Source organism: Oncorhynchus masou, chromosome 27 (assembly GCF_036934945.1).
Source record: "Oncorhynchus masou masou isolate Uvic2021 chromosome 27, UVic_Omas_1.1, whole genome shotgun sequence".
Taxonomy (NCBI): Eukaryota; Metazoa; Chordata; class Actinopteri; order Salmoniformes; family Salmonidae; genus Oncorhynchus; species Oncorhynchus masou.
The window spans coordinates 43,105,462-43,168,730 of NC_088238.1; the positions used below are offsets into that span (position 1 = coordinate 43,105,462).

General features: G+C 43.6%; 1 protein-coding gene across 2 annotated transcripts; it reads left to right on the forward strand.

Annotated features, from left to right (window-relative positions):
- The first annotated feature begins 26,591 nt into the window (after window positions 1-26,591).
- slc7a8a (solute carrier family 7 member 8a) lies at window positions 26,592-58,950 on the forward strand. 2 transcript variants are annotated; one of them, XM_064940355.1, is made up of 12 exons: window positions 26,592-27,463; window positions 27,554-27,907; window positions 41,927-42,131; window positions 44,445-44,596; window positions 49,195-49,320; window positions 50,755-50,908; window positions 51,164-51,287; window positions 51,646-51,749; window positions 52,912-53,008; window positions 54,603-54,752; window positions 56,792-56,969; window positions 57,761-58,950. In XM_064940355.1, exons 2-12 carry the CDS (start codon window positions 27,766-27,768, stop codon window positions 57,913-57,915), a joined length of 1,587 nt encoding a protein of 528 aa, XP_064796427.1. In that variant the 5' UTR covers window positions 26,592-27,463; window positions 27,554-27,765; the 3' UTR covers window positions 57,916-58,950. The 2 variants fall into 2 exon arrangements, with proteins under 2 accessions (XP_064796427.1, XP_064796428.1); XM_064940356.1 differs by having other exon boundaries at window positions 26,592-27,907.
- Window positions 58,951-63,269: the final 4,319 nt, after the last annotated feature.

Genomic DNA, 63,269 nt, shown 5'->3' on the forward strand with positions numbered 1-63,269 from the left:
TCCCCGGGAAAGCACCGAACAACAGACAGGGACGTTGGACCATCGAAGAGGTGCAAATATGATGAGAACTACATTGATTTGGGGTTCACCTATTGGGAGTAGTGCCTTTCCTCAGCCACTGTATGTTATATGTGCAAAAGTACTATCTCACAACTCAATGAAACCTTCACTTTTGAGCAGACATTTCGAAACGAAGCATGCCAATTTGAAAAATAAGCCACAGAGTTTTTTGAGTGAGAATTAAGACGACTTTCGAGTAGCAATAAAAGCAACCGATACCATTAATAAGAAGGGGCTAGAAGCATCTTATATGGTGACCTACTGAGTGGCGAGGACAGGCAAGCCCCATACTATTGTGGAGGAATTCATTCTTCGTTCTGCTGGGGATATGGCTGGGACAACAAGTATACAGACAATGTCTTCATCAAACAACACTATTTCACGACGCATCAGTGACATGGCAGGAGATGTTTTGAAAAAATGACTGCTTCGCATACAAGCCAGTGAATTCAGCTGGATGAGTCAACAGACGTGGCGGGCCTGGCACAGCTCCTGATAGATGTCTGTTAAGTTTATCAAATCAAATCAAATCACATTTTATTTGTCACATACACATGGTTAGCAGATGTTAATGCGAGTGTAGCAAAATGCTTGTGCTTCTAGTTCTGACAATGCAGTAATAACCAACAAGTAATCTAACTAACAATTCCAAAACTACTGTCTTATACACACAAGTGTAAGGGGATAAAGAATATGTACATAAAGATATATGAATGAGTGATGGTACAGAGCAGCATAGGCAAGATACAGTAGATGGTATCGAGTACAGTATATACATATGAGATGAGTATGTAAACAAAGTGGCATAGTTAAAGTGGCTAGTGATACATGTATTACATAAAGATGCAGTAGACGATATAGAGTACAGTATATACGTATACATATGAGATTAATAATGTAGGGTATGTAAACATTATATTAGGTAGCATTGTTTAAAGTGGCTAGTGATATATTTTGGCTAGTGACATCATTTCCCATCAATTCCCATTATTAAAGTGGCTGGAGTTGAGTCAGTGTGTTGGCAGCAGCCACTCAATGTTAGTGGTTGCTGTTTAATGACTGTTAAACAGACTGTTGAGATAGAAGCTGTTTTTAAGTCTCTCGGTCCCAGCTTTGATGCACCTGTACTGACCTCGCCTTCTGGATGATAGCGGAGTGAATAGGCAGTGGCTCGGGTGGTTGTTGTCCTTAATGATCTTTATGGCCTTCCTGTAACATCGGGTGGTGTAGGTGTCCTGGAGGGCAGGTAGTTTGCCCCCGGTGATGCGTTGTGCGGACCTCACTACCCTCACTACCCTCTGGAGAGCCTTACAGTTGTGGGCGGAGCAGTTGCCGTACCAGGCGGTGATACAGCCCGCCAGGATGCTCTCGATTGTGCATCTGTAGAAGTTTGTGAGTGCTTTTGGTGACAAGCCGAATTTCTTCAGCCTCCTGAGGTTGAAGAGGAGTTGCTGCGCCTTCTTCACGATGCTGTCTGTGTGGGTGGACCAATTCAGTTTGTCTGTGATGTGTATGCCGAGGAACTTAAAACTTACTACCCTCTCCACTACTGTTCCATCGATGTGGATAGGGGGGAGTTCCCTCTGCTGTTTCCTGAAGTCCACAATCATCTCCTTAGTTTTGTTGACGTTGAGTGTGAGGTTATTTTCCTGACACCACACTCCGAGGGCCCTCACCTCCTCCCTGTAGGCCGTCTCGTCGTTGTTGGTAATCAAGCCTACCACTGTTGTGTCGTCCGCAAACTTGATGATTGAGTTGGAGGCGTGCGTGGCCACGCAGTCGTGGGTGAACAGGGAGTACAGGAGAGGGCTCAGAACGCACCCTTGTGGGGCCCCAGTGTTGAGGATCAGCGGGGTGGAGATGTTGTTACCTACCCTCACCACCTGGGGCGGCCCGTCAGGAAGTCCAGTACCCAGTTGCACAGGGCGGGGTCGAGACCCAGGGTCTCGAGCTTGATGACGAGCTTGGAGGGTAATATGGTGTTAAATGCCGAGCTGTAGTCGATGAACAGCATTCTCACATAGGTATTCCTCTTGTCCAGATGGGTTAGGGCAGTGTGCAGTGTGGTTGAGATTGCATCGTCTGTGGACCTATTTGGGTGGTAAGCAAATTGGAGTGGGTCTAGGGTGTCAGGTAGGGTGGAGGTGATATGGTCCTTGACTAGTCTCTCAAAGCACTTCATGATGACGGAAGTGAGTGCTACGAGGCGGTAGTCGTTTAGCTCAGTTACCTTAGCTTTCTTGGGAACAGGAACAATGGTGGCCCTCTTGAAGCATGTGGGAACAGCAGACTGAGATAGGGATTGATTGAATATGTCCATAAACACACCAGCCAGCTGGTCTGCGCATGCTCTGAGGGCGCGGCTGGGGATGCCGTCTGGGCCTGCAGCCTTGCGAGGGTTAACACGTTTAAATGTTTTACTCACCTCGGCTGCAGTGAAGGAGAGTCCGCATGTTTTCGTTGCAGGCCGTGTCAGTGCACTGTATTGTCCTCAAAGCGGGCAAAAAAGTTATTTAGTCTGCCTGGGAGCAAGACATCCTGGTCCGTCATTGACTGTAGACCCTGCCACATACCTCTTGTGGCTGAGCCGTTGAATTGAGATTCTACTTTGTCTCTATACTGATGCTTAGCTTGTTTGATTGCCTTGCGGAGGGAATAGCTGCACTGTTTGTATTCGGTCATGTTTCCAGTCACCTTGCCCTGATTAAAAGCAGTGGTTCGCGCTTTCAGTTTCACGCGAATGCTGCCATCAATCCACGGTTTCTGGTTTGGGAATGTTTTAATCGTTGCTATGGGAACGACATCTTCAACGCACTAATCAGCGTATTCGTCAATGCTGTTGTCTGACGCAATACGAAACATATCCCAGTCCACATGATGGAAGCAGTCTTGGATTGTGGAATCAGCTTGGTCGGACCAGCGTTGGACAGACCTCAGCGTGGGAGCTTCTTGTTTTAGTTTCTGTCTGTAGGCAGGGATCAACAAAATGGAGTCGTGGTCAGCTTTTCCCGAAAGGAGGGCGGGGCAGGGCCTTATATGCGTCGCGGAAGTTAGAATAACAATGATCCAAGGTTTTGCCAGCCCTGGTTGCGCAATCGATATGCTGATACAATTTAGGGAGTCTTGTTTTCAGATTAGCCTTGTTAAAATCCCCAGCTACAATGAATGCAGCCTCAGGATGTATGGATTCCAGTTTGCAAAGAGTCAAATAAAGTTTGTTCAGAGCCATCGATGTGTCTGCTTGGGGGGGAATACAGTGCCTTGCGAAAGTATTCGGCCCCCTTGAACTTTGCGACCTTTTGCCACATTTCAGGCTTCAAACATAAAGATATAAAACTGTATTTTTTTGTGAAGAATCAACAACAAGTGGGACACAATCATTTGTTAAAAAAGTTTGAAATATCCAATAAATGTTGTTCCACTTCATGATTGTGTCTGACTTGTTGTTGATTCTTCACAAAAAATACAGTTTTATATCTTTATGTTATAAGCCTGAAATGTGGCAAAAGGTCGCAAAGTTCAAGGGGGCCGAATACTTTCGCAAGGCACTGTATATACGGCTGTGATTATAATCGAAGAGAATTCTCTTGGTAGATAATGCGGTCGACATTTGATTGTGAGGAATTCTAAATCAGGTGAACAGAAGGATTTGAGTTTCTCTATGTTTCTGTGATCACACCACGTCTCGTTAGCCATAAGGCATACGCCCCCGCCCCTCTTCTTACCAGAAAGATGTTTGTTTCTGTCGGCGCGATGCGTGGAGAAACCAGCTGGCTGCACCGACTCCAATAGCGTCTCTCCAGTGAGCCATGTTTCCGTGAAGCAAAGAACGTTACAGTCTCTGATGTCCCTCTGGAATGCTACCCTTGCTCGGATTTCATCAACCTTGTTGTCAAGAGACTGGACATTGGCGAGAAGAATGCTAGGGAGTGGTGCACAATGTGCCCGTGTCCGGAGTCTGACCAGAAGACCGCCTCGTTTCCCTCTTTTACGGAGTCATTTTTTGGGGTCGCCGGCTGGGATCCATTCCGTTGTCCTGGGTGAAAGGTAGAACACAGGATCCGCTTCGCGAAAGTCATATTCTTGGTCTTACTGATGGTGAGTTGACGCTGCTCTTATATTCAGTAGTTCTTCTCGACTGTATGTAATGAAACCTAAGATGACATGGGGTACTAATGTAAGAAATAACACATAAAAAAAAACAAAAAACTGCATAGTTTCCTAGGAAAGCGAAGGGAGGCGGCCATCTCTGTCGGCGCCGGAAGAATACGGGGGTCAATAAAGGAAGACATCCTCTTCTGCACACCACTGGAAACCAGAACAACATGAGAGTATATTTTTAAAGTACTGGACAGCTTTGTGACATCAAATGGACTTTGGTGGTCAAGATGTGTTGGTATCTGTACTGGGGCGCAAAAGCCATGATAGGGAGTCATAGTGGAGTGGTATCGTGCGTGCAAGCAGCTGCTCCCAACGCTACTTGGGTACACTGCAGCATCCCCCGAGAGGCCCTTCCTGCCAAGGGAATGCCTGAAATCTTGAAAGACGTTTTGGACACTACAGTGAAAATGGTTAACTTTGTTAAAGCAAGGCCCCTGAACTCTTGTGTATTTTCTGCATTATGAAATGATATGTGCAGCGACCATCTAATGCTTTTACAATGTACAGAAGTGTGCTGGTTATCAAGGGGCAAAGTATTGATACGTTTCTTTGAATTGAGAGACGAGCTTAAAGATATCTTTACTGACCATCATTTTCACTTCTCTGTCCGCTTGCAAGATGACGAGTTTCTCACACGACTGGCCTTTCTGATTTATGTTTTCTCGCCTGAATGACCTGAATCTAGGATTACAGGGAACTATATTCAATGTGTGGGACAAAATTGAGCCTATGATTAAGAAGGTGGAGCTCTTCTCTGTCTGCATTAACAAGGACAACACACAGGTCTTTCCATCATTGTATGATTTTTGTGTGCAAATACACTCAAGCGTATGGACAAAGTCAAATGTGATATAGAGAGGCAGCTAAGTGAGTTTGGTGTGCAATTACTCAGGTACTTTCCCGAAACGGGTGACACAAACAACTGGATTTGTTATCCCTTTCATGCCCTGCCTCCAGTCCACTTACCGATATCTGAACAAGAGAGCCTCATCGAAATTGCAACAAGCGGTTCTGTGAAAATTGAATTTAATCAGAAGCCACTGCCAGATTTCTGGATTGGGCCACGCTCAGAGTATCCTGCCTTGGCAAATCACGCTGTCTTTGCAACCACGTACCTATGTGAAAGTGGATTCTCGGCTCTCACTAGCATGAAACCTCCAATACAACCCAACATTGCAGAGGTATGTGCGTCCTTTCAAGCACACTCTTCTCATTAAACTGTGGTGTGTTATTCGCAATTTTCAATGAACAGATAAGGTTTTATATGTAAGATGGACGGGACTATAAAACGTTTGAGAACCCCTGTTAGAGCATAGTAACTGAGTGCAGACCTGCCCGAGAAGCAGCAACGAGCGAACCGAAAGCACTCTAAATGGAGGCTACTCAATTTGTATTTTTTATAGATTCTTCTTCTTGTCTAAAACATGCATTTTCCCCCAGTCTGGGTACTCAGACAAGGCTTTATATATGTCATACAGTCTTTCAATGAGACCTTTCAAATACTCCAAGCTCTCAATGAAACCTATGTAATGGAATTAGAAGGGCTAGGTATGCCTCTGAAAGTAGTCATGTCATAAACTATTGAACGCACAAGAGAGAATGGGAGTGGAACTCACGGTGAGTGTGATGCGCACAGGCATGCCTGTCGAATCACACACTCTATGTCCACTAGGTGGCATAGTAGTAATAACTGTCGAAAAAAATCAAATGGGTTACAAACAGAGCAGCATATAGTAGGTGACATAGTGTCCTTTTGAGAGAAAAGCTCATTGTATCTGCCTTAAAGCTAGAGTCCAGCTGCGAGATAACAACCTGAGTGATGGGCCTGGAGAAATGTAACCCCTCTCAAATTCATACATACAGGGCCGGATTACCGAATGGGAGCCCCCACCCCCACTCCATAATAACTAATAGATGTTGTTTGGGGAGTGGGGTTGCAAAATGTGTAGAATTGCAAATGTGTAGATAGCAAAATGTGTAGAATTGCAGGAAATTGGCGATGAAACTGCAACATTTTCTCTTAGCCTCATGAAAATGTGTATAAACAGCACCATGGCAAAATGTGTTGAAACGCAGTAAGTTAGCTAATAAGTAAGAGGCCCCAAATGCAGTAGTCCAGCCGTGCATAGACAGAGCTATGGATGCGATATCAATGATATCAAATAAAAAATGAAATATTACATTTACATAAGTATTCAGACCCTTTACTCAGTACTTTGTTGAAGCACCTTTGGCAGCAATTACATCATCAAGTCTTCTTGGGCATGACACTACAAGCTTGGTACACATGTATTTGGGGAGTTTCTACCATTCTTCTCTGTAGATCCTGTCAAGCTCTGTCAGGTTGCTGCAGGTTGCTGCACAGCTATTTTCTGGTCTCTCCAGAGATGTTTGATCGGGTTCAAGTCCGGGCTCTGGCTGGGCTGCTCAAGGACATTCAGAGACTTGTCCCGAAGCCACTCCTGTCTTGTCTTGGCTGTGGGCTTAGGGTTGTTGTCCTGTTGGAAGGTGAACCTTCGCCCCAGTCTGAGGCCCTGAGAGCTCTGGAGCAGTTTTTCATCAAGGATTTCTCTCAGATCATCTTTCCCTCGATCCTGACTAGGTTCCCAGTCATTGTCGCTGAAAAACAACCCTACAGTATGCCAGGTTTCCTCCAGACTTGACGCTTGACATTCAGGCCAAAGAGTTCAATCTTGGTTTCATCAGACCAGAGAATCGTGTTTCTCATGTTCTGAGTCCTTGTGCCTTTTACTGAGGAGTGGCTTCTGTCTGGCCACTCTACCATAAAGGCCTAATTGGTGGATTGCTACAGAGATGGTTGTCCTTCTGGAAGGTTCTGCCATCAACACAGAGGAACTCTGGAGCTCTGTCAGAGTGAACATCAGGTTCTTGGTCACCTCCCTGACCAATGCCCTTCTTTCCAGATTGTTCTGTTTGGCTGGGCGGCCAGCTCCAGGAAGAGTCTTGGTTGTTCAAAACTTCTTCCATTTAAGAAAGATGGAAGCCACTGTGTTCTTGGGGACCTTCAATGCTGCAGACATTTTTTGGTACCCTTCCCCAGATCTGTGCCTCGACACAATCCTGCCTCGGACCTCTACGGACAATTCCTTCGACCTCATGGCTTGGTTTTTGCTCCGACATGCACTGTCAACTGTGGGACCTTATATAGACAGGTGTGTGCCTTTCCAAATCATGTCCAATCAATTGAATTTACCACAGGTGGACTCCAATCAAGTTGTAGAAACATCTCAAGGATGATCAATGGAAACAGGATGCACCTGAGCTCAATTTCAAGCATCATTGCGAAGGGTCTGAATACTTACGTAAATAAGGTATTTCTGTTTTTTATTTGTAATTGTTAAGGGATTTTTATGAATAATGACTAAATTATGTATACATTTCAATCAGAACTATGACTAAACAGAATACTACTATGTTACTGTATGAATGTATGTATCTTATTATAATCATAATACTGAATGTAATGTGTGTAGTTTTCGTCCAGAATTAGAAGGACTGTCTGTTCCTTGTTAGAAACTAATGGAGCTATCGTCAGACTGTTCCTTACAGAACGCCCTGTCTCTACACAGGGAGAGGAGAGACCTTGGGCTAGTAGTAGATTATTTAACAGGTGATGGACAATGTGGGAAGGCTTGTGAACTATACTGGCATTGTATCAGAGTGGAGGAAGGACAGAATAAAACCTATGATGTCATTTTTAGTGTATAACCTGTAGTAAATTGTACCATGATCAGTACTCTCGAGAATAAACGCTATTTTTTTTTCTTGTTTAGTTTTTTAAAATATGACCCCATTTTTCTCCCCAATTTTGTGGTATCCAATCGTTTTAGTAGCTACTATCTTGTCTCATTGCTACAACTCCCATACGGGCTCGGGAGAGACGAAGGTTGAATGCGTCCTCCGATACACAACCCAACCAATCCGCACTACTTCTTAACACAGCGTGCATCCAACCCGGAAGCCAGCCACACCAATGTGTCAGAGGAAACACCGTGCACCTGGCAACCTTGGTTAGCGTGCACTGCGCCCGGCCCACCACAGGAGTCGCTGGTGCGCGATGAGACAAGGATATCCCTACCGGCCAACCCCTCCCCAACCCGAACGAAGGGCCAAGTTTCTTATGAATCACAGTTTCTTATGAATCACAGGAATTTCTATGTTTGTGTGTGTGTGCGAGTGCGTGTGCGCATGTGTGTGTGTGTGTCAAGGGAAGTAAGATTAGATGAGTAAGGTGCAGTGAGGGGAATGATGCCAGAGAGCGATTTCACCTTTAACTCTGCTTACTGAATCACAGACACACACACTCTCTATTCAGCTGCTGGGAAAGCACACGACATCACGTTCTGTTCACCTGACTGGGGCTTTGATTAGAATTTACCGTTTCACTTTCGTAATGATTGCTATGCAATTGCTAATCTTAAAGTTTAAAGATGGGGTGGCAGGTAGCCTAGTGGTTAAATTGTTGGCCTAGGAACCGAAAGGTAGCAAGATCAAATCCCCGAGCTAAAAATCTGTCATTCTGCCCCTGAACAAGGCAGTTAACCTTCTGTTCCCAGGCCGTCATTGAAAATAAGAATTTGTTCTTAACTGACTTGCTTAGGTAAATAAATAACAAAAACAGGGCCTACAAAACTGTTTTGAAGAGTTCTCCTTGTTTCTTCCTCAACTTGCTTTGATTCAAATATAATAATAATAAAATATAATAGAAATATGGAAACCACATGTTTGACGCCGTTACATTAATTCAATTTCAGCAATTACAATGAGCCCTTCCTCCTATAGCTCCTCCCATCAGCCTCCAGTGAGTCACACGTAATGCATATTTCATGAGGCCAGCTGCACCATGAGCAAGTTGTCTGTAACATGATGTCATTTCCATATATGTCGTTTCTAGACTGCTTTCATCCGTGCATACAAGCAGCACATGTGCAAACACACACACACACACACTCATTCAATAACCCACAGGTGAACGCATGGAGAGCTGTATTGTGGGAAACGTCCACACAAACGCATAGTGTAACATTCCACAGATAAATGACATCTCTACAGTGCCACTACACAGACACGTACACACGTACACACTCATTCATTGTGAAACATCAAAACATTCACATTCACCTGACATTATAGCACAGAAGGTTGGCGGCACCTTAATTGGGGAGGATGGGCTCGTGGCTGTAATGGCTCGAGCGGAACCAGTGAAACGGCATCAGATACATTACACCCACACTTCATCAATTCCATTTACTCAGTTCCAGCCATTATTAAGATACATCCTCCCCTCAGCAGCTTCCACTGCATTATAGGTAGCCTACACACACACACGCACGCACGCACACACACGCACGCACACACACACACACACGCACACACGCACACACACACTTCACCACATTCTACAGCTTAACTCTCCAATTTCCGCTCTTTCTCGCTCATGTAGAGCAATTTGTCAGTTTGCTGACTAAAGAAATCCTCACGCAAGTGCTAAAGTCACATGGTGTCAGGAGGGAGAGAGAGAGAGAAGTGAAGGAAGAGAAAGAGGACAGAGACATGGGAAGGATGAGAGCGAAGGTTGAGGAAGAGAAAGAGGACAGAGACATGGGAAGGATGACAGAGACATGGGAAGGATTGAGGAAGGTTAAGAAAGAGGACAGAGACATGGGAAGGATGAGAGCGAAGGTTGAGGAAGAGAAGGTTGAGGAAGAGAAAGAGGACAGAGACATGGGAAGGATGAGAGCGAAGGTTAAGGAAGAGAAAGAGGACAGAGACATGGGAAGGATGAGAGCGAAGGTTGAGGAAGAGAAAGAGGACAGAGACATGGGAAGGATGAGAGCAAAGGTTGAGGAAGAGAAAGAGGACAGAGACATGGGAAGGATGAGAGCGAAGGTTGAGGAAGAGAAAGAGGACAGAGACATGGGAAGGATGAGAGCGAAGGATGAGGAAGAGAAAGGGAGTTACAAAGGAGAAATAGCGAGTGTGAGAGAGAGGGGGGGGGCAGGCGAAGAGACGAAGGGACCCTGGCAGAAGGAAGTGGGAACTGGATTGAGCCAGACCTCCATGAATACACTCCTATCAACCCATACATGCAGAGGAGGGGGTGGAGAGGTGGCAGGGCATCTGGGGTGAATATGAGACACACACACACACACACACACACACACACACACACACACACACACACACACACACACACACACACACACACACACACACACACACACACACACACACACACAGCACACACACACACACACACACACACACACACACACACACACACACACACACACACACACACACACACACACACACACACACACACACACACACACACACACACACACAGCAACACACACACATACTCAGCCTGGTACTGTATGAGGTGCATTATACCTCTCCATAGGTGAAAGAGAAACAAGTGGGTTTAGTTTAATCAGCTATAGTTAGTTGCTTGACAAAAAGCATCAGACCTACACTGCCTCTTGTCATATGCTCAGAGTTCAGCTGGCTCAGTTGGTTGGAGGCATGGTGCTTAAAAACAAAACAGTTGTGGGTTGGATAATATGTACTGTACAGGTGTAGGATCTTAATTTGACCAATATGAAATGCAGTTTCAACGTTGCTTGATCAGTGTTATGGCTTTTATCTAGCCAGAATTAAGCTAGATGAAAAGTGAAATACTTTTAAAATAACACTGTCAAGATATAAACATGTGCAAGATATAAACATGTGCAAACACTGCCAATGGTACCACCCACTAACCAGAAATACACACACACACAAACAGGTGCTAATGGTGCCTGACATACAAACAAACAAAAGCATTGGCAGACGAACACATTTTCACTTCGTGCAGAGGCACAATACTAACTATACACACACCTCACCCCTCACTCACTTAATCAACCTCTCACCAAAACAAACTGAGATGCAGTACACTCTTAGAAAAAAAGTGCTATCTAGAACCTAAAAGGGATCTTTGGATATCCCCATTGGAAGAAGAACCCTTTTTGGTTCCAGGTAAAATCCTTTTGAGTTCCATGTAGAACCCTCCACAGAAGGTTCTACCTGGAACCAAAAAGGGTTCTCCTACTGGGACAGCCGAAGAACCCTTTTGGAACCTTTTTTTCAACGAAAACAGAGCAGATGAACAGATAGTGGAAGATGGCGATGTGATCCATACGTTTGTTTGAGGAAGGATTTGAACATATTGTTCCTGGACCTTGGCGTGCCTCAGCAGCATGGTAAACACATGGCTCGAATTACGCTCCTCCACTCCTCCACTACACGCCTCTTACGCTCCCTCTCCCCTTCATGGAGGAAGGAGAGAGAGAGTGTGTAAGAGGCCTGTAAAGGAGACAGGGAGTGTAAGAGGTGTGGAGTGTAGGAGCGTAATTCGAGCCATGTGTTTACCAAGACGCTTGTTTACCAAGACGCTCTATCTCTGACGACACAACGGTGGTAGTCCTGATCACTGACAACAATGAGAGAGACCTGGCAGTGTGGTGCCAGGACAACAACCTCTCCCTCAATGTGAGGAGGACAAAGGAGCTGATCGTGGACTACAGGAAAAGGAGGGCCGAACAAGCCCCCATTAACATCAACGGGGCTGTAGTGGATCGGATCGAGAGTTTCAAGGGCAGACTGAAAATATTTGGCATGGTTCCCCAAATCCTCAATAAGTTCTACAGCTTTACCATCGAGAGCATCCTGACCGGTTGCGTCACCGCCTGGTATGTCAACTGCTCGGCATCTGACCGTAAGGCGCTACAGAGAGTAGTGCGTATGGCCCAGTACATCAAGGGGGCCAAGCATCCTGCAATCCAGGACCTATATAATAGGCGGTTTCAGAGAAAATCCCATAAAATTGCCAGAGACTCTAGTCACCCAAGTCATAGGCTGTTCTCTCTGCTACCGCACAGCAATCGGTACCGGAGGGCCGAGTCTAGGACCAAAAAGGCTCCTTAACAGCTTCTACCCCCAAGCTATAAGACTGCTGAATAATTCATCAAATGGCCACTGGACTATCTACTATTTACATAGCCCCCCCCCCCCCCATTTGTTTTGTACACTGCTGCTACTCGCTGTTTATTATCTATGCATAGTCCCTTCACCCCTACATACATGTACAAATTAAATCTAACCTGTACCCAACGAAAACTGACTCGGTACTGGTACCCCCTGTATATAGTCTCGTTATTGTTATGTTATTGTGTTACTTTTTATTATTTTTTACTTTAATTTATTTGGTCAATATTTTCTTAACTCTTCTTGAACTGCACTATTGGTTAAGGGCTTGAGCGTGAGCATTTCACGGTAAGGTCTACAGTTGTATTCGGCGCATGTGACAAATAAAGTTTGATTTGATTTGATTGAAACTCCGTGTGGCCGTGGTAGATCCCTTTTGTGTTTCAGCAAGTAAAATATTTATACCACCAGGTGATTAATCATTATTTGGCACTAGTCATGCTGTGGATAGCCCACTTGCTGTATCCTCGCCATGTCTTAAAAGGTAGACAGGGTTCTGGGAACACACCCACCCTTCCATGGAAGCAGCTGTATTTTATTTATACTGAGTCATCACTTGACTTCTTCAGGGCCCATATTCATACATATTCAAATCCCATATTCATACATATTCAAAGTATGAGTGCTGTTCCAGACACAGTGTTGCCTTCAGATCATAATGAACAACATATCATGGGCAGAAAAGGACCTGATCTGAGATCAGCACCCTTACTCTGAAACACTTTATGAACACGGGCCCTGATGGTTTGATTTTCATTTAAATCACAGAACATGCTGAGAACATACACTACAAGACCAAAAGTATGTGGACACTTACTCGTCGAACATCTCATTCCGAAATCATAGGTATTAATATTGAGTTGGTCCGCCCTTTGCTCCTATAACAGCCTCCACTCTTCTGGGAAGTCTTTCCAATAGATGTTGGAACATTGCTGCGGGGACTTGCTTCCATTCAGCCACAAGAGCATAAATGAGGTCGGGCACTGATGTTGTGCAATTAGGCCTGGCTCGCAGTTGGCGTTCTAATTCATCCAAAGTTGTTCGATGGGGTTGAGGTCAGGGCTCTGTGCAGGTCAGTCAAGTTCTTCCACACCGATCTCGATAAACCATTTCTGTATGGCCCTTGCTTTGTGCACGGGGGCGTTGTCATGCTGAAACAGGAAAGGGCCTTCCCCAAACTGTTGCCACAATGTTGGAAGCACTGAATGGTCTAGAATGTCATTGTATGCTGTAGTGTTAAGATTTACCTTCACTGGAACTAAGGAGCCTGAACCATGAAAAACAGCCCCAGACCATTATTCCTCCTCCACCAAACTTTACAGTTGACACTATGCATTGGGGCAGGTAGCATTCTCATGGCATCCACCAAACCCAGATTCGTCCGTCGGACTGCCAGATCTTAAAGCGTGATTTATCACTCCAGAGAATGATTTTCCAATGCGAGTCCAATGCTCTGGGGCTTTACACCAGTACAGCCGACACTTGGCATTGTGCGTGGTGATCTTAGGCTTGTGTGTAGCTGCTCAATGGAAACCCATTTCATGAAGCTCTCAACAACAGTTATTGTGCTGATGTTGCTTCCAGGGGCAGTTTAGAACTCGGTAGTGAGTGTTGCAACCAAGGACAGATGATTTTTGGACTCTGCGGTCCCATTCTGTGAGCTTGCGTGGTCTACCACTTCGCGGCTGAGCCGTTGCTGGTTCTAAACATTTCCACTTCACAATATCAGCACTTACAGTTGACTGGGACAGAAATTAGACAAACTGACTTGTTAAAAAGGTGGCATCCTAAGACGATGCAACATTCTACTGCAAATGTTTGTCTATCGAGATTGCATGACTGTGTGCTTGAATTTATACACCTGTCAGCAACGATTGTGGCTGAAATAGCTGAATCAACTCATTTGGTGTCCACGTACTTTTGTATATATAGTGTAACTGTGTGTGATAACAAGGGCCAGGAGATTATCCCTGCTAGGTCACATGATGAGGAAACACTCCTGGCCCATGTGATGATTACTTCCACAGCAGTACTTATGCTAAACACAGTGAGTGTGACTCTCCCACCCACCCATTCCTCCTCCTCACCCCAGCCCCAGCACTCTGCCTATTGCATCATAGCAGTTCCAGGTGGAAATACCAAGTGGAACAACTATCATTCACTTTTACAATGGGCCCATCCATTTCATCACCTCAATCAGCCCACAGATTGACCAGATGATGTACATTCCAATCATAATGGATGGTGGATGTTACTGCAAGTAGTAAAACACACTTGTCTTAACAATAAACAGCTTTCTTTTCTTCTTTCCTTTTTATTGTAGGTAGGTACAGGGAATGGCTTCAAATGCGATAAGATGAGATGGACAAAATCGTCTTGCTCCTTTTCCACAAATATAACCCTGATATACAGCCATTGGAGCTTTACGGCTGGGTTTGGTAGGAACGGTTGTGATTGTTGTAGAACTAACTAATCTAATGGCCTGTTAGGTGAGGTTCGGTTGACTACTTGGCATTCTCTCGGGTCTCAGTGGCACCACAGCCATTACCTTTGTGTTTGCATGTTATTGTTCCAATTTTCCAGCCACTGAGCAGCAAACGAACTGAAAAGCCACGGTTACACATTAACCCTCCATATCTGGAGAATATCCCCGCCTTTTACATGGTGTTTCCTCACCCATAGAGGCGTGTGTGTGTGTGTGTGTGTGTGTGTGTGTGTGTGTGTGTGTGTGTGTGTGTGTGTGTGTGTGTGTGTGTGTGTGTGTGTGTGTGTGTGTGTGTGTGTGTGTGTGTGTGTGTGTGTGTGTGTGTGTGCGTTTGCGTGTGCGTGCGTGCGTGTGTGCGTGTGCGCGCGTGCGTGCGAAGCATACTGTTTTATGTTATCACTGTGATAAAAGCAGAGGAACCGCTGAGTCAGGACAGGCCTTTGGAGTTCACACTCAGGACACAGAGCACAGCACTGCCGCTCACAGTAAAAAGAGAAGCACAGCCACACAAATGTAGATGTTTCAACTAATTACTAAGTGGTTCCACAGCCTTATTTTAATTCAACTTTTCAGTCCAAGTGTTAACTGAACCACAAAAACAATGTGGCTCCAAACATAGCTCCAACTTGAGAAAACTTTGGCAAGAATGCAGTCAGTTTAACACACAGTGCTTTCAAAACTTCTTGAGGCTAGGGGGCAGTATTTTGATGTTTGGATGAAAAATGTGCCCAAAGTAAACTGCCTATTTCTCAGAGCCAGAAGCTAGAATATGGCAGATTAGGATAGAAAACACTCTAAAATTTCTAAAACTGTCAAAATATTGTCTGTGAGTGTGAGGAAAATCCATCCAGGAAGTGCTGTTTTTCTGAAACCTCTCTTTTCCATTGCAAGCCTATCCTCCATTTAAAGGGATATCAACCAGATTCCTTTCCCTGTGGCTTCCACAAGGTGTGAACAGTCTTAAGACATAGTTTCAGGTTGTTATTCTTAAAAATGAGCGAGAATGATCACATCGCGTCAGTGGATAGCCAGATGTCCTCAGATTTGTGCATGCGTGCGCCACTGGAGCGAGACCTTTTCTTTCTCTCTTCTATTGAAAAGGCTACCGTCCGGTTGAAATATAATCGATTATTTATTGTAAAAACAACCTGAGGATTGATTATAAAAAACATTTGACATGTTTCTATGAACTTTATGGATACTATTTGGAATTTTCGTCTGCCCGTCGTGACCACACGAGCCTTTGGATTACTAAACAAAACGCACCAACCAAATGGAGGTTTTTGGATATAAAGAGAATCTTTATTGAACAAAACAAACATTTATTGTGTAACTGGGAGTCTTGTGAGTGCAAACATCCAAAGATCATCAAAGGTAAGCGATTAATTTTATTGCTTTTCTGACTTTCGTGACCAATCTACTTTGCTGCTAGCTGTTTGTAATGTTTTGTCTGCTGAGAGCTGTCCTCACATAATCGCATGGTTTGCTTTCACCGTAAAGCCTTTTTTAAATCTGACACGCCAGTTGGATTAACAACAAGCTACGCTGTGTTTTGGTATATTGCACTTGTGACTTCATGAAAATTAAATATTTTTAGTGATTTAATTTGAATTTGGCGTTCTGCAATTCACCGGATGTTGACGAAAATGATCCCGCTAAAGGGATCTGTGCTGATCTTCCTGCTATGCCACCATGTCTGTGTCAATTAAAATTTAATTTGACTATTCTTTCATCATTTATTTGATTTACTTATTTAGCCAATTTGAGGTTTTTATGTATAGTCGTCTAATGTTGGTGGGGCAAATGTCTCTGTTTTAATGTTACTCCTTAATCACTATGATCAATTAAATAGTTTTTCTTGAGTGTACTTTTAATAGAGCTGAGATTTACTTTGAATTGCAAAGTGTATCAAAACAAGTGAAATCAGTAATTGGTGGCAAAGCAGAAAGATTGGCATGCTGTGATCCAAGAGTTCAAATCCCAGGTGAGGACATGTTGAATAATAATTACTGTACACTCTTAGAAAAAAAGGTTCTGAGGCTGTCCCCATAGGAGAACCATTTTTGGTTCCAGGTAGAAGGGTTCTACCTGGAACCAAAAGGGATTTGTCAAATGGTTATTCTATGGGTGTAACGAATGTCGTCGGGAGAAGGAGAAGAGGACCATGGTGCAGCGTGGTAAGTATTGCGTTTAATAATGCGTTTAATAAATATGAACACTTGAACAAAAAAACAAACAGTTCTGCAAGGTGCAATACACAAAACAGAAAACAACTACCCACAAACACAGGTGGGAACAGGCTACCTATGTATGGTTCTCAATCAGAGACAACGATTGACAGCTGCCTCTGATTGGGAACCATACGCGTAGGCCAAACGCGTAGAAATACAACACACAGAACAAAACATAGAAATTAAAAACATAGAATGCCCACCCCAACTCACGCCTTGACCAAACCAAAATAGAGACATAAAAAAGGAACTAAGGTCAGGACGTGACAATGGGGTCGGCCTAAGAATCCTTTTTGGTTCTAGATAGCTCTTTTTTTCCTAAGAGTGTATAAATGAATATGCACAATGTAACGTGTTTGTCAAATATGTAAGTCGGGAAAAAAATATGTTAAAACACTGTGTGTAACTAGTTCCACAGCCTTTTTTTAGATAAGATGCCCAAATAATCATTTCTAGTTGAATTAACATATGACACAATTTGAGCGAACACATCCTTTTAGGCTGACAGTGTTTTCTCATGTTAGAGCTAAGTTTGGGACAACTAAAAACATTAAGTTCAGGTAACACTTTGACAGAAAAGTTGAGTATTAAAAGCCCGTGGAGCCAGTTACTTAATAATATTTATATAATATTTAGATTTGTTTTACAGTTTTTTTGTTTTACTTTATCCTTACTCTACATTAATATTTTTCTGCTTCATCTGCTTCTTCTTCTTATTATTTTACATTCCTTTCTGCTTCCTCTTCTTCTTCTTCTTCTTCTGCCTTTTCTTCTTCTTCTATACTCCTTTTTGCTTCTAGCCTCATTTCTTCCCCTCTACACTTCTTTATGGTTCTCCTTCTACACTCTTTCTTCACCTCTAGCTCCCTCCGTGTAATCTTTTTGTCTTAGATATTTTGTGGTTTTCATTTCTCATTTTTGCACGGATCCCCCTTCCCGCCTATCATTCTTCTCTCTATGCATTTCTCATCTGCCAATTATTTCGACCCTCTGTCTCTCCCTCTCTCTCTCACCTCCGTCTCCTGTGTGATAGCAGGCATTGTCTTTCCTTATCTCGTTGCCCTAATGGTCCAGTGGAAAGATCATCAAGCCGTACACACACACACACACACACACACACACACACACATGTGCGCACACACTCACGTACAACACACACAAACACACACACACCTGTGCGCACACACTCACACACAACACACACACACACATACACACACACATATATACACACATACTGTAGGAGCCTGTCTCTACCTGTTATGTGAGCCAACAACCAACTGTGCAAACAGAAAGATCCTTCTTAACCTATTCACTGCTCTGTCTCAATGATCAAAACAGGAAACACTTTGACAACTCTTCAGTCTACACTAGGGTACATTAGTACACAAACATATGATACTTAAGACTACTAGATTAGATCAGCACAGTACACTTGTAAACTTGTAAACAGAACCCAAACATGGGATTATTGAAAAACACTTTGTGACAACTGCTGATGTGACCTGCTAACCATACTTAGGTATCCTGGTTTCACTTTTGAGTTGTGGGTGATTATTTTCCTGTGTCTGTGTTTGTACCATATGGGACTGTTTCGTTTGTTTCGTTCTTTCACTTGTTATTTTGTATTTTGTAGTGTTCAGTTTAATAAACTAAAATGGACACTTACCATGTTGCACATTGGTCCGATCTCTCATACTCCTCCTTCTCAGAAGAAGAGGACGAGCGTTACAGAATCACCCACCACCAAAGGACCAAGCAGCATGGTAACGGGCAGCAGCAGCGATATCAGGACTACTGGACATGGGAGGAGATTCTGGACGGCAAGGGACCATGGGCACAGGCTGGAGAGTATCGCCGCCCCAAGGCAGAACTGAAGGCAGCAAAAGCCGAGAAGCGGTGGTATGAGGAGGCAGCATGGCAGCGCGGTTGGAAGCCCGAGGCAGCCCCAAAATATTATTGGGGGGGGCACACGGGGAGTGTGGCGAAGTCAGGTAGGAGACCTGCGCCAATTCCCCGTGCTTACCGTGGAGAGAGAGGGACCGGGCAGGCACCATGTTATGCCGCGAGGCGCACGGTGTGTCCCCGGTGCGCAGGTATAGCCCGGTGCGGTGCATAGCAGAGCCTCGTATCGGCCGGGCTAGAGTGGGCATCGAGCCAGGTGCCATGAAGCCGGCTCAGCGCATCTGGTCTCCAGTGCGTCTTCTCGGGCCGGGGTACATGGCACCAGCCCTACGCATGGTGTCCCCAGTTCGCCAGCACAGCCCAGTGCGGGCTATTCCACCTCGCCAGCACAGCCCAGTGTGGGCTATTCCACCTCGCCACACTGGCCTGGCTACGGGGAGCATTCAGCCAGGTAGGGTTGGGCAGGCTCGGTGCTTGAGACCTCCAGTGCGCATTCACGGTCCGGTCTATCCGGTGCCATCTCCACGCACCAGCCCTCCGGTGGCAGCCCCTTGCACCATGCTGTTTCTCCGTCTCCTCCCTACAGGTGCTCCCACCTGTCCAGTGCTGCCAGAGTCTTCCTCCTGCCCAGCACTGTCAGAGTCTCCCGTCTGTCCTGAGCTGCCAGAGTCTCCCATCTGTCCTGAGCTGCCAGAGTCGCCCGTCTGTCCTGAGCTGCCAGAGTCGCCCGTCACTCCGGAGCTGCCAGAGTCGCCCGTCTGTCCTGAGCTGCCAGAGTCGCCCGTCTGTCCTGAGCTGCCAGAGTCGCCCGTCTGTCCTGAGCTGCCAGAGTCGCCCGTCCTGAGTCACCCGTCTGTCCTGAGCTGCCCGTCAGCTGTCAGTCAGGAGCTGCCAGAGCCACCCGTCTGTCCTGAGCTGCCAGAGTCTTCCTCCTGCCCAGCACTGTCAGAGTCGCCCGTCTGTCCTGAGCTGCCAGAGCCACCCGTCTGTCCTGAGCTGCCAGAGCCGCCCGTCAGTCAGGAGCTGCCAGAGCTGCCCGTCAGTCAGGAGCTGCCAGAGCCGTCCGTCAGCAAGGAGCTGCCAGAGCCGTTTGTCAGCCAGGAGCTGCCAGAATCGCCCGTCACTCTGGAGCTGCCGGAATCGCCCTTCACTCCGGAGCTGCTGGAGTCTCCCGCCTGTCCGATGTTGCCTTTGGGGGGGGGATACTGTCACGTTCTGACCTTAGTTATTTTGTTATTTTGTTATGTCTTTGTTTAGTATGGTCAGGGCGTGAGTTAGGTGGGTTGTCTATGTTCCATTTTCTATGATTTGGGATTTCTGTGTTTGGCCTGGTATGATTCTCAATCAGAGGCAGCTGTCAATCGTTGTCCCTGATTGAGAACCATACTTAGGTAGCCTGTTTGCACCATACGGGACTGTTCCGTTTGTTTCATTCTTTCACTTTGTTATTTTGTATTTTGTAGTGTTCAGTTTAATAAACTAAAATGGACACTTAGCACGCTGCGCATTGGTCCAATCTCTCGTACTCCTCCTCGTCAGAAGAAGAGGACGAGCGTTACAGATTCTGGTAATTTCTTATGAATGTTGAAAATTCTTGAAGAAAGAAAATCTTAAGCATATTGTACAGAGCGCCGGCTCATTCCATCCCCTGGATTCTGCTACTGTCTGGAAGGTAAGCGCGTACTTGGCAGCGGTCTGGTCATCCTGCCATAGTTGGAATAGGTGCTCACCGCCCTCTCTGCCCTCCAGTGGCTGATCGAAGATACCTCTGAACAGAGCCATGAACCCCTAATCCGAATCCAGCTCCTCCTCTCCTCTTTCCCAGACAGCCGTAGCCCACTCCAACACTCGCCTAGTCAGCAGAGAAATAACCGTGGCAACCTTGGACCTCTTGGTGGTGGGAGCTCCCATCTGTTGCGCAAATTTGAGGGAGCACTAGAGTAGGAAGCCACGGCATTTAGATGGAATTCCCTCATATTTGTCTGGTAGAGACAAACAGACATCACTGACATGGGCAGACGGCTGAATAGACTGGTGTGCTAGCTCGCTGGGTCGAATGGTGGTAGAGTATCTTCCGCTAGTTGAAAGGCAACGCCTCTCGGTATGTTCGAGACGTTGAAGAATGCAAAGGACCTCCGCCATAGCCGTCCCCAGTTGCGCCAGCTGGTCATGGTGCTGACGATGTAGGTATCCCTGCTCGTTGACCATCTGGGAGATGTTCTGATTCAATGCTGCTTCCATTTGGTGAGGCAGTATTCTGTAACGGAGTCGCTGGGAGTCAAGAAGCAGGTGCAGGGGGTGAGTGTTAATAATACAAGAAACATGGAACGATACAAATCAAGAGTAGTGTTTGGACAGGAAACACATAACCAATACTGCCTGGGGAATGAACATAGTGACAGACATAGGGGAGGTAATCAGTGAAGTGATGGAGTTCAGGTGAGTCACATGAGGTGCAGGTGCGCGTAATGATGGTGCTAGGTGTGCGTAATGATGGTCGATGTTGAGCGCCGGAGAGGGGGAGTAGACGTGACAGTATACCAGGACTCATTTGTTGAAGATGTTAAAAAATGTATGTTGGTCTGATTTGTATTAATTGAGAAATGTGACTAAACTGAAATGATATTACCAAAACAAGATAAATGACATATAAAAAAAACTTTGGAACACCTTAAATGATATTATGGGATGAAAACCCAATTCATCTCCGTCGTTTAATGAAGTTGATGAGTCATTCATAACGAAACCATTCGATATAGACAATCATTTCTATGACTATTTCACCCGGTAAAGTGGGCAAACCGAGAAGTGAAATGACATCATATGTGTGTAATGAAGATCTAATAATGAAAGTTTGTGTGGAAGAGGTGGAAAAACAGTTGTTATACATCAATAATGATAAGCCACCAGGTATAGACAACCTAGATGGGAAACGGTATTGCCACCCGCATTTGCCATGTCTTTAACCAAAGCCTGTGTGTCCACAGGCGTGGAAGGACCCTAAAAGTAATTCCACAGCCTAAAAATAGTAAAGGACCCTTTGCTGGCTCTAACAGCTAATTGCTTCTTAGTAAATTGAGGGAGCGAATTGTGTTTAACGTTGAACAAATACAATTATATTTTTTAAAGAACAAGTTAACTACTGACCTTCAGCATGCATGTACAGAAGGGGACTTTAACTGCACTAACTCAGACGACTGATGATTGGCTAAAAGAAATGGATCATATGATTACAGTTGGAGCTGTATTGTTCGATTTCAGTGCAGCCTTTGATGTTATTGATCACAATTTGTTATTGAAAAAACAAGTTGAAGAAGCTGAGGTCCTGGGAGGAACATTGGATGGTCAGTTATCATGGTCCAGTCGTACTGACAAAATTGTTGTGAAGATGGGGAGAGGCATGTCTGTTATATAAACATGTTAAATATCAACTATACTAGTTGTTCAGGCTCTGATCTTGTCCCATCTTGATACCTGTCCAGTAATGTGTTCAGGTGCAGAAAAGACATACATAGCTAAGTTGCGACTGGCTCAAAACCAAGCAGCACGCCTTGCCCTTAACTGCACACACAGAACTGGCATCAACAACATGCATCATAGTCTTTCATGGTTGAGGGTTGAGGAGAAATGGACTACTTCTCTTCTAGTCTTTTTAAGAAATATTTGCCTGGTGAAAATGCCTAACCACTTGTCTAATATATTTGCATACACTTCAAACAGACATACATACCCCACCAGCCATACCACTATGTGTTTCTTCACGGTAACCAATTAAAAAAAAACAGATTTAATGTGTCGCTCAGTTATGTATAGAACCATGTCATCATGGAATGCTCTGCCACCAGAGGTTACTCAGGCAACAAAATAAGCTTTAAAAAAACAGATAAGAAACTATTGTATCACCAATGCCTCTCCTCTTTCTAAAGATCTACTTTAACTGTACTGTACATAAGAATATGAAGATGTATATGAATCGTGTGTAAATAGTATTTTTGTTGTCTCTTGGTGTCTTTGCTTCATATCTCTTCTTAACATTTTTATTTTGAATTGAATGTAATATCTTATCTAGTTCTTGTCTATTACTGTTCTGTACTTTGTCATGTATTTGTACATTTAATGTGGACCCCAGGAAGTGTATCTGCTGCATGTGCGGTAGCTAATTGGGATTCTAATAAACTAAACATGTCATGCTAATTTAAACAAGCAAAGCAGGTTTAGCTCCTCACCCTCGCATACAGTGTTGGAACAAACTGAAACATCAGAATCACATTTAATCCTTTCATCACTAGAGCTCTAAGCACTCAGAACAAAGAACAAGTTGCATAACCTGGACGAATGATTTCTTAAAATAGCCTTCAGCGAGGTGGCATCCCAAAATGGCACCCTATTCCTTATGTGCCCTGGTCAAAAGTAGTGCACTATATAGGGAATAGGGTGCCATTTGGCATGCCTGCTCTCTGTTGAGAGGGACAGATGAGAAGTATCACCTACACTTAAAAAAAGGCTCAGTTAAAAACAATGTGGGTTATTAGGTAACCCAGACCTGGGTAAATATTAGACAGATAACACGCTGAGTTATTTTGACCCAGCCAGTTGGGTTGTTTGGATTAACCAAACATGGGTTAATTTAACCATCAGTTGGGCCTTTATTCACTTTCATACTGGGTTGATCCAGCAGCTGGGTATTATTAAATATAATCCACAGGTTATTTTCAAGATGCTTGGCTTATTAGGACTGTGGCTTTCAGATAGTTATTTTGGCCACTCGTGAGAGTTAATGTCATTGCTGCTCATGTTAAGATTGTACATTGCAATGTTCCATTTTCCATGAATATTTTTGCACGTTACATGTTTTAATATAAAATTCATAACATTATTATTGACATATTGTAACAAAGTGGGATATTAATAGGCTCTTGAGAAATCCATACACTTGTGTAAGCCTCATTAAAGCCTCATTCAACCTTAACATGTGATGACAAATTAACTGAACAGATGAACCGGAATGACATTTACTCATCAATGACCCAGGATGAACAACTCAACCTTGCTATATTTTAAGAAAACAACCCAACTAAGTGACCCAATGTCTGCAACTCAGCAGTTGGGTCTTCCAAACAACCCAGCATTTTTTAGAGTGTAGTAGGTCTTATTTATGTGACCGCACACTGACACACACACACACACTGACACACTCACACACACACACACACACACACATACGCACCCCTTGACTTATTCCAGATTTTGTTGTGTTCCAGCCTGAATTCAAAATGGATTAAATATATTTTTATTTTCTCACCCATCTACACACTATATCCCATAATGAAAACGTGAAGACATGTTTTAAAAAACATTTATTGAAAATGAAATACAGAAATATCTTATTTACATAATTATTCACACCCCTGAGTGAATACTTGGTAGCAGCACCTTTAACAGTGATTACAGCAGTGAATCTGTCTGGGTTTGTCTCTACAAGTTTTCCACACATGGATTGTGCAACATTTGCCCATTATTATTTTCTAATTTCTTCGAGCTCTGTCAAATTGGTTGTTGATTATTGCTAGACAACCACTGACATGTATTTTCAAGCAGATGTAAGGCACAACTGTAGCTCGGCCACTCAGGAACATTCACTGTCTTCTGGGTAAGCAACTCCAGTGGCCTTGCTTTTTTAGGTTATTGTCCTACTGAAAGGTGAATTAATCTGCCAGTGTCTGGGATTTTGCCTGTGCTTAGCTCCATTCAGTTTCTTTTTGATCCTGAAAAACTCCCAAGTCCTTAACAATTACAAGCATATCCATAACATGATGCAGCCACCAGTATGCTTGAAAATATGGAGAGTGGTACTCAGTAATGTGTTGTATTGGATTTGCCCCAAACATAACATTTGTATTCAGGACAAAAAGTAAATTGCTTTGACACATTTTTTTGCAGAGCTTCTTTAGTGCCTTGTTGCAAACAGGATGCATGTTTTAAAATAGTTGTATTCGGTACAGGTTTCATTCGTTTCCCTCTATCAATTAGGTTTGTATTGTGGAGTAACTACAATGTTGCTGATCCATCCTCAGTTTTCTCCTATCACAGCCATTTAACTCTGCAACTGTTTTAAAGACACCATTGGCCTCATGGTGAAATGCCTGAGCGGTTTTGTTCCTCTCCGTCAACTGAGTAAGGAAGGACGCTTTTATCGTTGTAGTGACTCGGTGTATTGATACACCATCCAAAGGGTATTACGGGGTATTGTGTGTAGATGGGTGAGAGAAAAAATATAACACAATATGTAATCGTTTAAAAAAAACATAAATTTTTTCAGAATCTCTCACCATCTCTTACTCAATTTTAGACATACAGTACACACATCCGACCTGGGTTAACTATAGGTTTAACTATGCTTTATGGAAAAGTAACTATTTTACCCGGGGAACAAATAGCTACTTTGGAGGTGACTACAACTATACAGATCCCCAAAAAATGATTACTTTTTAAAACTATTTGAATACAGATCCCCAAAAATGATTACTTTTTAAAAACTATTTGAATACAGATCTCAGAAAGTAACTACTTTTCAAAACTATTTGAATACAGATCTCAGAAAGTAACTACTTCTTCCTGCGGACATGCAAACTAACATGATTTTTCACTTTGGCTGTAGTTGATTCAAGAAGGCAGTTTTGGAATATTTAGTTTCTTTTTGACACTTAATATCCATATTTTGGCTACTGTTTGCATTCTCAGTAACAATAATTATTGTTTTATCCCAGGCCCCGTCCCCGCAGGAGGCCTTTTGCCTTTTGGGAGGCAACTGACTTGCCTAATTAAATAAAGTTTAAGTTAAAAAATCATAAATAAAAAAACATTAAACTGTTATTGTGCCTGTAATAAAAGTGTAAATACTTTTGGACCAACGTTTTATTAGCATGTTGTTACATGATACTTTAGAAATTGCATTTTAGTTGCATAACAGGGCGTTTCGGTAACTTCTGTACACAATAGGAATAGTGACTGTTCCTTAATCCACTTATGTAATAACTTGGTTGTTATGCAATTATAAAGTCCTCTATAACTACAATGTTGCTATTGTAATAATCACAAAGTTACTATACATGTACAGTATAAGAACTTTATGTCAAGCGTTACTGTATTACCTTATGTCTCACTCATTGTGAAAATATATTTGTTAGTCATTTTGAAGCTGCGTAAATGGTCTACTCTAATGTCGAGGGGATTCCATGACCCTCATGTATTTCATTCTAGGCTATAGGCTATATTAAGATTCACATCTCAAAGCCCTCAAAACCATGTGCTTACGCTCATATATTTAGACTAATTCAACTAACTGTTGTAGTTTTTGGTTCTTCATAAAATATTTGGCAGCCATCAAATAAATATATCGATTTTTACTTCTTATACTTGTTCCTGTCATCAGCCGTAGCCGATGGTAGCCCATGATATAAACTATATTCGACAACCTCAAGGATTAGATATTTTTTTTTTCAAATAAACTGAAAAAGACAACTATTTTCTGCTCAGGTGCATTCAAAGTGTGCATGGTGTGTTGTGTGTCTGCGTGTGCATGGTGTGTGTAGTCTGTGTGTGCAATGACAAGGTCATAGTGGAATTTCATCACCCTGAAGTCAGAAAAATTCACTCCACAAGAGGTGCAAGTGAACATGCTACACTTCGACTCAGGTTGCACCTTGACGAAGACCTATGAGTGAGAGGGAGAGACGGTGTAGTACTACGTTTGCTGTGTGTTTTGGGGGGGATATGGTGGTGTACTGTACGGAGCAGAGGTGGGTCGAGGAACAGCTGATTGCTTGAATATGGGGGAGGAGGGTTTGCGTATATGGAACAGGCTGAACTGAAGAAAGAAAACAAGCTCAGGAAATAGTGGTGGAGAGAAGAGGTGCGGGCTAGTGCGGTAAAGGGGCGGTCCTACTGTACTCAAATGAAGGGATATGTATATGTACCCAATATCTTGCTCACTGCTGAGTCAAACCAAAGCAGCAAAGATACAGCTCGTGTCTGAAGACCAGAAAGGACATTTTTATTGAGGGTCGATTCTGGGATAGGAAGACACAGCCGTGTGGTTTTCAACCAGTTTTGTTTGTGAGTTTTAAAAAAGGATGCTTTAGTCGGGTCTCTCGAGCTCTCGCCTGGAAACAAGGAAGCAGTGAACGCTATTGTTTTGTGACAGGAGGTTTCTTTCGCAGTATGTCACTGGAACACGCAATTCTTGTTCACTAAATGTACTATTGAATACGTGTAACTTGTTTGCTTAGACATGTTTAATAAGACGTCAAACAGTGAAAATATATTATAGCACAATGAAAACACAAATGTGCTAGTCGCATTACCGGTCAAACGAGATAGAAAGATATCTCATCTAATGTTTTGTTGTGGTTGCCCGCAGCGCAAACTAGGCATATGTGTTTTTATTTTACAAAATTCGTTAGTGCGCAAGCAGCGCACGAGTGCAACATTATAACAACAAATACATTGGTATTCAGGACAACAGAAACATGATGATGATACAGAGCTAAAAACAAAGTTTACATAAAGTGTAAGTGCACTGACTTTTTGTATATATAAATTAACCATTTGTGTAGTGCGGTGCCCATAACATCTGAAATCTCCATTCGATTTTTTTAAGGGTTGAATTGCTATACCAGTATACAGCAACAAGTCAAAATAACTTGTATCCGATCATCTTCGACAACTTTGGGTGAGGTGTGTTGTGCTGTCTTACCAAAGCGCAAATTGAGCCCCTGCGTCCAAGCGCTCTTTAGCTGTCAACTGAGAGCGACCACAGGTACAGCTGCAGCAGCAAGTGTCAACGAGGGCTGAACAACTCATATCAACAAAATGACGGACGGACCAAGGCAACGAGGATGTTCAGCGGCGTCTGGCGGGGATGCTGGCCCCGAGTCCGGGAAAGAGTCCGGAGAAGGAGGGGTGGCTCTGAAGAAAGAGATCGGTCTTGTGAGCGCGTGCGGAATTATTGTTGGTAAGTAAAAAAAAAAAAAATGGGTATAGATAATGTCCTAATTTTGATGTATATTTGAAAAGGTTTGATTGTGTGTGAATTATGAATAGGCCTAGTAGAAAATGTAACTGACCACTGCTGCTCAGGTTTGCTGAGAGTTGGTTTGCAGTCGGGTTTATATAGTGAGTTCACAAAGACTAGAACAAGGTTTGGGTTAAGTAGCATAAGGTCACCTACTCTATTACTAGTTATGGATCACTTTCAACTTATAATGTAGGTTTTTAAGCTTCTAATTAAGGCTAATTATCATTGATGCCTATTGCATCACTTCAGCAGTTGACAGTTATTCTTTATCTCTCTGTGAGGTGGTTTGAAAATCTCTTTGATCTTCAGCGCAAACCGAAACTGTCATGACATTATCCCCATCATTACTGTAAATGAAGATGACTGAACTGACCTTTTTTGTGAATGCAAGTTATTTACACCCACGTTACCAGTAGAATTGGAAACCCGATGTAACCAGCGAACTACTCTATGTATAATTTCTAAATCTGAACACTAAATCTGATCACCAGAGCTACAGTGCCTACGGAAAGTATTAAGACACCTCGACTTTTTCCCACATTTTGTTAGGTTACAGCCTTATTCTAAAATCTATTTAACATATTTTCCTCATCAATCTACACACACTACCCCATAATGACAACGTTTTTTTTAGAAATGTTGCTAATTTATAAAAAAAAATAAAAAACGGAAACATTACATTTACATACAGTACAGTCAACAGTTTGGACACACCTACTCATTCAAGGGTTTTTCTTTATTTGCAATTTACTGCATTGTTGAATACTAGTGAAGACATCAACACTATGAAATAACACATATGGAATCATGTAGTAACCAAAAAAGTGTTAAACAATTCAAAATTAATCTTCAAAGTAGGTACCCTTTCTCCTTGATGACAGCTTTGTACACTCTTGGCATTCTCTCAACCAGCTTCACCTGGAATGCTTTTCCAACAGTCTTGAAGGAGTTCCCACATATGCTGAGCACTTGTTGGCTGCATTTCCTTCACTCTCGGGTCCAACTCATCCCAAACCATCTCAATTGGTTTGAGGTCAGGTGATTCTGGAGGCCAGGTCATCTGATGCAGCACTCCATCACTCTCCTTCTTGGTCAAATAGCCCTTACACAGCCAGGAGGTGTGTTGGTTCATTGTCCTGTTGAAAATCACATGATAGTCCCACTAAGTGCAAACCAGATGGGATGGTGTATCGCTGCAGAATGCTGTGGTAGCCATGCTAGTTAAGTGTGCCTTGAATTCAAAATAAATCACGGACAGTGTCACCAGCAAAGCACCCCCACACCATCACACCTCCTCCTTCATGCTTCACGGTGGGAACCACACATGCAGAGATCATCCATTCACCTACTCTGCATCTCAGAAAGACACGGCGGTTGGAACCAAAAATCTCAAATTTAGACTGTTCAGACCAAAGGACAGATTTCCACCTGTCTAATGTCCATTGCTCGTGTTTCTTGGCCCAAGCAACTCTCTCTCTTCTTCTTATTGGTGTCCTTTAGTAGTGGCTTCTTTTCAGCAATTCAACCATGTTTCACGCAGTCTCCTCTAAACAGTTGATGTTGAGATGTGTCTGTTACTTGAACTCCGTGAAGTATTTACTTCGTCTGCAATTTCTGAGGCTGGTAACTCCAATGAATTTATCCTCTGCAGCAGAGGTAACTCTGGGTCTTCCTTTCCTGTGGCTGTCCTCAGGAGAGACCGTTTCATCATAGAGCATAATGGGTTTTGCGACTGCACTTGAAGAAACTTTAAAAGTTCTTGACATTTTGACTGACCTTCATATCTTAAAGTAATGATGGACTGTCATTTCTCTTTGCTTAGTTGAGCTCTTCTTGCCATAATATGGACATGGTCTTTTACTAAATAGGGCTATCTTCTGTATACCACCCCTACCTTGTCACAACACAACTGATTGGCTCAAACGCTTTAAGAAGGAAAGAAATTCCACAAATTAACTTATAACAAGGCACACCTGTTAATTGAAATGCATTCCAGGTGACTACCTCATGAAGGTTCAATTCTTGGGCCGACTCTTTTCTCTGTATATATCAATGATGTCGCTCTTGCTGCTGGTGATTCTCTGATCCACCTCTACGCAGACAACACCATTCTGTAGACATCTGGCCCTTCTTTGGACATTGTGCTAACAAACCTCTAAATGAGCTTCAACGCCTTACAACACTCCTTCCGTGGCCTCCAACTACTTTTAAATGCAAGTAAAACTAAGTGCAGGCTCTTCAACCGATTGCACCCTCCCGCCCGACTAGCATCACTACTTTACGCTACTGCTACTCTCTGTTCATCATATAGGCATCGTCACTTTACCATATCTACATGTACATACTACCTCAGTCACCCCGACTAACCGGTGTCTGTATGTAGCCTCGCTATTTTATAGCCTCGCTACGGTATTTAGCCTCGCTACTGTTATTTTTCACTGTCTTTTTACTGTTGTTTTTATTTCTTTAAATCAAATCAAATCAAATGTATTTATATAGCCCTTCGTACATCAGCTGATATCTCAAAGTGCTGTACAGAAACCCAGCCTAAAACCTCAAACAGCAAGCGATGCAGGTGTGGAAGCACGGTGGCTAGGAAAAACTCCCTAGAAAGGCCAAAACCTAGGAAGAAACCTAGAGAGGAACCAGGCTATGTGGGGTGGCCAGTCCTCTTCTGGCTGTGCCGGGTGGAGATTATAACAGAACATGGCGAAGATGTTCAAATGTTCATAAATGACCAGCATGGTCAAATAATAATAATCACAGGCAGAACAGTTGAAACTGGAGCAGCAGCACGGCCAGGTGGACTGGGGACCGCAAGGAGTCATCATGCCTGGTAGTCTTGAGGCATGGTCCTAGGGCTCAGGTCCTCCGAGAGAGAGAAAGAAAGAGAGAAAGAGAGAATTAGAGAGAGCATACTTAAATTCACACAGGACACCGGATAGGACAGGAGAAGTACTCCAGATATAACAAACTGACCCTAGCCCCCCGACACATAAAATACTGCAGCATAAATACTGGAGGCTGAGACAAGAGGGGTCAGGAGACACTGTCTCCAAAAGCTTTCAATTAGGATTTTAGCTGCAGATTTGAATACAACATTCTAGGTATTGGGAGGCACAGTAACTGTACACTAGTGGAAAGTTATTAATTATGGCCAACTTGTTTGAACATTAACAAAATAATTGTGTTAATTAAGACTTACCTATTGTTCACCTAATACCTTTTTTGCACTATTGGTTAGAGCCTGTAAGTAAGCATTTCACTGTAAGGTCTACACCTGTTGTATTCGGCGCAAGTGACAAATAAACTTTGATTTGATTTGACTACACTGGACGGTTCTGACCTAGAATATGCGGACTATAAATATCTATAATATGTGAACTATAAATATCTAGATGTCTGGTTAGACTGTAAACTCTCCTTCCAGACTCATATTAAGCATCTCTAATCCAAAATGTAATCTAGAATCGGCTTCCTATTCCGCAACAAAGCTTCCTTCACTCATGCCGCCAAACATACCCTCGTAAAACTGACTACCCTACCGATCCTTGACTTTGGCGATGTCATTTACAAAATAGCCCCCAACACTATACTCAGCAAACTGGATGTAATCTATCACAGTGCCATCCGTTTTATCACCAAGCCCCATATACTACCCACCACTGCGACCTCTATGCTCTCGTTGGCTGGCCCTCACTACATATCCGTCGCCAAACCCACTGGCTCCAGGTCATCTATAAGTCTTTGCTAGGTAAAGCTTCGCCTTAGCTCACTGGTCACCATAGCAACACCCACCTGTAGCAAGCGCTCCAGCAGGTATATTGCACTGGTTGTCCCCAAAGCCAACACCTGCTTTGGCCGCCTCTCCTTCCAGTTCTCTGCTGTCAATGACTGGAACGAATTGCAAAAATCTCTGAAGCTGGAGTCTTATATCTTCCTCTCTAACTTTAAGCATCAGCTGTCAGAGCAGCTTACCGATCACTGTACCTGTACACAGCCAATCTGTAAATAGCACACCCAACTTCCTCATCCCCATATTATTACTTACCCTTTTGCTCTTTTGCACCCCAGTATCTCTACTTGCACATCATTATCTGCACATATATCACTCCAGTATTAATGCTACATTTTAATTATTTTCGCCTCTATGGCCTATTTATTGTCTTACCTCCCTACTCTTCTACATTTTTACACACTGCACATAGATCTTTCTTTTTTTATTTTATTTTGTGTTATTGACTGTACGTTTGTTGATGTGTAATTCTGTGTTTTAGTTTTTGTAGCTTTGCTTTATCTTGGGCAGGTCGCAGTTGTAAATGAGAACTTGTTCTCAACTGGCCTACCTGGTTAAATAAAGGTGAAATAATTTTATTTTTTTATTTTTATTTACACCATAGCAAAAGGTTTTGCAACATAATACAAAAAGGGACGTTTCTTATTGGATAAGTTCAGACAGTGCCCCTCCCTGTTTTCTTCTGTTCGTTTGGTGCCAAATGAAAATGACCCTGATCTCTCCTCCTATCTCACGTGAGAGGCCTTATCGTCAGATCACTGAACTCAAACTGCCATGTTCAAACTCTTCCCTTTGTTCTCTCTCTGCTTCGCTGAGTTTCCTCAAAGTGGGCTGAGGGAGTTCTTTATGATTTTAAGGTACACCTATTTTCCTTCAAGTCCATATCCACCCCCTTCTTCAGCCCCCCCTCCCCTCTCCCCTCCTCCACGCAAAGCTGGGATCAGAAGCGAACTTTTGCAGATTTGGAGGAACTAAGATTCCCAAGGTGACACTGCTGTTTCATTAGCTGAGCTGGTTTAGCTTTTGTAGCCTGTGAGGCCTCTATGGCTTCTATTCATAGCGTTTATGGTAGTGTGCTATATGGTTGGTTAAAAGTAGTGCACTATATCATTATTGGTAGTGCACTATGGGTTGTCATTTCAGACATAGTTAGGTTGACAGTAAAGGAAATCATCATCATCTCTATGGTGAGGTTGGTGTGTTTTGGACTCGGATGAAAGGGGAAGGAAATGGGCAGGTGGGTGAGGACTGAGGAGAGTGAGGTGGGTGAGGTGGACGAGGTGGGCGAGGAGGGTGAAGACTCAGGTGTGTGAGGAGGGTGAGGAGGTGTGTGTGTGTGTGTGTGTGTGTGTGTGTGTGTGTGTGTCCTTGGAGAGGTTGGACAGTGTCCAAGCAGTAGTTGGCTCCGATCCTAAACTCAACCATTGATGGGGAAAATGCAAAACTACCAACAAGCTCTCACTACAGAGTTAGACGTTCATCCACGTTCTCCAAACGTAAAATTTGAAAGCGTTTTTTGTTGTTGTTCCTGCTGCTCTGTATTGTTCTATTTCTCCGAACATCAAATGTAGTTAAGTTAAGGGTAAAGTTAAGGCAGTCATTCCATTCCATCCAAATGTTTAAAGCAAGGGTTAAGGTTTTGGACAGGGTAAAATAAAAATAGAGAACAGTGTCCACGACCGAACACGCAACCTTCTGATCCAGAGTCATGGGATGACGCGACGCCCGTCCACAACACCCTAGCAAAACCCAAGCCCACTTGATGGTGATAGTGCTCACTGTTGCCACTAGTGGCCGATTTCGAAGGCATTTCCTGAAGTCCTCATGACATGGATAGATGTCCAACTTTGACACCAATCATCAGCGATCTCCCCGAAACTACACCGTAGTAGTACACTGCTGCTGACACTCTATGTATCATTACATTTCATGTGCAAAAGCCTGAGTAGGCACTACACTTCACAGCACATTGTTCCTGAAAAGGGGATCAGAAAGCTGAAGTTGTCAATGGGTGCGTCCCAAATGGGACCCCATTCCAAATAAAGTAGTGCACTACGTAGGGAATATGGTGCTTTTGGGATGCAACCATTGTCCGAGTAAGTAAGCCTCGTCCATGACTTGAACGGCTTTGTCTGAGCTTTAGGCCTACTACCTACTACCGTAGCTTTGTTTTAAGGCCAGTGATGTTTTGGCTATATTCTCCTGGAGATTACACACGTTGGGTTTGGCTCTTACCTGCTCTGGTGCTTCCGGAGATGATCCACCCTTTTCAAGAAGTGTGCGGTTGCACACTCCCCGTCATAGATTGAACAATGGCGGAAACTACCTCCGGCCAATGTTTGCACCAATCCTACACTTTTAAATCCATCATTGGGGCGGCAGGGTAGCCTAGTGGTTAGAGCGTTGGACTAGTAACCGAAAGGTTGCAAGTTCGAATCCCCGAGCTGACAAGGTACAACTCTGTGCAAGTGCCCACTTTGGAGAAGGGTGGAGAATCGCAACCCTGGCATCAGAGGTAGGACGAGAGGAGGGGAAGAGGAAAAACCACCCGTTCTGGAGCATTGTGTCAGAGTGTGTCAGGGATGTTTCTTTCTTGTACAGTTCACACAAAGGGGACCAGGGAGAAAGTGAGAACAGGAAGCAGGAAGTGGAAGCAAGCAGACAGAGAGAACAAGAAGTGTGTGTGATTGTGTGTGTGTGTGTGTGCATCAGGGGTGTTTCTTTCTGGTACAATTCACACAAAGGGGAAGCAGGGTGAAAGTGAGAACAGGAAACATGTGTGTGTGTATGCATGTGTGTTCCACTTCAGTCAGCACCCTTCACTCTCACACACAGACACACACACAGTCTGAATAAGGAAACTAGAAGCTCATCCCACAGATAAGGTGTACCGTAGTTTAACCAGTCTAAACCACTGCTCTCACCAGCTCACCTGTGACACTACAACCGAACCCAGTCTCCTCATTGTCTTATCATCAGTGTTACACACAAAGTTGCTGAAGTTGCTGCATTATAAATCCGACACAGTCACTGCTCATACAGCGGAGTACCAAAGACCACGGGAGTCAGCTATCTTGGAGCAGTCACTTGCTTTTGTCGAGGTTGAGATTTATCATGCTTTTACCTTTCGCCCACTAAGGTAACCTTGCTAAGGAATAATACAGGAGAGGGGTTTAGGCTAGACACTGCACATGTGATATGTACATACAGTACCAGTCAAAAGTTTGGACACACCTACTCATTCAAGGGTTTTTCTTCATTTTGACTATTTTCTACATTGTAGAATAGTAGTGAAGACGCCAACACTATGAAATAACACATAAGGAATCATGTAGTTACCAAAAAAGTGTTAAACATATCAAAATATATTTTATATTTGTGATTCTTTAATGTAGCCACCTTGATGAAAGCTTTGATCAAAGCTTTGGCATTCTCTCAACCAGCTTCACCTGGAATGCTTTTCCAACAGTCTTGAACGAGTTCCCACATATGCTGAGCAATTGTTGGCTACTTTTCTGTCACTGCTGTCTAACTCATCCCAAACCTTCTCAGTTGGGTTGTGGTCAGGTGATTGTGGAGGCCAGGTCATCTGATGCAGCACTCCAACACTCTCCTTCTTGGTCAAATAGCCCTTACACAACCTGGAGGTGTGTTGGGTCATTGTCCTGTTGAAAAATAAATGATAGTCCCACTAACACGCAAAACAGATGGGATGGCGTAGTGCTGCAGAATGCTGTGGTAGCCATGCTGGTTAAGTGTGCCTTCAATTCTACATAAATCACAGACAGTGTCACCAGCAAAGCACCCCCACACCATCACACCTCCTCCTCCATGCTTCACGGTGGGAACCACAAATACAGAGATCATCCGTTCACCTGCTCTGCGTCTCACAGACTCGGCAGGTCGGAATCAAAAATCTCAAATTTGGACTCATCATACCAAAGGACAGATTTACAACGATCTAATGTCCACTGCTCGTGTTTCTTGGCCCACGCAAGTCTCTTCTTCTTATTGGTGTCATGAAGGCCTGATTCACACTGTCTCCTCTGAACAGTTGATGTTGAGATGTGTCTGTTACTGGAACTCTGTGAAGCATTTATTTGGGTTGCAATTTCTGAGGCTGGTAACTCTAATGAACTTGTCCTCTGCAGCAGAGGTAACTCTGGGTCTTCCTTTCCTGTGGCGGTCCTCATGAAAGACAGTTTCATCACAGCTCTTGATGGTTATTGTGACTGCAATTTAACCTTTATTTTAATTGAATCTTTATTTAACTAGACAAATCAGTTAAGAAGACATTCTTATTTACAATGACGGGCTACCTCGGCCAAACCCTAATGCTGCTGGGAACATTGTGCACCACCCTATGGAACTCCCAATCACGGACAATTGTCATACAGCCTGGAATCAAACCAGGGTCTGTAGTGACGCCGCTAGCACTGAATGCAGTGTCTTAGACCGCTGCAACACTCGGGAGCCCACTTGAAGAAACTTTCAAAGTTCTTGATATTTCCGGATTGACTGAATTTCATGTCATAAACTGTTGTTTCTCTTTGCTTATTTGAGCTGTTCTTGCCGTAATATGGACATGGTCTTTTACCAAATAGGGCTATATTCTGTATACCACCCCAACCTTGTCACAACACAACTGATTGGCTCAAACGCTGTAAGAAGGTAAGAAATTCCACAAATTAACTTTTAACAAGGCACACCTGTTAATCAATCAATCAAATGTATTTATAAAGCCCTCATGACTACCTTATGAAGCTGGTTGAGAGAATGACAAGAGTGTGCAAAGCTTTCATCAAGGCAAAAGGGTGGCTACTTTGAAGAATCTAAAATCTTAAATACATTTTGATTGGTTTAACACTTTTTTGGTTACTACATGATTCCATGTGTGTTATTTCAAAGTTTTGATTCATTTATTATTCTACAATGTAGAAAATAGTAAAAAAAGAAATAAAAACCCTTGAATGGTTAGGTGTGTCCAAACTTTTGACTGGTACTGCACGTGTAGAGAAATGTTGAAGTGAAAGAGAACATATGTGTGTTAAAACACGCGCACGTACACCCACACACACACACACACACACACACACACACACAGACACGCAACCCCTTATCAAACTACACCACTAGCACATTTAAATCTCAAACAGATCGGTATCAATATCTTTGACTTTGAACTTTAAATTCTCCACACTCAGATCCGACTGCAAGCTCTAACATATAACCTTTGGCCCTGAAGCCCTATTGGCTGTCAATGTTTATGAGCCAATCAGTCAGCTTTCTGATTCTCAACCCCTGACCTCTGATCCCTACTGCTTTGTCAGATCTTTGATGGGGCGCGAGTAGTGAACCTGTCTGAACCAGAAACATACACACACACACACACACACACACACACACACACACACACACACACACACACACACACACACACACACACACACACACACACACGCATACAGGCACACACGCAGTCTTTCATGTTTCCTTGCTCTATAAACTGACTGACAGTCTGATGCTTATAGAGGCTGTCAGGGCATTGTTCTGATGTTCAGATGTAGTTCTGGCTCCTCCCTAGTACACACTCATACACACGGGCCTCTCATTCCTCATTGTACTCTGTAACCCCTCCCCCCCTCTCTCTCTCTCCCTCCGTCTCTCTCTCCATGACTCCTCATCCTCAGTGCTAACTCAGCACATTGCGTTCCCACTCTGTCTGCTGGAGGGTCTGCTCATTGCTTTTAAAACAACATTTTCTCTCTCTCTGTCTCTCTGTTTATCTCTCTATGTCTCGCTGTCTCTCTCTTGCTCTCTGTCTGTCTGTCTCCTTCGTCCAATTTTCTCTCTGCCCCCATTCTTTTTCCCTCTCATCCATTTTGCACTACACCCATGTTAATCTCCCATTGTTCTGTTTTTCTCTCCTCCTCTTTCCACACACTCTCATTAGAACTGAGAGGCGGAGAAATGAGGGGCCTTAACGGCCTCTGGTGCAAAGCTTATTCTTCCCCATGGGTATGGTAACACAATATTCCCACTGGGCACAGATGTCAATTCAATGTATATTCCACATTGGTTTAACATTCTTTTATTGAAATGACATGTGAACAATGTTGATTCAACCAGTGTATGCCCAGTGGGTGGTCTCTCAGTGATATACACTGAGTGTAAAAAACATTAGGAATACCTTCCTAATATTTAGTTGCGCCCCCATTGCACCCCCAGAGTTCTTGGCACAAACCAGTGCGCCTGACACCTACTACCACACCCCATTCAAAGGCACTTAAATCTTTTGTCTTGCCCATTCACCCTCTGAATGGCACACCTACATAATCCATTTCTCAACTGTCTCGTGGCTTAAAAATCCTTCTTTAACCTGTCTCCTCCCCTTCGTCTACACTGATTGAAGTGGATTTATCAAATCAAATTTTATTTGTCACATGCGCCAAATACAACAAGTGTAGACCTTACCATGAACTGCTTACTTACAAGCCCTTAACCAACAGTGCAGTTCAAGAAGGGTTAAGAAAATATTTACCAAATAAACAAAAGTAAAAAATAATAAAAAGTAACACAAAGGGGCCTCCCGGGTGGCGCAGTGGTTAAGGGCGCTGTACTGTAGCGCATGCTGTGCCATCAGAGACTCTGGGTTTGCGCCCAGGCTCTGACGTAACCGGCCGCGACCGGGAGGTCCGTGGGGCGACGCACAATTGGCCCAGCGTCGTCCGGGTTAGGGAGGGCCTGGCCGGCTGGGATGTCCCCACCGGCAGTGCGCACGAACCAAGGTTGCCAGGTGCACAGTGTTTCCTCCGACACATTGGTGTGGCTGGCTTCCAGGTTGGATGCGCGCTGTGTTAAGAAGCAGTGCGGCTTGGTTGGGTTGTGTATCGGAGGACACATGACCTTCAACCTTCGTCTCTCCCGAACCCATAACACAATAATATAACAATAACAAGGCTATATACAGGGGTAGGGGTGAAGTGACTATGTATAGATAATTAACAGCGAGTTGCAGCAGTGTACAAAACAAATGGGGGGTGTAAATGTAAATAGTCCGGTGGCCATTTGATTAATTGTTCAGCAGTCTAATGGTTTGGGGGTAGAAGCTGTTCAGAAGCCTCTTGGACTTGGCACTCCGGTACTGCTTACCATGTGGTAGCAGAGAGAACAGTCTATGACTTGGGTGTCTCTGACAATTTTATGGGCTTTCCTCTGACACCGCCTATTATATAGGTCCTGGATGGCAGGAAGCTTGGCTCCAGTGATGTACTGGGCCGTACCTCTGTAGCATCATACGGTCAGATGCCAAGCAGTTGCCATACCAGGCGGTGATCCGACCGGTCAGGATGCTCTCGATGGTGCAGCTGTAGAACTTTTTGAGGATCTGGGGACCCATGCCAAATCTTTTCAGTCTCCTGAGGGGTTTCCCCTTGCACTCTTCACGGCTATATTGGTGTGTTTGGACCATGATAGTTTGTTGGTGATGTGGACACCAAGGAACTTGAAACTCTACCCACTTTACTACAGCCCCGTCGATGTTAATGGGGGCCTGTTTGGCCCACCTTTTCCTGTTGTCCACAATCAGCTCCTTTGTCTTGCTCACATTGAGGGAGACGTTGTTGTCTTGGCACCACACTGCCAGTTCTTTGACCTCATCCTTATAGGCTGTCTCATCGTTGTCAGTGATCAGGCCACTGTTGTGTCGTCAGCAAACTTAATGATGGTGTTGGAGTCGTGTTTGGCCTCGCAGTCGTGGGTGAACAGGGAGTACAGGAGAGGACTAAGTACACACCCCTGAGGTGCCCCATTGTTGAGGATCAGAGTGGCAGATGTGTTGTTGCCTACGCTTACCACTGGGGGTGACCAGTCAGGAAGTCCAGGATCCAGTTGCAGAGGGAGGTGTTTAGTCCCAGGGTCCTTAGCTTAGTGATGAGCTTCATGGGCACTATGGTGTTGAACGCTGAGCTGTAGTCAATGAACAGCATTCTCACATAGGTGTTCCTTTTGTCCAGTTGGGAAAGGGAAGTGTGGAGTATGATTGAGATTGCGTCATCTGTGGATCTGTTGGGGCAGTAAGTGAATTGGAGTGGTACTAGGGTATCCGTGAGGATTCTGTTGATGTGAGCCATGACCAGCCTTTCAAAGCATTTCATGGCTACCGACGTGAGTGCTACGGTGTGGTAATCATTTAGGCAGGTTACCTTCGTGGTCTGCTTGTAGGTATTACAGACTCGATCAGGGAGAGGTTGAATGTCAATGAAGACACTTGCCAGTTGGTCTGTGCATGCTTTGAGGACATGTCCTGGTAATCTGTCTGGCCCCGCGGCTTTGTGAATGTTGACCTGTTTAAAGGTCTTGCTCACATCAGCTACCGAAAGCATTATCCCACCGTCATCCAGAACTACTGGTGCTCTCCTGTACTCTTCAGTGTTGCTTGCCTCAAAGCGAGTATAAAATGCATTTAGCTCATCTGGTAGGCTCACGTCGCTGGGCAGCTCGCGTGTGTGTTTCCCTTTGTCATCCGTAATAGTTTTCAAGCCCTGCCACATCCGACAATTGTCAGAGCCGGTGTAGTAGGATTCAATCTTAATCCTGTATTGATGCTTGTCTTGTTAGATGGTCCGTCTGAGGGCATAGCGGGATTTCTTATATATGTCCCGATTAGTGTCCCGCTCCTTGAAAGCGGAAGCTCTAGGCTTTAACTGGATGCGGATGTTGCCTGTAATCCATGGCTTCTGGTTGGGATATGTACATAGGTCACTGTGGGGACAACATCGTTGATGCACTTATTGATGAAGCCGATGACTGAGGTGGTATACTCAATGCCATTGTTCTGTGCTTGCAAAACAGTCCTGTAGCGAAACATCCTCGTCATCTGACTACTTCCGTATTGAGCGAGTCACAGGTATTTCCTGCTTTAGTTTTTGCTTGTAAGCAAGAATCAGGAGGATAGAATTATCATCATATTTGCCAAATGGAGGGTGGGGAGGAACTTTGTATGCATCTCGGTGTGTGGAGTAAAGGTGGTCTAGAGTTTTTTTCACCTCTGGTTGCACATGTGACATACAGGTAAAAATGTAGTAAAACTGATTTAAGTTTGCCTGCATTGAAGTCCCCGGCCACTAGGAGCGCCGCTTCTGGATGAGCATTTTCTTGTTTGCTTATGGCCTTATAGAGTTGGTTGAGTGCGGTCTTAGTACCAGCATCGGTCTATGGTGGCAAATAGACAGCTACGAATAATATAGATGAGAACTCTCTTGGTAGATAGTGTGGTCTACAGCTTATCATAAGGTACTCTACCTCAGGTGAGCAATACCTCGAGACTTCTTTAATATTAGACATCGCGCACCAGCTGTTATTGACAAAAAGACACCCCCCCCACCCCTCGTCTTACCACACGCCCCCTTTTCCTTCGTCTTTTCTTCACGCAAATGACGGGGCTTTGGGCCTGTTCCGGGGAGAGCAGTATATCCTTCTCGTTGGACTCGTTAAAGGAAAAAGATTTGTCCAGTTCGTGGTGAGTAATCACTGTTCTGATGTCCAGAAGTTATTTTCGGTCATAAGAGATGGTGGCAGTAACATTATGTACAAAATAAGTAAAAACTAACAAAATAGCACAGGGGGTGAGGAGCATGTAAAACGTCCGCCATCAAGTGACATCGTTAAGGGATCATAGCTTTCACCTGGATTCACCTGGTCAGTCTATGTCATGGAAGGAGCAGGTGTTCCAAATGTTTTGTATATTCAGTGTAGATTACACTCATGGGTGGAATAGGGATTCTGTAGGAGATGGAACTGTGCTTTTGTTGCATATATTGATTAGAATCCCTCTCCATTGTGTTCACTCTGTTCCACTCCCCCCAATTGAGCTCCTGATTGCATTCTGTGACAGATGCTGGTGTCCCGTCGATAACGGTCCCCTCTCCCCTCATCATGAGCTGGTGGAACAGATTTTTTTTATTTAATTCATTTAACATTTATTTAGCTAGGCAAGTCAGATGTTCTCTCACTGAAAATGTTCCAACCCCCCTTCAGCTCTTCCAGTTTATGAATGACACTGGTGTCAGACTAATAATCGTTCCCCTTTCTCTTCAGTGTTTCAAATAACTGTTTGTGTCACATGAATAACCATCCCCCTCTTCTTCTCTCTATCCCAGGTAATATCATCGGCTCTGGGATCTTTGTCAGCCCTAAGGGCGTGATGGAGAATGCTAGCTCAGTGGGTCTGGCGCTGATCGTGTGGATTGTCACCGGCATAATCACAGCCATCGGAGCGCTGTGCTACGCCGAGCTGGGTGTCACCATCCCCAAGTCAGGGGGAGACTATTCATACGTCAAGGACATCTTCGGAGGACTGGCAGGGTGAGTGACTAGAGCTGTGGTGTTTGGTGACCTTTAACCCACAGCATACAGTACCAGTCAAAAGTTTGGACACGCCTACTCATTCCAGGTTTTTTTTTTTTTTTTACTATTTTCTACATTGTAGAATAATAGTGAAGACATCAAAAATATACTTTAGATACTTCAAAGTAGCCACCCTTTGCCTTGATGACAGCTTTGCACACTCTTGGCATTTTCTCAACCATCTTCATGAGGTCGTCACCTGGAAAGCATTTCAATTAACAGGTGTGCCTTGTTATAAGTTCATTTGTGGAATTTCTTTCCTTCTTAATGTGTTTGAGCCAACCAGTTGTTTTGTAAAACAAGTTAGGATTGGTATACAGAAGGTAAAAGACCAAGTCCATATTGTGGCAAGAACAGCTCAAATGAGCAAAGAGAAACGACAGTCCATCATTACTTTAAGACATGAAGGTCAGTCAATCCGGAAAATGTCAAGAACTTTGAAAGTTTCTTCCAGTGCAGTCGCAAAAACCATCAAGTGCTGTGATGAAACTGGCTCTCATGAGGACCACCACAAGAAAGGAAGAGAATTACCTCTGCTGCAGAGGACAAGTTCATTAGAGTTACCAGCCTCAGAAATTGCAGCCCAAATAAATGCTTCACAGAGTTCAAGTAACAGACACATCTCAACATCAACTGTTCAGAGGGGACTGCGTGAATCAGACCTTCATGGTTCAGAAGAAACTTGCTTGGGCCAAGAAACACGAACAATGGACATTAGACCTGTGGAAAAATGTCCTTTGGTCTGATGAGTCCAAATTTGAGATTTTTGGTTCCAACCGCCGTGGCTTTGTGAGACGCAGAGTAGGTGAATGTATGATCTCTGCATGTGTGGTTCCTACTGTGAAGCATGGAGGAGGAGGTCTCTCTCTCTCTCTCTCTCTCTCTCTCTCTCTGTGTCACTCACTCACTCACCCTCTTATCTTCTCTGACAACTTATACCCAGAACATATCATCAAACCTTTGTACACATTGATTGAAGACTGTCTGTGTGTTCATAGTGTTCTCCCAGACGGTAAACACACTCAGATTAAGTTTTGACCTTGTCTTGTAACAGTCTCATGGATACATGGGTATTTTCAGATAGGAATCCACCCAGACAAAACAGCACCTCAGACTATTGTTAGTGTCCCATTATAGACATCAATACATCAATGAGAAATTTACAATGAAACATGATATTCTACCCAGAACCAACTGATATTCTCTGTTTGAAGGCTTTGTTTGGTATGTTAGAAATGGTCTCGAACTGTTTCCTCCAGGTGCCTCAGATGTTTTGGTTTGAAGTTTTTCGGGTCGCATACTGTTTCCCTGTTTCCTTCTCTCTGTGATACCAAGCTACAATCAAGGAGTGTTTGTTTGGATGGTGTACTGTATAGGAGTAGGAGGAGGGTGTCGATAAGGACACCCCCGTGTTCCCGGGGGGAGTGGACTCTTCCACGGAGACTCTCCACAGGTCTCCATAGGGGTTTGTGGAAGTGCCCACTCACCCCAGCGGTGCAGGGCCAAGCATTCCAGGGGCCAGACTTGTTGGTGGTGGTGACATACAGTCGTGATGACACGCTATTCGCAGTGTTAGCAAATAAAGTCCTTTACTGATGGCTCAGCTTTGGGGCTTTTCTTTAATCTTACAGACTTATTGCTTTGTGAACAACATCACACACACACACACACACGCACACACACACGCACACATATATAGAAACACAGACATACATTAGCTCAACACTCGCTCACACACACGCATAAACACACACACATTCGTTGTGATGGACAACCAGGCTAACAAGGTGGACGCAGCGACGCGTAATGCTCTCTCCATAAGCTTGTGGAGAATTTGTGGAAAAACCATGTCCTAATGTGGCCTCCTCTCTAGTCAGCTAAATCTCAACTCCCCATTGCCCCCTCCCACACACACACACACACACACACACACACACACACACACACACACACACACACACACACACACACACACACACACACACACACATTCTAAGTGAAGTGTAGACTCTGCCCCATTAATACAATTATGTGTTACCACACTCTGACCTGAAGCTAGTGTGTGTGTGTGTGTGTGTGTGTGTGTGTGTGTGTGTGTGTGTGTGTGTGTGTGTGTGTGTGTGTGTGTGTGTGTGTGTGTGTGTGTGTGTGTGTGTGTGTGTGGGTGTGTGTGTGTGTGCGTGCGTGCGTACGTACGTCAGTGTCTAAATGCCGTTCATAACCCTAATTGACCCCTCTGCCTCCATCTCTCCCTCCCTCCTTCTCCTCTAGATTCCTGCGTCTGTGGATCGCGGTGCTGGTGATCTACCCCACCAACCAGGCAGTCATCGCCCTCACCTTCTCCAACTACGTCCTACAGCCCCTCTTCCCAACCTGCTTCCCCCCGGAGAACGGACTGCGCCTGCTGGCCGCCGTCTGCCTACGTGAGTACCCTATATCCTGGAGGGAGAGGGAGATGTTGGGGAGGGAGGGAGGGACTTTCAGCTGTGCAACAATTACTGAAAGTCTGAAAAACTAAACTTTGACAACTTTAATGAGTTATCCTGTAGACACACTTTTGTCAACTCTCTGCATGCTAAAGATTCTTTGTTTGTGTTGTAGTAGCGCCACTTGGTGTTTTGGCCATGATCCGAGTTCTCTGACCATGGGTAATGTCACACATGGATATGAAAGAGAAGAGTGGAAAGGGCGGGAAAAGGACAGAAGAAAGAAAGAGGAATGAAACATCAACAGACTGTTCTTTCACAAATCTAAGAATATGGGATAGGTGCCAGCAGTAGCTACACCTGGATTTCGCCTTATAGCTTTCAACTGTCCAAACATAGCAGATCTGTGAATGAGCGTAAAGGGCAAAAAGAAGGGAACGACTTTGTGAGGTTCTGTCTGTCCTTTTCTCTCTCTCTCTCTCTCTCTCTCTCTCTCTCTCTCTCTCTCTCTCTCTCTCTCTCTCTCTCTCTCTCACTTCCTCCTTCTGCCCTTTTTTCTCTTCACCCAGGGTCAAAGAGCATGTAAGGAAGAGAGTGGGTAAAAGAAGGTAGCAAAGTGGGAGAGTGTTTTAGGACAAACGGATACTTGTGTTTGCTCCACTCTGAGAGTCATAGTGCCGGAACCCTCTGAAAACTTCACACACGCTGCCCAAATACCACAAGCAGTGCTCAGACAGTCAGAGAGAGACAGCTACACCTTTCTAAACGGGGCGTTTTGCAGCCAATTTTTTTTGCAGACTTTTCTTTATATCTGAAAGGTGTTGTACTTTTATTTCCTCCAACTGACCTAGTAATCGTTGCGGTATTATGTTTAAAATTGCCGCCAACCCCTCGGTATAAATGTCTCCTTTCATCTTACCGGCTTTGGCATGCATTAAATCATGAACATTCTATTGTTGTTGTCCGATTTCAAACTTGAAGCTCATTTAAATAGCAGTCTGGTCCAAGTAGCAACGTTACCTGCTCTATTTTGTGCACACAAAGAAACATCCATTTAAGAATGGATTTAGGATAGCTGAATCTAGCAAACCAGGCAACTAAAAGCCACTTTATAGAAATGTCTTTGGTTTGTTGCTAACGTTAGATTCTTAGGTGCCCAATTGTTTTAATAGGCTACATATCGTGAATCCTATGTGGGAAAAGTAAGAGAGAGGGAGAGAGAGAGGGAGAGAGAGAGGGAGAGAGAGAGGGAGAGAGAGAGAGAGAGTCATAGTGACAAAGGGAACAGAGAGAGGGAAAGAGAGAGGGAGAGGGAGAGAGCTGGATGGGGAGAAAGAGAGAGAGAGACAGAAAGATGGGGAGAGAGAGAGAGAGAGATGGGGAGAGAGAGAGAGAGAGAGAGAGAGAGAGAGAGAGAGTCATAGCGACAAAGGGAACAGAGAGAGGGAACACTAACAGTGTGAAGCTACTTTGTGAAAAGCAAACAACCTCCCAAATATCCTTTGTCTTCTGTCTGTTAAATCTTTCCAAAAAACCCTAAGAACGGTTTAATAATCATCTTCAAATCAGTATTTTCTAAGAAGATCTTATCAATAGATCTTTGCACTTGGATCAATTGTTACTTGAGCGACTGATTAACAGTTTGGGAAACTGTTCTTTAGTGTCACCATTCACGTCTACAGTACCAACTTTATATGCCATGTACCTGTATCTATCTTGTTGCCCATGTTGCCTATAGAGCAGTATACTCTGATAGCTGAACCCTTATTACAATTCCTCTTTTTCATCCCCCTCTTCCCTCTCTCCCTTTTTCTGCCCTTCCTCCATCTCTGTTTTTTGTTGTTGTTTCTTACTGCCCCTGAACGTACGGTACACTCTGGATCTGTGACTGGCTGACTTTGTCTTGGGGAGGGTGGGTGTCCGAGATATTCTGTAGGTTTGTGTTCTACAAGAGGTTTCATGTGTCTAAGAAGAGTCGTGAGAGTCCAGACGTCCTTGTTGTCTGTTTTCTATCACAGATGCCCTAGAAAATCAATATACAATCTATAGCAGGTATGTGAGGGTGTATGTGTTTCCAGTACCTGAATGGTGCTGTGCAATCACTTATTCTGACTATACACAAAAAAATGAAAAACTACAATACAGTATATATATATATTAACTGCCCCCCCCACTCCTGTTTTTGTAAACACACAACCACTAACCATTCATTGGTCACTGGGGACTTGTGCTGCAGCCACGGGCATACTTTAGGAAAGTGTCACCGGGTTCAGAAACGTGCCACCAGCCAGCTCCTCCCCTCTCTCTGTCTCCGTGGCCTGGAGTTGGTGCCTTGTTATGGAGTTCCTCAGATCCCAGTGTGTACTCAGCTTACAAACAGCTGAGAATGGCTCGGCTTCTCAGAACGCGCCCGCTTTCCCAGGTGTTAACCAGTATATGTTCCTCTTAGCCTGACCACATGTAGAACAGAGAGGAGTGGGGTTCATGCTGTTTTGAAAATGAGAGTATGAGACAGCCCACAGTAGGGCTGATTTAAAATGTGCCCCTGCCCTGCAGCACAGGTGCTGCCATGTGGATATGACTGCACTGTCAGGGGCATTTTGCAGAAATGTCACCTATGTTTTCCATTACGTATGTTATTGTTACTGTCATGATTGCAAACGCACTTGCCGCTTGGCAGAGAGAGCACATCTGTACGGTTCGTTCTTCGTTACGTATAGTTGTTGTTTAAATGTAGATATGGGGTTCGACACGCACGCACGCACGCACGCACGCACACACACACACACACACACACACACACACACACACACACACACACACACACACACACACACACACACACACACACAGCTCAACTCATATGCGGTTGTCTGTATTTCCTGTTTACCGAATCAGAGAGCAGAAACAGCACAGTCTTACTCCCCATAGCGCACACTGGCTCTCCCACACACCACTACCACTGTTGTGTCTACAGTGTGTTGCAGCTGTTATTTTGTTAGCCTGATCCAAGATTTGTACTTTATGTGCTTTTTACGCTCCATTGTACAACAATATTCAGAGGAGTTGGATGAAGCACACACAGATCTGGGACCAGACTAAATATGTGTTACTGGCTGACAGCATACCCACAGATCAGGCCAAACAGCCCCCTACCCTCTTTCACTACCCCCTCGACTCACTACCCCCTCGACTTCCTCTAAACATCATACACTCTTTCACAACTATCAACTACTAACAAGCCCCTCCTCTCTTCCCCTGTCCCTCTCCTCCTCTCCATCTGTGCCTGGCAGAGCGGGTTAACCAACAGATTGTTCACCTAGTCGGCTGGGGAGTTTGAACTAGCGGCCTTTCAGTTACTGGCCCAGCGCTCTTAAACCGCTAGACTACCTTCTGCCACGATCGTTACCATCACGTCCAGCATTACCCGAGGAAGTAGGTATCCTTACCCTTGCAACAGTAAGGAAGCAGCTCTGCCAGAACGGCCCATACATCTCCTGCTTCTGTGGCGTAGTGCAGCTTGATGTACAAGTACACCGCCTGGACAGGACGTTAATTCCATTGCGGGGACCATGGTGACATGTACTGTACTGCAGCACGAGACAGGTGGAGGTGGGACAGAGTGCAGGACAGACACACTGAACCCCAGTCAGTGTCTGTGGATGAACTCAGACCCATGAGCCTTTGGCGTGTGGTACGTGTCATTGTGTCCGAGAAGTTGAGAGGCAAGGAGGGGGGGTCCTAGTACGTTGTGATAGTACAGCCCCACCGGGCACACACTGGTTGAATCCACGTGGTTTGCACGTCATTTCAATGACGGTAGCAAAGGTAGCTGCGTGCGTCACCTTTTGTGACGCGTCACGACCAGTTGTAGCTCAATGTGTGTTACTGCAACTCCCGTCGCGCACACACACACACACACACACCTTCTCCCTCCTTCCGATTCTCTATCCATCCGCTACTACTGTTTCTGTTTCTCAGTCTCTCTCTCTCGCTCCCTCTATTCCTCTCTCCTTACGTCACCGTTTATAGTACTATGACCACTAGCTAGTGTTCGTGCACTCACACCGATCGCTGTTGGAAACCCTTAAAAAAAACACAACATAAGGGAAATGTAGTGTAGTCGTGTACTTCTCCCTTTGTGCATTGTTAGCAACAGATCTCTGCTGAGTTGATGAGAATTCTATGGTGAGAATTCCTCCAGTCTACTATGTTTATTGTACTGGGATTCGCCATTGTGTTCCTGTGTTATTCTGGCCTGGCTTGTGCAATGTAGCGGAGAGCAGTGGAGGACATGAATGAACGGAGCACAACGCCCAGCGTGAATTGTATTGTGTTGATCTCTGTTGTGTAATATTTCTTGTAGTTCAATTTAATTCAAGCTTTATTGACAATTGAACCTTTCAGTTGAATATAATTCAAGCTTTATTGACAATTGAATTCAGTTTAATTCAACAAGCTTTCGTGGCATTATAAGTCCCTATAAGTCCCTTATATTGCCACAGCAAAAATGCATAATGATAAAAACACATTTAATCAATTATAACACTCTTTCTTATCACTTCTCCTCTCCTCTCTCTCTCTCTCTCGTTCAGTTTTGTTGACGTGGGTGAACTGCTCCAGTGTGCGATGGGCCACCAGAGTCCAGGACATCTTCACAGCCGGCAAGCTGCTGGCCCTGGCTCTCATCATTATCATGGGCATCGTGCAGATCTGCAAGGGTAGGACTAGGCACCGTGTGTGTGTGTGTGTGTGTGTGTGTGTGTGTGTGTGTGTGTGTGTGTGTGTGTGTGTGTGTGTGTGTGTGTGTGTGTGTGTGTGTGTGTGTGTGTGTGTGTGTGTGTGTGTGTGTGTGTGTGTGTGTGTATCACACTCCATACCACAGAGTCTGCCCATCTCTCTCATCTCTCTCTCGGTCCAGAGACACCACAAAGACACCAAACCCCACTGACATGTGTGTGTGTGTGTGTGTGTGTGTGTGTGTGTGTGTGTGTGTGTGTGTGTGTGTGTGTGTGTGTGTGAGTCTGCCCATCTCTCTCATCTCTCTCTCGGTCCAGAGACACCACAAAGACACCAAACCCCACTGACATCTCATCACTGGGTCACTGTGGACTCAAAGTCTGGGTCACTGTGGACTCAAAGTCTGGGTCCCAAATGACACTCTAATCCACATACAGTGCACTTCTTTTCACCACAGCCCTATGGGCCCTGATCGAAAGTAGTGCGCTACATAGAGAATAGGGTGCTGTTTGCGACACAGACATAGCTTTCCGATTCACAGAGATAAGAGGTCACAGTTCTGGGGCCTCTGATAAAACTCACAGAGCTAATAGAGTTTTAAGGTGGTTTTCATCCCAGTCGTGTCTGTGGGTTAGTTAGCATAACACTAATGAGGGTCAGTTATGAGAGAGACAGACAGAGACAACAGTGAGAATAGGGCTGTAGACACAGAGAGAGGAGAGAGGGATTCTGAGTGTTTGTGTAAGAATACAATGGGTGAGAGTATGGGAGAATCACCAACCAGAGAGAGATGTGGACAAAGAGAGAGTAAGAGCAAAAACTTAGGGAGAGAAGCGGGGAAGAGGCAGACAATGACAGAGAAAGAAGGAGAGGAAGAAAGAGGGAGGTAGGAAGAGAGACTAAGGATGCATGACCTGTTCGTATTGGCATGACAACGAAAAGATGAGACTAGGAGGAAAGGACAGAGATAGACGGGGGCGGAAGTAGACATGGTGTGCAAGCCAATAGTGCGTACTCTGTCTGTCTGTCACACACACAAACACATGCACACACTGCATCCTTATTGTTATGTCCTATGTGTGACCTGGCAGCTCCCTTATCAATCTGCATTGCTATAACAGAGGCAGTAGTAGTGAGCCAATTTCACAAAGCTAAAATCTCTACACATCCCCCCCCCAAAAAATCCTCATTCAATTTTTTTTTCATTTTTATAAATACATATTTCACAAAAATACAAAATCTAGGTCTACACCACCCTAAAATCTAGACCTACACCACTCTAAAATCTAGGCCTACACCATCCTAAAATCTAGGCCTACACCACTCTAAAATCTAGGCCTACACCACCATAAAATCCTCATTCTAAACCCCATTCGTTCGCTCTTCTTCCCCTCTGTTCCCCTCTACTCCTCCAGGGGAGTACTATTGGCTGGAGCCAGCCCATGCCTTTGAGCCCTTCCAGGAGTACGACGTGGGGCTGATAGCCCTGGCCTTCCTACAAGGCTCCTTCGCCTACGGAGGATGGAACTTCCTCAACTACGTCACCGAGGAGCTGGTTGACCCCTATGTGTAAAGCCCTACTACAATTAGTCCATGCGTGTGTCCCAAATTCTATATTTTGATATTATATTTGAGAACTGGACTGATCCCTATTGAATGAGACCTATATGTCTTTAATGAATGGTCTACCTTTTTGGTCTACCTTTTCCCCATCCCTCTCTCAATTCTGAACTGGACTGATACCTATTATCTACATGTCTTTAATGAATGATATACCTTCCCCCATCCCTTCTCCCCATCCCTCCATTCCTCTCTCTATTCTAGGAATCTTCCACGTGCCATCTTCATCTCCATCCCCTTGGTGACGTTCGTGTACGTGTTTGCCAACATCGCTTACGTCACCGCCATGACTCCTCAGGAGCTGCTGGCCTCCAACGCTGTTGCTGTAGTGAGTAGCTCCTCCCACCGTCCTGCCAGGATCAGGAAGCAGCTCTGGGTTTATTTGCGTTCAACCTCAGTATTAACAAAGGCCTCTGGCGCCCCCTCGTCGGTCACAGAGAGTTAATGGTCCTTAAATTCAGATTCAACTTTGAATTCTGCTTAGTGGAGTGGCATATCTGTACCATATTATCAATCAACTGATGCTACAATTTTTACTTTTAAGTGTATAAGTATCAAACCTTGTGGTGTGGCTATGTAGCAGTTCATTGAATGTGTAACTGTGTGTTTCACCTTATTCTCTTGTCGCCTCTCTTCCTCCCTATATTACTCCGTCTATTCCTTCCTTCCTTCCTTTCTCCCTCCAGACGTTTGGTGAGAAGCTGCTAGGCGTGATGTCATGGATCATGCCCATTTCTGTTGCTCTGTCCACCTTCGGAGGGGTCAACGGGTCCCTCTTTACCTCCTCACGGTATTCTCCTGCACATTATTTATCTGCCTCTTGTATCTCTGTTTTTCTTTATCTATCTCCATATACAGTACCAGTCAAAAGTTTGGACACACCTACTCATTCCAAGATTTTTCCTTATATTTTACTATTTTCTACATTGTAGAATAATAGTGAAGAAATCAAAACTATGAAATAACAAATATGGAATCATGTAGTAACTAAAAAAGTGTTAAACAAACAAAAAATATATTTTAAATTTGAGATTATTCAAAGTAACGACCCTTTGCCTTGATGGTCTGATCAGTCCAAATTTGAGATTTGTCTTTGTGAGACGCAGAGTAGGTGAACGGATGATCTCTGCATGTGTGGTTCCCACCATGAAGCATGGAGGAGGAGGTGTGATGGTGTGGGGGTGCATTGCTGGTGACACTGTCAGCGATTTATTTAGAATTCAAAGCACACTTAATCAACATGGCTACCACAACATTCTGCAGCGATACGCCATCCCATCAGGTTTGCAGTGGGACTATCATTTGTTTTTCAACAGGACAATGACCCAACACAGCTACAGGCTAAGAAGGAGAGTGATGGGGTGCTACATCAGATGGCCTGGCCTCTACAATCACCCGACCTCAACCCAAATTGAGATGCTTTGGGATGAGTTGGACCGCAGAGTGAAGGAAAAGCAGCCAACAAGTGCTCAGCATATGTGGGAATTTCTTCAAGATTATTGGAAAAGCATTCCTCATGAAGCTGGTTGAGAGAATGCCAAGAGTGTGCAAAGCTGTCATCAAGGCAAAGGGTGGCTACTTTGAAGAATCTCAAATATAAAATATATTTTGATTTGTTTAACATGATTCAACATGATGATGAATACATTTTGTTTTGTTGGTTACTACATGATTCCTTACGTGTTATTTCATAGTTTTGATGTCTTCACTAGTATTCTACAATGTAGAAAATAGTACAAATGAAGAAAAACCCTTGAATGAGTAGGTGTGTCCAAACTTTTGACTGGTACTGTATATCTTTCTCTGTGAACTCTCGTGTTTGTTTTTTATCGGTGTACTTATCCCTTCACGTCAACCGTTCATTGCTCCTTATTGTTGCACTGCGTTAGACTGTATTAGTAGTTAACCCGTCTCTCACTCGCTCTCAATCTCTCTCTCTTTCTCTCGAACAGGTTGTTCTTTGCTGGAGCCAGAGAGGGCCACCTCCCCAGTCTCCTGGCTATGATCCACGTGAAGCGTTGTACCCCCATCCCTGCTCTGCTCTTCACTGTGAGTGCTACATCCTTTCTGTCTCTCTCTCCATCTCTATTTCTTTCTCTCTATGTATTTACCTTTGACACAGGTGTCTGTGTCTGCACAGTACACTATACAGTGGCAAGAAAAAGTATGTGAACCCTTTGGAATTACCTGGATTTCTGTATACATTTTACATCAACATTTTATCTGATCTTCAACTAAGTCACAACAATAGACACGGCGTGCTTAAACTAATAACACACAAATTATTGTGTTTTTCTTGTCTATATTGAATACATAATTTAAACAAAATAGATCTCAGAAGACCTAAGAATTGTTGCCTTGCATAAAGCTGGAGAGGGTTACAAAAGTATCTCTAAAAGTCAGTCCACGGTAAGACAAATTGCCAACAAATGGAGAAAGTTCAGCACTGTTGCTACTCTCCCTAGGAGTCGCCGTCCTGCAAAGACGACTGCAAGAGCACAGTGCAGAATATTCAATGAGGTTAAGAAGAATCCTAGAGTGTCAGCTAAAGACTTACAGACATCTCTGGAAGATGCTAACATCTCTGTTGACGAGTCTAAAATATGTGAAACACTAAACAAGAAAGGTGTTCATGGGAGGACACCATGGAAGAAGGCACTGCTGTCCAAAAAAGTTTGCAAAAGAGAGCACCTGGATGTTCCATAGTGGTGCTGGCAAAATATTCTGTGGACAGATGAAACTAAAGTTGTGTAGTTTGGAAGGAACACACAACACTATATGTGGAGAGAAAAAAGGCTCAGCACACCAGCATTAAAACCTCATCCCAATGTTAAACTATGGTGGAGGGAGCTTCATGGTTTGGGATGCTTTGCTGACTCAGGGCCTGGACACCTTACAACTGAAAAATTAATTCCCAAATTTATCAAGACATTTTGCAGGAGAATGTAAGGCTACCTGTCCGCCAATTGAAGCTCAATAGATGTTGGGTGATTCAACAGGACAACAACCCAAAATACAGAAGTAAATCAGCAACAGAATGGCTTGAACAGAAGAAAATACACCTTCTGGAGTGGCCTAGTCGGTCCTGACCTCAACCCGATTGAGATGCTGTGGCATGACCTCAAGAGAGCGGTTCACACCAAACATCCCAAGAATATTGTGGAACTGAAACAGTTTTGTAAAGAGGAATGGTCCAAAATTGCCGCAACTACAGAAAACGTTTGGTTGAGGTTATTGCTGTTATTAAATACAGGGGTTCACATACTTTTTCCAACTTGCACTGTGAATATTTACACAGTGTATTCAATGAAGACATTAACATTTATAATTGTTTGTGTGTTATTAGTTTAAGCAGACTGTGTTTGTCTATTGTTATGACTTTTATGACCAATTTATGTAGAAATCCAGGTAATTCTAAAGGGTTCACATACTTTTGTATATACAAAAGTATGTGGAAGAGTGGAGGCTGTTATAGCAGCAAAGGGAGGACTAACTCCATATTAATGCCCATGATATTGGAATGAGATGTTCGACGCTCATGTGTCCACATTCTTTTGGTCATGTAGTGTACCTTATATTTTCATATACTGTACCCATATTGACTCATTCTCTCCCTCTCTCCCTCCCTCCCACCCTCCCCCAGTGTCTGTCCACCCTGTTGATGTTGTGCACCAGTGACATGTACACCCTCATTAACTACGTGGGCTTCATCAACTACCTCTTCTACGGGGTCACTGTTGCCGGGCAGATCGTGCTGCGCATCAAGGCACCCGACATGCACCGACCAATCAGGGTGAATTTCAAAGAAGACATTTTCTTGGCACTGGGTTCTTGAGGCTATACTTACTAAACGTTTCCAACAAATCTTCATTTAGGATACACTTTATATATACTTTTTAATTGGACGTCCCACTTTAAATCTTTGTCATACATCTATCTTTATATGATTGTTTAGTACACTAACGTAAACTCACGTAAACTCGCACATCGCCTTGGTCCATACAATTGCCCTTATTTTAGCTCCCCAAAAACGTGATACTTCCAGATCAACTGTACTGTCAATACCATTGTAAAGCACAATTTCTCCCCTTTCCAACAGAATCAATTACATGACCTAAACGCTGCCCGTTTCTGCATAATTCAAGCAGGCAATGAGCCCCGTCGGATCTTTTTAAAAATGGCAGGTGGGGAAGCGAAACTAATGCGTGAAGGAGAGATGTTGTGTGGGAAAATTGCTTTTTTTCACTCGATCTGTCCGACAGCTTTGAGAATGATGATCGCATGCAATGATGACGCAAAAAAATGACTAGGTATCCCCCCATTACCCCCGTCACTGTCCATTTCTTGTTTTTAAAGGAGGATAGAAGTGCTACACCTGGTGGACAGAGATTGTAAGACAGAAATAGTTGCTTTATACGTGCTGTACGTTACGACATGGCACGTCAAGATGTAACGGAGGGTCAGTTTTTTCAACTTTTCTCCAATACTATAGAGCCATTACCATGTCGATCAACGCTTGAATAGAAACCTAGTTCACACTCCCGATTTTGACGTCAACAATTAGTTTTCTTTGTAGCCTCATTTGAATGTTGCAGTTGCGCACATTTGTACGGAATGGGGTGAATTTATGTTACTCCTCTTACACCATTTAAGCTAGAAATTATATTCAAACTTTAAAATGTGTCTGGATTAAGTTGCTTGCATACAACTTTTTGATAATATTTGTACTTTTTAACCTATTACGCTTTTTGTCCTTAAAAAAATTGAATCCTCCACTTGAATGGGATTTCTAAAACCTTCTAAAAGTCCCATTGTTATAAACTTCCATGACTTCAAACATTCTATTCCATGTCAACAATGTCATTATTTGACACAAATCAGCTACATTGACCACTTTCCTCATTGTCTCATGTTAGATAGCGTGACGACCCACGACCCACTGATCTGTCTGATAACGCGCAAACACGGGATAGCTAAAAAAATCAATTTGGCTGTTCTAACTTTCGAAAATGTTACCACTACCTAGCCACGTTTCCTAGCTAGGTAGTGTAGTGAAGATGTGGCTAATGCACAAATACGTTTTCAATATATCTGTTCTGCTGTAATAGTGCGCCCAGTTCTACAGCACAGCTGACTGTCCTCTGCGACATTATCATCGCGTTGGACAAATGTTATAAAGTAGCGAAGGCACAGTGCCAGCTGTCAGTCAGATGCTGCACGTGCTGATTTGTGATTACAGTCAAATAACTTTGGTGCCGTTCAACTTCACCAACAAGCTGGCAAACAAGCTACCGAAAGGCCATTCAAACAAGCTTGCACTAGGCTGTTAGCTGGAGCAAGTTTGCTCAGATGATGAGTTTGCCGTAGTAGCCAGTGCGTCATAGCTACTGCGATTTTTTTAAATTTAGGAACTAGTGTTAGATCGATGAGCAAAAATCTAGATTTTTTTTTTTTTACAGACGAGTTCCACATCCTACAAGACAGATCAGTTGAGGGACGAGTGTCACATTATGACATCCTGGTCTACTTCTCTGCTATTTAAATCTGAAATCAGAACACTTCCTCCACTACCACAAGAATACTTTTAAAGAGCTCAATCATGTCCCACAAGTTTATTTAATGTAAAAGTACCATCTAGTTTGTTTCACAGAGTTTAATTCCCTATTGAAAGTATGGGCTAATTTTATAGCTAGTGCAAAGATTTTAGTAAATCTGACCATAGGTATTTGAGGGCCTATTCTCATTGTGTTTTTGCATTATGACTCCACTCTCTCTCACTCTCTCTCTCCCTCTCCCTCCCTTACCCTCACCCACTCTCTCTCCCCCCTCCAGATCAGTCTGGTATGGCCGGTCATCTACCTATTGTTCTGGGCCTTCCTGCTCATCTTCTCCCTGTACTCTGAGCCCATTGTGTGTGGCCTCGGCATGGCTATCATGCTGACTGGAGTGCCGGTCTACTTCCTGGGTGTCTACTGGGACAACAAGCCTGAATGCTTCAACAGCTTCGTTGGTACGGCAACTTTATTTCTTTATTTAACCTCTATTTAACCAGGCAAGTCAATTAAGAATAACTTTGTATTTACAAATAACTGGAACTTCCTTCAGATGAATTCAACTTTATTCAACCTTTAAAATCGTTGTTGTTTTTATTAACTCAACTGTCTCTAGTCACTTGACGTTATGTTACGTATGTTGATTCACAGCGTGTCACTACTAATCTCAGTAGCCACAACCAAATCGGCAATGTTAAGGCTGTTATGATCGACTATGTGTCCGAAATATGTGTTGCTTACTAAAACAACACACTGTGTACTAATCAACCTGCGTATCATTTAGTATGTACTGTGTAGTAATCACACGGAGGTATCAAAAGACGATTCTCTGCCTCATTAGTGTGTAGAGAATTCTACTAGATGAAAAGCCGAAATGAGTATGACATCCTGGGATTTAAAGCATACTAGATTTTAAAAATTCCACTTACCATAAAACATTCTATTTTCCCAAACCCAAAATGCCTACTATTTAGAACGCAAGTCTGGGTATTCAGACAAGGCCACAGTTACTAATCTAACTATCTAACCCTGTGTATTTTCCTGTTACATGTGCCAAGGCTCTATTATACTGTGTTTATGATGTGATACTTATAAACTTCTTTGTCTTTCTCTCTATATCAACTTTGCATTCACTATACGTTTGCGGTCTTTTGTCATCCTCTTGTTTCCCTCTATTTCTACTATGGATCCACTGACTAGTTTTGGAGTCTACTCTAGTGTCCTAACCGCTCCTCTTCTCTCTCTTCAGCCAAGATGACCTACCTGGGCCAGAAGTTCTGTGTGGTGGTGTATCCAGGGGGCACGAAGGGAGCAGGGAACGGGGAGGAGGGCGAGGAGCTGAAGGAGTCACAGGCTACTCTCTCGCAAGACGATGGGGAGACACGAAAGCCTGCAGACTGCTAAACACACACCTTTACTAGCCCCCCCCACACCACCACCACCACCCACCAACTCCTCAACACACACACACACACACACACACACACACACACACACACACACACACACACACACACACACAAACTCAGAGAAACTCAGAGAAACACACTCTCATTGAGGTAGAATCAGAGTTTCAGGTATATCACTGTGGCAGAGAGGAGTTAACACTCATAGACTCGGAAATACTCTTAGTGACACACACTGTTTTTATGTGTTCATCCATCTGATTGTATCTTTGTTTCAATCACCAATGTTGTGCCAAACAGAGGAGAGGAGGAGTAGACCTATATAGACCTATATCCGGTCATTACATTTCAGTGTGCCACCTTTCAACGCTGCTTATTGCAGAAGACATATCCAACCTGACATCCTCACAGATACACACGCATCTTTTCATCCTCTATAATCCTTTCATTTACCCCCTTAACTACTCTTTTTTTTCCATCCTCCTCATCTTCCTCCACACACTCCCTGAACACTCCATGAGTGAGAGAGCGCTGGCCATTTTAAAGTACTCGTACTGTACTGTGGCAGATTCATCATCAGCATTGCTTTTGTGTTTTGTTTCTTTTTTGCCACCTTTTGAATAGAATTTGCCTTGACTTACTGAAAACACACCAAAGCTGTATTCCTTTATCCAAACCATCAAATTCAGATAAATTCTTTGAATGTTCTGTTTCAAATACACTAAATACTGTCTTTGATTCCAAAATGTTTTTTATAATTGTTGTAATTGTTTATATCACGTGTCATTGTTATTATATTCGTTTTTTTTATGTTCTATATCAATAACTTTTGGGTCATCTTTGTCTTTTCTTTTTTGCAACAGCGAAGGTATATTTTTAAGAGCCTATGAGGGATCTGGTTCGGTGCCTTAGGTATTGGTATGTAATTGTTATCATTGACAGGTTATTTTATCCAGAGATTTTTAAAGAGATTTTTTTTTTTTTAAATCATGTTGATGAAAAAAACAAAGAAATTGCCATTTTGAATATTCCAGGTTGACTCAGTGTGTTTACTGCATACCTGAGGAAGATTTCATTAACGGCAGACAATCAACTCTACAAATGAACAGTCTGATGATTTAAAAGACGAGAAGCACAGACTAACAAGCCTACTACAGTTCTTACACCTATAGAGACACGGACACACACACTCGCATGCACACAAACACACTCATATGTCAACGCCCTGGGAGAAAATTGTCAGAAGTTGAATTGTATGTGTAGCTAAGCTTACTGCAGTGTAAATCAACAGCAGTGGGGTGCTGGTGTTGATGTAAATGTCTATTATTAATGTCTATCAGTAATGAGGTAATTCAGTATTTTTGTAGACGAATACACATCTACACATCTACTCTTCAAAGTAGTTTGATAGTGCTTTATTTGGTGACGTTTGAATTAATATAACTGATCATGTTTTGTCCCCAAAAGAATAACTGGATAATATTACATGAATGTAAAGTTACGTTTGTTGTTAAAGTGACATCAGGGATTTAAATACACCCCCTATATGAACGAGAAATGTTCTGTTTGTTTGTTGTCAGGTGACTCTGTAATATACAGTATACATACACTACCGGTCAAAAGTCTTAGATCACCTAATCATTCAAAGGTTTTTCTTTATTTTCACTATTTTCTAAATTGTATAATAGTGAAGACATCAAAACTATGAAATAACACATGGAATCATGTAGTAACCAAAAAAGTGTTAAACAAATGAGATTCTTCAAATAGCATTGATGACATCTTTGCACACGCTTGGCATTCACTCAACCAGCTTCACCTGGAATGCTTTCCCAACAGTCTTGATGGAGTTCCCACATATGCTGAGCACTTGTTGGCTGCTTTTTCTTCACTCTGCGGTCTGACTCATCCCAAACCATCTCAATTTGGTTGAGGTCAGGGGATTGTGGAGGCCAGGTCATCTGATGCAGCACTCCATCACTTTCCTTCCTGGTAAAATAGCCCTTACAAAGTCTAGAGGTGTGTTGGGTCATTGTTCTGTTGAAAAACAAATGATAGTCCCACTTTGCCTAAACCTGGTGGGATGGTGTATCGCTGCAGAATGCTGTGGGTCCCATTCTGGGTAAGTGTGAATTCTAAATAAATCACAGACAGTGTCACCAGCAAAGCACCCCCACACCATAACACCTCCTCCATGCTTTACAGTGGCAATTACACCTGCGGAAATCGTCTGTTCACCCACACCGCGTCTCACTAAGACACGGCGGTTGGAACCAAAAATCTCAAATTTGGACTCCAGACTAAAGGACACATTTCTACCAGTCTAATGTCAGTTGCTCATGTTTCTTGGCCCAACCAAGTCTCTTCTTCTTACTGGTGTCCATTAGTAGTGGTTTCTTTGCAGCAATTCGACCATGAAGACCTGATTCATACAGTCTCCTCTGAACAGTTGATGTTGAGATGTGTCTGTTACTTGAACTCTGTGAACCATTTATTTGGGCTGCAATTTCTGAGGCTGGTAACTAATGAACTTGTCCTCTGCAGCAGAGGTAACTCTGGGTCTTCCTTTCCTGTGGCGGTCCTCATGAGATCAGGTTTCATCATAGCGCTTGATGGTTTTTGAGACTGCACTTGAAGGAACTTTAAAAGTTCTTGAAATATTCCGTATTGACTGACCTTCATGTCTTAAAGTAATGGTGAACTCTCATTTCTCTTTGCTTATTTGAGCTGTTTTTGCCATAATATGGACTATCCAAATAGTAAAAGTGGTAAAAGTGCCATAATATGGACTTGTACCAAATAGGTCTATCTTCTATATACCCTCCTTGTCACAACACAACTGATTGGCTCAAACACACTAAGAAGGAAAGAAATTCCACAAATAAGCTTTTAAGAAGGCACACCTGTTAATCAATCAAATGTATTTATAAACCCTTATTACATCAGCCGATGTCACAAAGTGCTATACAGAAACCCAGCCTAAAACCACAAACAGCAAGCAATGCAAATGTAGAAGCACTGTGGCTAGGAAAAACTCCCTAGAAAGGCTGAAACCTAGGAAGAAACCCAGAGAGGAACCAGGCTCTGAGGGGTGGCCAGTCATCTTCTGGCTGTGCCGGGTGGAGATTATATCAGAACATGGCCAAGATGTTCAAACGTTCATAGATGACCAGCAGGGTCAAATAATAATAATCACAGTGGTTGTAGAGGGTGCAACAGGTCAGCACCTCAGGAGTAAATCTCAGTTGGATTTTCATAGCCGATCATTCAGAGTTAGAGACAGAAGGTGCGGTAGAGAGAGTCAAAAACAGCAGGTCTGGGACAAGGTAGCACGTCCAGTGAACAGGTCAGGGTTTCATAGCCGCAGGCAGAACAGTTGAAACTGGAGCACCAGCACGACCAGGTGGACTGGGTACAGCAAGGAGTCATCAGGCTCAGGTCCTCTGAGAGAAAAGAAAGAGAGAGACAGAAAAATCCATTCCAGGTGACTACCTCATGAAGAGAGAATGCCAAGAGTGTGCAAAGCTGTCATCAAGGCAAAGGGTGGCTATTGGCTACATTTTTGGTTACTACATGATTCAATGTGTGTCATTTCATAGTTTTGATGTCCTCACTATTATTCTACAATGTAGAAAATAGTAAAAAAATAAAGAAAAACCCTTGAATGAGTAGGTGTTCTAAATCTTTTGACCATTAGTGTATACTATGGATGGTGGTGTGGCCCAGTATACCAACAATGGCCTTGCTATTTGACCTTAGAAACACACACGTACACACACTGTTCTTCTTCAGATTTTATAACCAGTTTTGGACCTTCTCAGTACATTCACACTGCCTTCTCCACACTGCCAAAAACCAATGAACACTCAAGAGTTTATCGGTTTCCATAGAGGGCTGGCTTTATGTTAATGACCACCACCTTTGTCTTAAGACCTCTTACCAGTGAAGTGAAGAAGTCATTCCTTTAGTCTAGATGTCTTAGTCTTTCATAGATGTATACACATTCCTCTGAAATCACATTAACGTTATTTCCGATGGTCATTTACTGATCATGCAGATACAAAAATGTAATGGATGCAGTTGTATTAATAATGTACAATAATAATATAGATTGGGACCTTAGACACATACATTACAGTATTAAGTCATTGAAACCAATATACATCTATACATGCAGTTTATGATTGTCAGAACCCGGTTTCGAACCTGGGTCTCCGGAGTGAGAAACAGTCACTTAACCAACTGAGCCACGAATAGACAGCAGAACCCAGAAGATGAGGCAGACACAGCAGTACTTAAGACGGTGTATTTAATAAAGAAAAAATCCTAAAATACAAAAAATGGCAAATCCAAAAGGTGGTAGGAAAAACACAAAAGGACCTCAAAAGAAACTCACCAAAAATAAACAAAAACAAAAAACAGAATACCACAAGAACGTCACCCGGAATCGACAAGAGCACACAGAACACTAGGGCAGGGTGCTAACATACAAACACAGAGCACAGAACTGAGGGAAACAAAGGGTTTAAATACAATCAGGGGAAACGAGACACAGGTGCAAATAATAATGGGGATCAAGGGAAAAACATAGGGACAAAAAGCACAATGGGGGCATCTACTGACCAAAACCCGGAACAACCCTGGCCAAATCCTGACAATGATAAGTCAACCAGTTTGTATAGAGACAGTTTGCCCTCTGCAGTGCTAGCACAAGTCAAAGGTCATGGTATGGGTTGGTGTCTGTTGTCCTTGTGAAGGTTTAATAATCACAGCGTTCGTTCAGGGTCAAAGGTTGAGTTCCAGGGCAACTACATTGCTGATGTTGCATTGCATCAATCAATGGTTATGTGTCACGTCATCAACTGGGCAGTCAGGCATCAGATTGTTATATTATATAATATGGTTAGCTGATGTGTTAAACACCTACCCAGGCGTTGTGAAATCTGGCATGCATCTGCAATGTAGTATGCCTGGAACTTCAACATATACTGTAGCTCAGACAGGGTGTCTGAAAGTTGTGTGATATGTGCCTATATATCACTAGATGTCACATTAACTATATATTCTACTGTACGTACTGTATGGGAACTCAACACAGGAAAAACATTATTTTTTTTTAAGTGGGTAATGTATCCTCTTTATCGACATAACTGTGCATTATTAATCCACTACCATCAGCTCAGTCGCCTCAGAAACAATATGGCTTTACTCTTAAAACAGAAGGACATTGCGATGCATGTGCACAGGGTTGACAGCTTCATATACATTCATGGTAACCCAATGTTAAACCCAATGTGTATCATTTGTGTATTACTGAGGAAGAATCCCACAGGTATAGCACTTAAATATCCC

Bases quoted from the DNA above. Each gene is read 5' to 3' on its own strand.
- slc7a8a (XM_064940356.1), top strand. From the start codon at position 27,766: ATGACGGACGGACCAAGGCAACGAGGATGTTCAGCGGCGTCTGGCGGG. The intron at 49,321-50,754 runs GTAGGACTAGGC...CTACTCCTCCAG, and splicing joins CATCGTGCAGATCTGCAAGG to GGGAGTACTATTGGCTGGAG. The intron at 56,970-57,760 runs GTACGGCAACTT...CTCTCTCTTCAG, and splicing joins ATGCTTCAACAGCTTCGTTG to CCAAGATGACCTACCTGGGC.